At 38.3% G+C, this 69,561-nt stretch overlaps 5 protein-coding genes across 5 annotated transcripts; 3 read left to right on the top strand and 2 right to left on the bottom strand.

The window, feature by feature from the left end:
• Positions 1–20,444: 20,444 nt before the first annotated feature.
• Positions 20,445–21,149, top strand: LOC134290438 (histone-arginine methyltransferase METTL23-like; the record flags this gene model as incomplete). The annotated part of the gene is made up of 1 exon (XM_062857584.1): positions 20,445–21,149. A coding segment is annotated over one exon (705 nt), but the record flags the coding sequence as incomplete, so codon positions are not given.
• Positions 21,150–21,199: 50 nt separating this feature from the next.
• On the top strand, positions 21,200–21,533 carry LOC134290013 (SRA stem-loop-interacting RNA-binding protein, mitochondrial-like). Its single transcript, XM_062856931.1, has one exon. The coding sequence runs from the start codon at positions 21,200–21,202 to the stop codon at positions 21,476–21,478; it is 279 nt and encodes a 92-aa protein (XP_062712915.1). The 3' UTR covers positions 21,479–21,533.
• Positions 21,534–23,959: 2,426 nt separating this feature from the next.
• On the top strand, positions 23,960–25,108 carry LOC115257070 (A-kinase anchor protein 14). Its single transcript, XM_029856364.2, has 3 exons — positions 23,960–24,102; positions 24,292–24,401; positions 24,473–25,108. The coding sequence occupies exons 1-3, from the start codon at positions 24,091–24,093 to the stop codon at positions 24,792–24,794; spliced, it is 444 nt and encodes a 147-aa protein (XP_029712224.1). The 5' UTR covers positions 23,960–24,090; the 3' UTR covers positions 24,795–25,108.
• A 34,802-nt stretch (positions 25,109–59,910) lies between these two features.
• LOC134290009 (uncharacterized) lies at positions 59,911–61,553 on the bottom strand. Its single transcript, XM_062856927.1, has 2 exons — positions 60,125–61,553; positions 59,911–60,039 (listed from the first exon to the last, which is right to left on the bottom strand). Exon 1 carries the CDS (start codon positions 61,511–61,513, stop codon positions 60,170–60,172), a length of 1,344 nt encoding a protein of 447 aa, XP_062712911.1. The 5' UTR covers positions 61,514–61,553; the 3' UTR covers positions 59,911–60,039; positions 60,125–60,169.
• On the bottom strand, positions 61,536–68,647 carry LOC134290437 (uncharacterized). The gene is made up of 3 exons (XM_062857582.1): positions 68,475–68,647; positions 61,595–62,714; positions 61,536–61,541 (listed from the first exon to the last, which is right to left on the bottom strand). Exons 1-3 carry the CDS (start codon positions 68,645–68,647, stop codon positions 61,536–61,538), a joined length of 1,299 nt encoding a protein of 432 aa, XP_062713566.1.
• Between the last annotated feature and the right edge of the window lie 914 nt (positions 68,648–69,561).

Genomic DNA, 69,561 nt, shown 5'->3' with positions numbered 1-69,561 from the left:
ATAATTTTTTTGTGTGTAGTTGCAAAATGAATCGAATTGGTTGAAAGACAACAGAAAAATTGCGGTGGGCGTATATGTAGTGGGTGGCACCGTGTATAACGAGTCTTGACTGTATTTCATTGCTTACTGTTCATCAGGTTACCTAAAAAGCCGCAATTTAATGTATCGCATGTATGCGTTTGGTACTATTTAACATTCGACCATTTTCGGTGTGACACCCGGATAAGGTTCCGCACCACTACCGGTGGTTTCTAGTGTGGTCTAAGCCTCTTTTCTTATCAACCGTTCATAAGATTATCGAAATAGCCACAATTTGATATGCGACTGTTGTGGTGATTTTGCGTGAAACTGGCAACACTGCCTTGATAGAATAAATAAATTAGAAGTGAATAGAGCATTGTTAAAGGGCGAACACGATGAAATTGCCACACAGAAAATATTGTATAACTTTTGATTGCGTTCGCCAAAATAGTTAATTTTTTTTACCATGAATAATATATTATGTGTAGCTAATACCATAAAATTTTCATTAAAATCGGTTGGGTATTGGCGGAGATTTCGTTGAAACAAGGAAATTGCCACTTGAGAATCTTGTGCAAACAAACATTTTGGAAAATATCATTTTTTGCCGTTTCAACGCTGGCACCAAAAATACTGAACCGATTTCAATGAAAATTTTTATTTACGTAAAGTATGTATGTAGAACTAGTTTGTCAAAATTTCATTCAATTTGATCATGCCGTTAAAAAGTTATAGCCGTATATGTCGCACTATGTCACAATAAGCAGATGTGATTTTTGGTATAGTGAAATTCAAACTGCTCTTACTTTGAAAGTACTCAACAAAAATGGCTGAAATTTTCACTGTAAACAGTTCAACACAACAATTTTACACTGTCAAAGTTTTATAAAAATCGGGACAGTGTTACCAGTTCTACAGTCAAAATAGTGCACGCGGAAATAAAAATGGTCAAAAAGTACCTAAAATTTACCTTGAAGCGATTTGAGCTTTGGATATTTACAAAGTACTGAACCGATTTCGATCAAATTTTTACCACTTAATTGATACTATGTTAAGAATATCGAGCGAAATTTTCAAACGTTTTGACGAGGTAACAAAAAAGTTATAGCCTAAGTAATTTTTAGAAATGGGTGCACAAATTTTCTAAAATCTCATTTTATGATATCGACAGTATATGCGCCAACACTCAACCGATTCTAATGAAAATTTTATGGTATTAGCTACACATAATATACCATTCATGGTAAAAAAATTAGCTATTTTGACGAACGCAATCAAAAGTTATACAATATTTTCTGTGTGGCAATTTCATCGTGTTTGCCCTTTATTGCAGTTTAATCGAAAATCGTTCAGTCAAAGTGTACCAAGTACAATCAATTACTTAGCAATCGCTCGGTTTTAAGCTTAATTTAACGGTTTTTCGCATTTAGTTCAGAGTGAAGCTCTGATGAATAGTTATAAAGGCTTATGGGATAATTTCACGAAAATTTGTTGAAAAACTCAAACTTTACAAAGTTGTAAACTAAGAAGTCGTTTTTATCGAAATTAAAAAAAAGACACATGGTCATCTCTGACTTAACGCTGACTAACTGTTCATCAGGTTACCTAAAAAGCCATACATGATATATCGCATGTATGAGTTTGGTACTATTTTACATTCGACCTTTTTCGGCGGGACACCCGGATAAGGTTCCGCAACACTACCGATGGTTTCTAGTGTGGTCAAAGCCTATTTTCTTGTCAACCGTTCATAAGGTTATCGAAAAGGCCACGATTTGATTTGCGACACATCATGAGTTTTGTTCACTTTTATATTTAATTACTTCCGGCGGGACACGCGGAACCGGATCTGGAACACTACTGGTTCATATATAGTCTGAGTTTATTTTCCTGCTTACCGTTCATCAGATTATCGAAAATGCAGTGGTTTGATGGGTCGCATGCATTGATTTTTTGCATTTTCAAATCTGGGCCCTTCCTGGGGTATCGGTACGGAACACCTACATAAATGGCCATAACTCCGAAACGGCTGGACCGATCTGAACCATTTTCAATAGAAAACAATGGGACAAAACTCCCTGTCGAATGAACCATCGGTCGTTGAAATCGGTTGAAACTATCTAAAAATTAGGATTAAGATTTCACCCCTCCCGGGACTCGATCAAATTTTCTTTTTTTAAGTGAACATAATGCGTTCCGGTGTACCTTGGTGTACGAGAAAGGCGAAAATATCGTCCCGTTAATGCAAGAACTAGGTAACTCGAAATTTGACGTTTTTGAGTTGAATATACCATTATATCGAGCTTTTTGTGCTCCATAATATATCCGAAGACCATTGAATTACGAACATACAGTATCGGACAATAAAAATGCACCAAAGCCGTTTTCCTATACAAAATAGTCAACTTTAGATTGCCAAATCTCAGTTATTTCTCAACCGATTGTTTTCATTTTTCTGTGACGAACTACAAAACATTTTAATTTTCAAACACTATTGAAAATGTTTGGTGATAACTATTGATACAAAAGTTACAGCTAGGTTGAATTTTGACAATAAAAATGCTCTAAGACAAAAAGTTTCATAGCAAAAAATGGTTTCGTCATATTATTTTGGATTCTTCGGCTATTATGTTTCTTGTGTGATGGCGAATACATTTGCTGAAGAGATGAATTTGATATGACTTCAGTAGTTTTTGCTATACAAGTTTTTGTCTTGATGCATTTTTATTGTCAAAATTAAACCTATCTGTAACTTTTGTATCAATAATTATCACCGAACTTTTTCAATAGTTTTTGAGAATTGAAATGTTTTGCAGTTCTTCACAGAACAATGAAAACAATCGGTTGAGAAATAACTGAGATATGGCAATCTAAAGTTGACTATTTTGTATGGGAAAACGGCTTTGGTGCATTTTTATTGTCCGATACTGTATATGTATCAAACAGTACAGGTTAAAAGCTATCGAACGATTGGCGGTGGAAACGTCATTTGACATTCTTTTTCTAGTAGACTGAGAATCCGTGGGTTGTATTTCATTTTTAGGTTAAAATTTTAAATATTCTACTTTTATTAATTTGGTTTAAAATTATAATTATTCGGAGACAATTATTTCATTGCCATTATAAGATCTCGATATAGAAGATAGCATAAGGAATTCAGTACGATAATTTCGAAACGAGGAACTTTATTTATTTGCATACCGTAACAAGATAACTGAAAAAAAATATGTGAATAGTGGTAAAAACTCGCTATCTCAGTACTTCTCCATTATTTATGTGCAATTGTGAGTGCTATAACTAGGTAACTCGACAAGCTTTGATCACTTTATTGTTTTTATCAAAGGTTTAAATCAAACTCAATTCAAAATTTTCTTTTGTAGCAGAAAGAGTAGTATCTGAATTTGCAAATAATGATGAAAAAGTATTATGTTTAAGGCTCTACACCTTTGGAACGACTGCCTGAAAAACTGTAAAATTTTTAAACTCGTTTTTCTCGAAGCCATGCTTTCGAACCCCCTAAAACCCATGGACTCTTTGAAATGACTCTGAAGCTCATTGAAAAAAACCCTCGTAAACACCTTGGAACAACCTGGAATGTGTTAGAAACCCCTTGAAGCGCTCTGGAATACCCCTGGCACGTCTTTAAAACTCCAGTGGAACACTCATGAAACCCCATGAAACAACGACCCTGAAATCCCCTAAAACCTTGATTGATTGATTGATTTATCTTTATTATAGAGACTTTCAGCCCCTGGCTGGTTCGTCCCTCCCTAAAACGCCTCTGAAGTCCTTTGAAAAACCATGCAATACCCCTGAAGCCCTCTGTAACCCCCAGATATACTCAAGAACGGCCCATGGAAACCCTAAAATCCCCTGGATCCTTTAACCCTTAAAAGGATACCTTAAATAAAGGTCCGTTTCGGGACCCTGGGGTCCATTGAAACCCAACATATATTCTTGCGTATCTCGGCATCCTTATTTTTAAAAGGGTGATGTTTTCAGCAAATATGTCAGGTAAGCCAAGACCTATCTAGTGATGAACAATTTAGTTCGGGAAATTTCCGATAAGTGGCGCTAGAGAGCATTCCAAAATGCCACTAATCAATAGCATGAAACGTGCCTAAAAAGCGTACAAGTTGTACATAACTAGAGGGTAAATAGCACTTCTGTAGATGAATAGTCATTGCATGTCCGGAAGCTTAAAAGAGTTCGTTCAAATATTACGTAACGCTAGGGGAAGCAAGGAAGTCTAGCGGTGTGTTACATTTTAAACAAAAAATCTAAATTTCCCATACAAAAGTGGTTACGTGAAGGAGGAGGAGTTCTAAAATTGTCAAATTTTGCGTCACGTATTATTTGAATAAACCCAAACAGAAAATACAGACAAACATACATAAGATTGATGAAATTAACATCTCATTTACCGCAATATCCTGATTACTTATGGAGTTCGTGTCTTCGGCAAAGATGATTGGTTGATAGAGGACTTACGTTTGTTTTGATATACTACCACCAGGTGGCGCTAGTGAGCATACAAATTTTATATCTTTTATATAGCAGGATATAGTTCTTGATGTATGAAACAGTTTTGCCGAAGGCACAAACATCCTATACATTCAGATAATCAAGATATTCATGTTTAATATAACTTCTAATCCGTAATTCAAAAACACACTAGCGCCATCTACTGGGCTAATTTTGATTAAATTTATTTATCATAAGATTAACCTGCGAGGAAAAAATATAAAAGTAGGGTAATTCGCCAATTGTTGAACGGTTAGTACTGGCATTTTGGTTTTCGTTCGTTTTTCCGTGCATAATTCCACTTTAGTTGAAAAATATCCAGTGAACGTCTAGATCTACTCATCCCTTATACTGCCCATTAAATTTGTATTCCCTTAAATTCCATTTTCTAAGAGAAAATAAAACATTTGTATGGGAAGTCTGTAACCCAAATGTTGAACGCTTCCTTAAGCTAGCTCATCCTAATGTTGGACGGTTCTCGCCAATTGTTGAACGATTGAAGCTTTGTTCGTAATTGATGACGTATAACCCGACATCAACCTATCATTCACCTGTTTTTATTTCGGCCACCAAACCCAATATTGACCCAACAGTTATCCGATGTGAGTCCAACAGTGGTCCAACATTTGATAAAATTTGACTCGACTTTGACCCGACATCCGATATTTTTTCACTCTGGCGGATTTTTTCCGAGTTTTTCGTGTTTTGTGCCCAGCTAGTCCGAGCTAGTGATAATTTATTCAAAATTTGACAAAGAATCACTCATTTGAAGAGAGCTCTAGTGGACTGAAATCGATTTAAACAGGACTAGATGCAAAAATGGCTGAAAAGATTTGATTAGAAGCGAAAACGACATAGGAAAAGTATGCCTTTAAAAACCCCTGAAACACTTCTGGAATCCCATGGGACCCACTCAACCCCCAAGAACACTCGTGGAAGTACCCTGAAATCCCTTGAAAACACGTGGGTTGCTCCTGAACCTCCTGGAACGCCTTGAAATGCTCCTGGAACCCCCTTAACACTCTGAATTCCTCTTGAATAACTCTGGAATGCCCTTGAAACCCACTGGAATCTTTCTGAAGCCCACTGGAACACCCCTAGAACATCCCTGGAACGCCCTTGGAACCCCATGAAATGCACGGTTAGGTAAAGTGAAAAAAAAAAGTTTTAGCAGTTATGCTAACATCGTAGGTTATGCCAGTGTTCAACAATTGGATCATGGATGCATAATGATAGTGTGATAAGAAAAATATTTTTCAAACTAAATTACAATGAAAATGTGATTTTTAACAATGTTAAACTGTTAAGGACATCTTTCCAGTTCTTGTAACTATGGTGTGCCTTTGATATTTGTGGTTGATTTGCCCGCAAAGCTTATTTCGTAACAGCAATTTCTTAACATTAATCTTAAGAATCGTGTAGTTTTCGTGTCATCAGCGGTACTAAATTTTCAATCAATTTTTTTGACATAAAATATGTATAATTTTGTAAATTAATTAGAGCAATATCGTGACCCACATGTATATGCATCTACATCATACGTTTACGTTGGATGAAAATTACTAAAGTAAGATTTATAATAAAATATTCAGAAACTGTTCAACATTTGGGTAGTGTTCAACAATTAGCGAATTACCCTATATGTATATTCAAAAATTAAAGTTAGAGAAATTAAAAACCAAAATTCTTGAACTTGCGAATAGAAAAGCATCAGCGTCCAAAGCGTGTTTAACCCTCCTAGGATGTTAGGATTTTCGTACCACGAAAACGAAGTGCATGTGCAGTAGGCTGCGGCTTATTTTTCAAAAGTTGTTGAAACTAAAATTCGTAAGCTCTTTTGGATTCAAATGACATAAAAAGAGAAACCTCTGAGTTTGAGCCAAAAATATTGAGATTTGGAGGTGGCGCAGTCGCCTGAAAGTTGAATTTTTCAGTAATAAAAAGGTGTTTTCATTTCAAGTGTCATAACTTTTTCAATTTTCAATCTTTTTTATGAATCTCTCACTAATGAAATTTCGAATAAACTTGTAGAACATTATTTTTTTCCAAAGTCACTTAAAATATGAGTTTTTAAAGATTTAATTTATTTTTTTCTTCTTTTTACAAAAAAACTTGACTTTGGGACCCGATAACTTTTTAACCGCTTTTAATCTACAAAAGCACGCCAAAAGATTTGAAATCGGTCAAGCGTTTAAAAAGTTATCGGGTCCCAAAGTCAATTTTTTTGTAAAAAAAAAGAAAAAAATAAATTAAATCTTCAAAAATTCATATTTTGCATGACTTTGGAAAAAAATAATGTTCCACAAGTTTATTCGAAATTTGTGAGAGATTCATAAAAAAAGATTGAAAATCGGTTGAAAATTGAAAAAGTTATGACACTTGAAGTAAAAACACCTTTTCATTACTAGAAAATTCAGCTTTGAGACGATTGCGCCACCTTTAAATCTCAATATTATTGGCTCAAATCCAGAGGTTTCTCTTATTATGTCATTTGAATCCAGAACAGCTTACGAATACCAAGTTTCAATAACTTTTGAAAAATAAGCCGCAGCCTAATGTGCAGCGTGCCTGTCTGGGTCATATTGAACCCAACATCTTACTAGGGTTAAATCGATTTTAAAAGACAAAAAATGATATGGAGATCAAAATAATAAATTTGGTTTATTAGAGGTTTCAACCCTGAACCCTTGAGAAATAGCTGCAATAATGCCTGAAAGGACAAGCAAAAACTCCCGAAGAAATCCCTGGAAAAATGTTGATGGAAAAAATTCCTTAGAGGAATTTTTGAAGCAACACTTCTGGAGGAAATTTTGCATAAGCGTAAAATCACATCGTGGTCTTCGTGGTCTGGAGGACGTAGCTTTGTTAGAAAGTGATTCATTTCCATAAGCTAAGGAAAAATCTACAAAAATATCATTGAAACTTCACATGCGAACAACAGTATAATGGATCAAAGCATCGTGCAGAATGAAATGAAAAGTATGTAGTCCCATCGAAATGTTTGCCAAGTGTGATTTTCCATACAAGCTTAAGCCACTCTAATCTTGAGCCCTAATATTAACAAATCGAAATGTCTGGTTATACGTCCCAAAGAATTGTTACCGCATGTTTTGTTGTTTTGTTTTTGAGACAACCCTTTTCAGGCTTATTGTGTAATCTAAATTTACCCGATTCATGACTAAGCAAATTAAACAACAAAATACACTAATGTAACCCATTCCGAAAACCAGTTCCATTACAAAAAAAAACTTGTAATCATACACATACTTCCGACTGTTGGTGTTGACGACAAATTGAGCGAAATGATTTTTTTTTTTGCTTAGTCATCAAACGGGAAATCCCATTTTTTTTTTTTGTTTTTTTTTTTCATTTCAACTGAACCACATGCTAAACACATCATTTGATCTCAATTTGTTGGAACACTGGCCATAATCTATCGACAATGATAAGTCAAAAGTTTCAAATGCTTCGACAAAGCGCAAGCAGCGAGTGAACAACACTGAGTCATCGTCGATGGTGCCAAGAAGGTAGGTATAGGAAACATGAGGGGAAACGAGAATTATGTTGTTCATACCTTCTTAATTAGAATCCACGGTACCGTCTCCAATCGCCAATCGGCAAAAGCATTAATGGAGGATGCAATCACGTTATGCTCTCAGAGTCGCACGTGTGAGTCTGCTGAACTCGCACCAATAGAGTTCAGCGGAGTCAAGTTTACCAATTACCTGTGCATAATCGGTTGCGGACGGGCGATGAAATGTTGTAGACCTATAGAAGAAGTCGGGACTTGATGCCTGATTACCCCTTTGTGAGATACATACATAGGTGAGACGTTCTTGCTTATATTGTGTTGCCATTGTGCAATCGTGAACATTGCAGAATATTCTCATATGAAAAAAGCGAAGAATCGTGAAAATCGAATACAATGAATGAGTTTGTGTATTATTTTAAAGCAGTCTGGACGCCGCAGGCACTTTTCGTTCATGAAATTTGCTTGATTTACTTAGTTCATTGACAGCGAAACCTCTCAGTTTATAACTGTCAAAGTTCTCATGATTCATGACCTCTGAATATGACAATGACGAGAGCGGTGATAATGCAAAGAAAGTAGATTTGGTAAAATGTTGTGAGACAGGAGCGATCCAGTGCGTTTTAACTGACGTATAGTGCTGTACACAGTTAGAAAAAATCATCGACTTCGGTAATGTTTTACCGAAATCTCAACCGTTAAGTTTGTTTTACAGGAAAAAATCGGTAAAGGTAGCAACTTTTACCGAAATTCGTTAGAGTTTGACAGATAAACGATAAAATTTTACCGAAATTTGGTATTTTTTACAGAATTTCGTTAAAAACCCATTACCGAACGCTCAGCGGTTGAGATTTCGGTAAAAATTACCGAACGCGATTAGCTATGTAGTGCTAAAATCAGAGCTGGTTACTCAAGGTTTACGAATTTCAGGCGTCCCCTATACATTTCCCCTTAGCATTTTCTCCGGAATTACCTCCAGCGACTTTCAGGGATTCTTTCAGGAATTTTTTTTATTAAAAAAATATTTTTACATGAAGATCATTCTCGCAGGAACCCCTAAAATGATTTTAGCAAAAAATACTCCAAAGATTCATCCAGGTTTACCCTAGAATTCTTTTCTGTTCATGTATTTCTTTGAAAATTTCTCCAGAAGATTCTTCAGAAATTCCGTCGGGTACTCTCCTTGGGTCTTTTTTTTGGGATTTCCCATAAAATTTCTCACGTTGAAACTAGTCCACGGGTTTCTCAAGAAATTCCTTCTGAGGTTTCTTCAGGGATTCATTAGAAAAAAATCTTCAATGATTAGGGTGCCTGTACCAGTTATCGCACTACCTAAGGAAAACAATTTCTACAAAAACAAGAAGAAGACCGACGAATGTCATCGATATGTCAAATGATTGATTAGTTCTCATACTTAACGGGAGAAATATAGAAACGAAGCCAAAACTACTTTTAGTATTTATTACGGCGTGTACCAATGATAGGAATCCTGTACCAGTTTTGGACACATTTGTTAATTTGGGATCCACTTCGCACTATTTACATGCATTCCTTATGGGATTAGCCATAACTGGTACACTATGGCAAAAAAGGGTGCAAGGAAGCTGAAAAGTTAAGGAAAATGATTTATTTCTCTCATATTTTGAACAAATTGTGAAGTTTGAATGATTGCAACCATGTTTAGTGAACGTGATCTGTTGTTCTCGAAATGTTTCTTGCTGATTTGCATCATTAAAGGTTGAAAATCAACTATGGCGAATTTGAGGTACTATAGCCTGGTACACTGAGCCTACTACTGGAGTTCAAATATTTTTGAAGCAATGCTTCCAAGAATATTATCAGAATTTTCTCCAGTGGGGTAAAAACACTAGGCTTCGCCACTGCTCTGGTCTTCGCCCTCTTCATACAAATCTCATTTTTTATGTATGAAGTGACGAAAATTAGAGCAGAATTTTAGGGGGGCGAAGTCAAGTATTTACCATAGTTTTTCTTCGTAATTTCATTCAAACCCAGGTAACAATTTGATGCTGTACAAAAGTTTCTGCAACTATTGTAAATCAGCCTTCATTTAAACAAAAGCTGATCACAAGAATTACAATCCTTTATTCAGCTCCTTAACATTTAATTTTGGCGATTATATTCAACCTTTAGCTGATTTGAGGTTCTTTGAAAGGCTGTTTAAGGCTTAATATTCGCTTAAATTTATCAATTGTGTAAAAATAAAAATAAAAACACTTTCGTGATCCTATTTTTACCATTAGCTGCTCTATTTCCAGAGGAGATGTTTCGGAATGTATAAATTAATCTGTGAGAAAAAAGGAAATTAAACTCGGGCCTCCTAATTTATAGTAACTCACCTTAGCACATACACCACACACAATTGTATACGTATCCTCGCAAACAAGAGCATTACTTGTTGTATCTGAATCGTCAAGAACATAAGTTGAACTAAGCCTATATTAAGGCTGAGCAAGCGATGTGGACTTCACGAAACAATATTTGGGCCAGCTGTCAAAAGTTATTTGATTAAACGCTGAATAACAGATGAATACTTCTGCATGTCGGTGTATGCTTTAAAGCTGGTTACAGAGATGATGAATATTCTATTCAACCTGATATTCAGCCATCTATGTATTGCTGATTAGAGAGGTTGACCAAGCCATATGTTAGGACGACTTGTCACGGAACAAAAACCACACATCGGTAGCAGCTTCTACTTCAGGCAGCTCCAATACTGCAAATTTATTTTATTATAATTCTATTCATACATATGGGGCTGTCCATAAACCACGTGGTCATGAGGGGGGGGGGGGGGAGTTCGGCCAATTATCATTCTGTATGGACGAATAAAAAAAATTGTATGGACCTATGACCACGCGGGGAGGGGGGGGGGGGGGTTGAGAAGTCCCAAAAAAATGACCACGTGGTTTATGGACAGCCCCTATCACCTATTTTAACTTACAATGTAGTGAATGTTCACGGGACAGACGAATCTCCTAACCGGAGTGTAGTTCCTTCCTTCCTGACGAACTAAACGACACTGCCGAGTCGTAAAACCATAGGAACCGTCGGCTCTGTCGCCGCCACTTTCACGCTTCACACTTGCTTCATTGTTACCAGTTCAACCCAAGTAACAATTTTAATTTTATCGAAGTTTTTTAGCGTTTCAAAAATCCTAAACATAAAACCATTGATGCCGACTTGAAAATGCTCTCGAGTTCTTGTATGCCTCAATAAGCCCACGTTCTGGCTAGTTGGCCCAGTCTTATTAGGGTCTACAGGACTTTGTATGCAAACCGGCTTAGGATTTCGGGTTGTATCATAATTTTATCAATCTTCTAAATAAAACCATCTTCTGACTTGTCAAATAATTGTTTTGATTATTTTTCACTCTCAATGTTCGATCGTCAGCATAAATTATGCTTGGTTGTTTATCCAGCCATCAATTGGAAAGATGCAGATATGGAACTCAGATTTGTTTTCCTATTTATTACGTGTCAGGAGACATGCCACGGAAAATTTGTGATGAATGTGACTGTGATAATGACAAAAACTAAGTGCGCCACACAAACTATGCATAATTTGGTAGTTAAATGCATTTAATTTACTCGGTGGAATTGGGTGCAAAAAAGGTTTTTTCAACACAGCGGAGTTTGAAAGACATTATGTAATTTTTCTGGCAAAAGTAAATGACGGGAACGTGTTATATGTTAAATTTGATCTTAAGCTGTACGTGAAATCATAAAATTGAGTAATAATTTTTCTGTATTTACATGAATTATCCCGGCTAGGCGACATATTTTTCTGATAAAACTCTGTGTTCCTGATGATCCCTCCAATAGAGCTAACCCTCCTGAGGTAGTCATAACTGAGCTCATGATAGAACTAGCGGTTTTATCACAGCATTTTTTTGGCTTATGTTACGGCCACGAAATTTTTTGTTGGTTTTATGCATTGCCTCACAGTTTTGTGTATTTGTTTACAAAAAAAAATCTCTCCGACAACAACCGCAAATGCAAGTTTTATTGGAATGATATATAATAAGTGATAAAACCAATTCATGTCTACTTGCAAGTCTTAAACTGAAGAAGTTTATAGCAGAAGTTATATGATAGTTTTATGGAACGCCAAAGGTTTAAAGTAAAAAACTACCACATAAAACTAATTTAGAACAACGAGCTTTTTGACATGCTCGTATAAAACCAGGATAAAACATGAATAAACCTTCAAGGCATGCTGATTGTTACTTGGGAACTCATCATCAAGCGTACTAAAACTGTACGCAATTAGCTAGGCCACTGACGCCATTAACCAGCCACTGTTCAGCTAATATTCTCACTGTTCATCATTCATTATTACTTGAAAAGATATCTTCAAAAAATGTAATTCCTCAAGGATTTGCCAAGTTTCTTCAGAGAGGAAATGTATGTTCTAACATCTTCAGAACTTGTTTCAGGTGAATATACAATGAAACCACACCTCGAGTTTTCAAAAGCACAAACCTGAAGAACCGAGAGTTGGTTTGAGCTGAGAAGTTTATCGATTGGTCACTACCAGCGGGTCACCAATCGATCAATTTTTCAGCGCAATCCGTCCTTCGGTTCCTCAGATTTGTGCTCTTGAAAATTCGAGGTGTGGCTTCGTTATATATTCACCTTCAGAAACTCTTCCAAGAACTCCTCCTGAGGTTCTACATGAGATCTTCCAGGTATTCCTTCAGAAAGCCCTCCAGGGATCCTTCACAAATTTAATGAGGGATTTCTTCCAGAATTCAATCAGTCCTTTGTCTGTAACTTCTGCAGACATTTTCAAGAGCAGCCATTCCGTGAAAAAATAATGGACTCAGAAATAAAAGTGCTCCGGCATTGCTCAAATTCGGTAGGAATGATCATTACTAAAAATAATTAGACTCGTATTTTTTTATTTCGCCAATAGAGTGGCCATTAGAAATATAGGGTAGTTAAAAAAACGACACTTCTCTTTTTTTTATTTTCGGACCGTCATAACTTTTGAACCAATAGACCGTTTTCCAATCTTCTTTTACGAATAAAAAGATTATTAGTTCTAGATTTAAGATAAAAAATCGCAGAACAAAATTAGTTAACTTTAACATGCCAAAATGATTAAAATATCAGTTTTTTATGATTTTCACAATGTTGCACCACAATGACTATAGTTTTCTCTCCTTGAGTAAGCTCAGAAAGAACTCCTTGGAGAATCATAAGAAACTTTTGAACCATTCCCAGAATGAAGCCCAAGTAACAATTTCAATGCTGATTGGTCTTGTTTGATTTTTATTAGGGTTTCATTACAGCAATAATTAAAACTCGCAGTTTGATGGCTGCTTTTATGAAAACCATTGATAAAATGTTTTATAGTATACTTGAAGATATCCATAAAGATAGATTTTAAGAGTAAACAAAACTTTCCGATTTGTAAACCTTCTGGCAATCATTATTACCACAATAAAACTGTTAAAACTCTCAACAGATGGCGATCCGTTCGATTAGTAACGACATCTGTTGGTGGAAAAGCAGAACTACGACATTTCTAGGTTTATTGCGGTCATCATAAAAGTAAACTTGCTTTCGTTTTATTTTCGCTGATTATGGTTGTCGCCATATTGAAGAATTAGCTAACTTGAATGGAAAATAGTTAATTTTGCTCAAATTAGCAATGAATTGATAGTTTGTCACCATTTCCATAACATGCTCACATAAATAAACTCTCTCTGCTGAGTTTCTTGTGATTCGAGATAGTTTTATTCATTTCATTCCAAGATGATAATATTCGCTATTTTTGAAGCGCATTAATTTTATGATTCTGCAACCCCAATATTCACGGTAAAATTGAATGCGCATAAGCCAATCAACACAATAACAACTAAAATATTACTTTGAAATGACCGATTCTACTTACGAATGATGTATCGTCCTGAACTTTGCGTGCCATCGAAAAAGCTTCTCTGTATCTTGAGCTGTCATAGTTTTTGTTGAAAAAAAAACAACAACAATCGCGAATGGGAAATTTCTCAACTAGGTTTTAAAACGGTTTTATTGCTACTCTTAATAAACCGCAAACCTCTCCGAGAGTGGTCCACTTAGCCGGAAGATGCTCTGAAAGAAGTTATCAAGAGGTTTTGATGTATAAATCAGTTTTATTGCAAGTTTTACAAAATTGGTCATGAAGATCTCTTGTAGAGCCGAACAAAACTTAAAATGTTACTTGGGAGTGCTGGAGGAATTCTCGAAAAAGAAAATCTTACGGAACGTCTTGACGAATCCAAGAAGAGACTTCTTGTGGATTCCCAGATTTAATTCCTAGAGGAACACCAGAATAAACTGCTGGAGTAATTTCAGTAGGAACTTCTGGTGGTCCCTCGAAGGAACTTCTGGAGATATATTAGAAGGAACCCATAGATCAATCTCTGAAGGCACACCTGGAGGAATTCCAGGAAGAGCTTCTCAATAAATCTAAGAAAGAACTTTTGGAGGTATCTGAGTAGAAACTTCCGTAGGAAAATCAGAAGGAATTCATGGAGGAATTCAGAAAAAAAAACTTCTGAAGTAATTCTTGGAGGATTATCACTTTGCAGCAGACAAATTCGCTGGTATTTTTTACTTACTAAAGTTCACCCAGGAGCCCATGGTGGGTATACATATATAAAAATGAAAAATAATAATAAAATAAACGGCATTTTGAAGTGATGGAGACGCATGGTCATTCCATATGTATATGAACACAAAATTTGAAATTTTCAAAAAAATCAGCTCAACAACGGTTTGAAGAACATTTCTATATTCTATTGATATGTTATGTAAAAACAGTTGAACTTTCGTTAAGAAATATAAAAAGTATAGTTGTGAAAATTGTAAAAAAGTGTTGTTTTCATAATTTAAAGTTAAATGATTTAGTTTTGCGATATTTTTGCTTAAATCTGGAACTAATAATCTTCTTTTTTGTAAAAACAGAATAAAAATCGGTCCATTGGTTCAAAGACTATGACGGTTCGAGACATAAAAAAATGAGTAATGTCGTTTTTTTGGACCACCCTATTTTCTAAATGGCCACCCTAATGACGAAACAAAAAATATTTTCGGTAAAGATGATTCCAACCGGATTTGAGCAATGTCGAGACATTTTAATTTTGAGTCTATTCTTTAATCAGAATCATGGAATGGCTGAGTGATTACTTCAGATTTTTTCAAAGATTTCTACAGAAATCTCTCCAGAAACTTTCCAAACCATTTTCTAACGCCAGGATTCTAAAATATAGGTGTTTGCACGGTGTGCAACATTTACAAGGTAATACATTCCAGAAATCTGGCAGATTTTGGATGACGCAATTCAAATCGTTCAAAGGCGTGAACAAATGGTCTAGTACCCCACATAAATTTGATTAACGTGAAAAGATGACGTCACATATTTTCGTCCAAAATTGATGTTTACATACAGGGGATACTCAAAAAAAACTGGGACAGGTAAAATTTTCACTTTTTAAAAAATGTTCATCTAGCTGTAACTTTTCGAAAAGAGCATCAAATATTCTCAAAATGTTACTGTAAGTTCATCAATTAGTTGTGTATCAGTGGTCCAATTTTGGAAAAGATCAGGCTATTCTACACGAAGTTAGAAAGATTCTAGAAAAAGGTATAATTATCCGATAGTCAACTTTGAGCTGTTATATCTCCGGATTCAATGAGCTGAATGCAATGAAATTTTGATCATTTTTGACTTATATAATGAGCTTTGAAAAACATTTGACTTAATTTGAAATTATTAATAGGTAAAAAAGTAATAGCGATTTCATTTATTCTATGTTCTTTTAGTAAATTTATCTATTTTTCATATGCATCTCATTGCTTTTTCAATTTAATGCCGGCCATTTGGTTGGTTTCCTTCGAAACATAAAGATATTCAAGTCAATTAGAGGGAATTTAAATGAACTATAATTACTATCTCGAATTTTGAAACAATGATGAAGTTTTGGATAAAATGATGTTGTATTAGAAAAATAATCTAATCGTTATAATTTTCTTTCGTGTGAAGAATTTTAAATTTAGTCAAAAGTTTTTAATAGCTCTTTATTTGAGCCATAACTGATCAAAATTTCATTGCATTCGGTTTGTTGAATCCGGAGATATAGCAGCTCAAAGTTGATTATCGGATATAATACCTTTTTCTAGAATCGTTCTATCTTCGTATAGAATAGCCCGATTTTTTTTTTTATTTTTTTTTCCAAAATTGATTCGGTCGTCGTCGTCGTCTATTTGACTGCTCATCTTCGTACGGGGCGATTTAGTGAGTTTTTGGTGGCAAAGTGTACAGGCCGCGTTTTCATTCGGTCGTCGTCGTCGTCTATTTGACTGTGCTCACCTTCGTGATTTTGGAGGCAAAGTGAAGAGGCCATTTTTTTTTCATTTGGGCCTGCCGCGTCGTCGTCGTCGCAGATTTGGCTGTGCTCATCTTCGTACGGGGCGGTTTAGAGTGTTTTTTGCGGCAAAGTGAAAAAGCCCCTTTTTTATTCGGACCGGCTGCGTCGTCGTCGTCGTCAATTTGAATGTCCACATCGTCGTACCCGTGTGTAGTTGTAGCGGTTCAGTGTGATTTCGGAGAAGAGGCCAGTTAGTGGAAGATGCTGTAGCACATACGCACTGGACACTTCGAAGGATGTTTATTGGTGAGCTCTTTCCATTTTATCATAATAATAATAATAATAATTAATGCTAAAGGATTTATACAATTCTGCTCTGGTTTTTGTGTATTTATCTAACAAATATTGAAAAGTTCGTCACGTCATGTGTCGGCGCTAGTTCCAAATGCACATTTAGTTGATAATAAATAATTTCCTTTAATTTTTTGCATGAACACAAAAATTTGAATGGTTCGTCATCTTCGGTGTCGACATTTGTAATATTTTAGTCCAAATGAATAAATGTTTGGACTCAAATAAAGGTTGCATGAATTTCTGGAAAAAGAGAGGGTCGGTAAAAGATAGACGGCAAACCATTCGGTAAGATCTTTCTGATTTATATATCACGTGTTATTTGGTTAATACTTGTGAATTGATCGCGTTCAGCATTGTCTCGCGCGGAAACGCAAACTACAGATGCGTCGGTGTTTAGCATTGTGTTCTCCTTAGTTGCGAATGAATAACTTATGTAGGGTGAGTTTTGAGGCACAAAAGATCGCGTTCGTCGTCCAAGGTTTAGAAGGGTATTTCTTCGCGAGCGTATTATTAATCGCGATTCAAAACATTACACTCGTTTACCACGACAAAATCCTTAACACATCTCCATTTCCCCTGTCCAAACTCCTAGTGATTTCTCGTAGTAACGCAGAGAATTCCTCGGTTATTGGCCTAAGCGAGAATCACGTCATCACTTCCTTCCCTATCCTCAATTGACCTGCATTCGGACGCGGCCGGCGCTGGTATTGCTTATTGAAAAGTATTGGGATTCCAGCATTTACACAATGAAGAGAAAGCTAATCCCAAGCATCATCTGTTGGTTCTTTGTGTAAATGCAGTTGTCCTTGCAATAACAGAGGAGCAACCGCGGGCGGTCAATCATGCTCTCATGCTCAATAGCCCGATTTTTTTTCCAAAATTGGACCACTGATACACAACTAGTTGATGAACTTACAGTAAATATTTGATGCCCCTTTCGAAAAGTTACAGCTAGTTGAACATTTTTTGTAATGAGAAAATTTTACCTGTCCCAGTTATTTTGAGTATCCCCTGTATGTAACTATAGCCTGCCTTGTGAAATTGTATGCCGTGGGTGTTTGAATATTTTTAAATGGCCGAATCTCTAACCAAAACCATCGTTGCTTTATATGCTGAGCTACTTTGCTGAAAACGGCACATTTCTAGCTCATTAAGATTTAGAGATATACACGTTTGCACCTTTTTGACACTAGGTGCCACCTAGCTGATAAATGACGAGCCGTAGACTGCATACTTAACTTGCTAAACAACTTTGCCGAAGATGGCATCATTTAATCTCATCAGGATTCTGAGAAGGAGGAATGGGGTTATTTTTCACACTAGCGGATAGTTTTTTTGTGAAATTCGGAAAGTTTTATCAAAATTTGTCAGAAATAAAAAAAAAGATTTAGACATTTTTTACTTTTTGAAGGTAGAGGTGTAACTATTTTCTTTCAGTTCAATGCCAGTTGCTCAATTGATAGATAACCAAGAGCAGTTATCAGTTATTTAAGTTATGTATTATTATTGTTACATTAAACGTATTTTTCGTGTAATAATCATAACACCGCACAGTGGGCGAATGGCCCAAAACGTGAACTTTTTTCAGCAGAACTTTTTTCAGCAGCTTTAAACGTGATTTTATCGGCATGGTGTCTTCGGATGAAAATTTTATAAAAATAGGGCGCGTCAAATGGCGTTTAGTTTTAGTTCGCAACTTTGCCACAGGCGACGCTGTAAAATCCAACTTTTTTGTTTGACTTTTTTTTCAATATGGTGTCTTCGGCAAACTTGTAGATATGCTCAATACAAATATCTTTGCCGAAGACACCAACCCTCTATCTCTACATTGCTTCAAGATACAGACGTATTTTATGAATGACCCCCCAAAAATCGTTTTATTCATATATCTCGAAGACGCGCAGTTTTAGAAAGTTGCAAAGTTCTACAAAGTTATGTAAAATGTCAAAAGAAACAACTTTGTAGAAGTGAATAGGGTTCTAAAATGGCAATAGGGTTAGTTATGGCTATTTTTTAGTTAAAAATAGCCGTTTTTCAAGGCTCAATAACTATATTGAATGCAAATGGATGCAAATCAAACCCCACTAGGTTCAATATGTATTACTATTAGTTGAATATCCTGATGTTTTCGGTTGTATCCTCGAGTATCCTTAGCAGGGGTTCTTAATCTTACCAGAGCATATTTTTGACGCTAAAACAATAATATCAGCTTTTGTATGTCATTTAGAACCCCATTATCTTCTGTGAAGTGGTAAATATTAACTATTCGCATAATTGTATGCTTTACTGCACCTACAAAAATCAATTATTATCGAATTATTATCATATTATTAAAAAAAAAAACACTGCATAGAAATGAGCTAAACCAGACGGTCATATGTATCCTAGTGATCTCACCTGCAAGCAAACTTTATTCGTGTGTTCAAAACATAAATGTAAATCTGGCTTTCGATTTGAATAGGTCGAATCAGGGTAGAAATCACAGTCAACATACGACCTATTCAAAACGAACGCCAGAAATATACATATTCTTTTTCAGCACGTATAGTAACCGAACAAACAGCAAGTCTAGAAAACCTGAAATCATTTGCGTTAGCATTGGTATCCATTTTCCCAACTTTCAAACATAGCTACTAATTGATTTGTGGAAATAAAAAGGAGCATTTTCAGCTATCGGAAACAACATGAATTTGAAAGGTGCCGAGCAAGCGGAAGAGTGTGTGTGTATTTATACGGGAAGCTCAATGAACACATGGTACAAGTAACTCTCGATTAAGCCAGTAGAAGGGTGAAATAGCTTCTCTAAATTAGTTCTAATATTTCAACACATACCCAAAACAACTTTCATGATTTTTGATTAGAGAAACCTTTACTTTTCATCAAAGATGTTGGGCATGAACATTTTGTACACAAAAGCTTATTTGCATTCATGCAGGATTTATTTAGATCATTCTCACAGCGATCGAAAAATCTCATGCCTGTTGGTGTTGACACTTTTAAGTGAATTAGAAAATTAGTAATTGGGTATTCGATATTAGAAACGTAGTGATTTAATATGATTTGACTTTCTGCTTGTTCGGTTACTTTACGTGCTGAAAATAATATGTGTATTTGCTTGCTGGTGAGATCACTTGGATACATATGACCGACTGGTTTAGCTCACTTCTATGCAGTGTTTTAAAATAATATGATAATAATTCGATAATAATTGATTTTTGTAGGCGCAATAAAGCATACAATTATGCGAATATTTTATTTTTATCACTTCACAGAAGATAATGGGGTTCTAAATGACATACAAAATCTGAAATTATTGTTTTAGCGTCAAAAATAGGCTCTAGTAAGATTAAGAACCCCTGCTAAGGATACTCGAGGATACAACCGAAAACATCAGGATATTCAACTAATAGTAATACATATTGAACCTAGTGGGGTTTGATTTACATCCACTTGCATTCAAGATAGTTATTGAGCCTTGAAAAACGGCTATTTTTAACTAAAAAATAGCCATAACTAACCCTATTCACTTCTACAAAGTTGTTTCTTTTGACATTTTACACAGCTTTGTAGAACATTGTAACTTTCTAAAACTGCGCGTTTTCGAAATATATGAATAAAACGATTTTTGGGAGGTCATTCATAAAATACGTCTGTATCTTGAAGCAATGTAGAGATAAAGTATTGAGCATTTTCGGCAACAAAACCAAGCAGAACCCGCAGGACGGAAGCGAAACGTTGAAGATTTTGATCCCGGAGCTGCTTTTACCCGGATATTCCTTCTACACCTGGCCGTCTGCTCAAGTTTTGGCGTGGTTTCTGTGGGAACGACGACTGTCCTTGCCGAACAAGCGGGTGCTGGAGCTGGGAGCTGGAACATCCCTGCCCGGAATAGTCGCAGCCAAGTGTGGTGCTCACGTAACACTGAGCGACTGCAGCACTCTACCGAAGACACTCCAGCACATACAGCGGTGCTGCCGGTTGAACAGTCTTACTCCCGGGAAGGACATCGAGGTGGTTGGATTGACGTGGGGACTGTTTTTGGATCAGATCTTTCAGCTGGGGCCGATTGACTTCATCATCGGATCGGACATTTTCTACGATCCGTCGGTTTTCGAGGACATCCTGGTTACGGTGTCGTTCCTGTTGGAAGCCAACCCTCAAGCGAGGTTTCTTGTTGCCTATCAGGAACGGAGCTCGGACTGGTGCATTGAAACGCTGCTGAAGAAGTGGGGCCTCCAGTGTAACATCGTAGATACGGAGCATCTGGGATCAGAGCTTGGCATCGATTCGCAAGAGTTGATGGGCAATCATACCATCCATCTGCTGGAAGTTACGAGGCGATCTTGAAATCCTTCGCTCAACTAAACTAAGAAAACTAGGATAGTTTCGTAAGAATCATGTCTTCCTCAGCAGGATTCAATGCTCTGGCACGCGGTGTTCAGAAGCTGTTCGTCGGTAATCTACCGTGGACGGTCAGCACCAAGGAGTTGCAGGTCTACTTTTCCAAGTATGGACATGTTCAATCATCGAACGTTATCTACGATAAGACGACCGGGTTGAGCCGTGGTTATGGGTTTATTGTGTTCAGTACCCGTGATGGGTACAGTAATGCTACCAATAAGGCTTACCATTCGCTGGAGGGCCGGGTGCTTGATGTTCAGCCGGCGTCGTCTTAAGATGTGCCTATGTTCAAAATATTGTTAGCATATCTACAACTTTGTCGAAGACACCATATTGAAAAAACGTTAAACAAAAAAGTTGGATTTTACTGCGCCGCCTGTGGCAAAGTTGCGAACTAAAACTAAACGCCATTCGACGCGCCCTATTTTTATAAAATTTTCATCCGAAGACACCATGCCGATAAAATCACGTTTAAAGACGCTACTGAAAAAAGTTCACGTTTTTGGCCATTCGTCCCACCGTGCACCGTTCCGGATTTCCAATTTCCTCTTCAACAGAATGATTTATAAAAAAAAAAACAAAATGTGTAAAATAAATTTATAAAATATAACCATCAATATTTTGCATTTTTTTTTTTAATTTGGAGAAGTAACTGTGAATTCTCTGCATTTATCACTCAAGCAGTTTAAACTACGATGTATGCAAATTATTTTTGAATTACAAAAAAAAAATAAAGTTATACGACACAATCAGTGAAGTACTAGATTTGTAGTAATGATCTGAATTTTTGTATGGTGAGAAGGTGAAAAGTTTCTGCAAGATTGTAATCTATTTCAACTTCATAGTTTTCAACTTGCTTATCATGTAGAATCTGCAAAATCGTACGTTTGAACACGAGTTCAAGTGTTAATTTCCAAAAAAAAAGTGTGATTTTAATGAAGTAATTTGCCAATTCTTATGAAGAAAATGTTTGAAAATTTATTAAATGCATCAATAATTAATTATCATTTTCATAAATGGCGTGACTTGGTTGATGTACATCAAAATAAGTGAAAGGACAAATGCAAAACTGCAAATGAAAAAATGGGGCTGGCAACAATTCAAGACTTGTACTGTAAAAAAAACAAAAACAAATCGATGAGTGCATAAATTAATTTGAAAATTAATGTATTTTTTTTTTGCACTGCATTGCGCTGGTCGTCGTTTGCAATAGGACACAATCGGTGAAGTTCTAGATTCGTAGTAATGGGCTGATTTTTGTATGGTGAGAAAGTGAATTCTCAGTTTCTGCAAGGAAATGATTGACTATATGAAATAAATAAATATATAAATAAATCGTGCAAAAAAAAACGTGGGTATTATGATTTCTTGCCTAATTCGATGCTGTTTGATCAAAACTTTGAGTAAACTGTGCAATTTAAGAAATGAAGAAAACAGCAAAACAGTTTTTCAAAGTTTTGCTCAAACAGCATCAAATTAGACAAGGAATCATAATACCCACGTTTTTTGCACTATTTATTTATTTATTTATTTCGTGTAGTCAATTATTTCCTTGCAGAAATTGAGAATTTACTTTCTCACCATACAAAAATCAGCTCATTACAACGAATCTAGTACTTCGCCGATTGTATCATATTGCAAATGATGACCAGTGCATTGCAATGCAAAGAAATACATTTTTTTATAAATTTATGCACTCTTCGATTTGTTTTTGTTTTTTTTTTTCTTTTTTTTACAGTACATGTCTTGAATTGTTACCAGCCCCATTTCTTCATTTTCAGTTTTGCATTTGTCCTATAACTTATTTTGATGTACATCAACCAAGTCACGCCATTTATGAAAATGATAATTTATTATTGATGCATTTAATAAATGTTCAAAAATTGTCTTCATAAGAATTGGCAAATTACTTCATCAATTCCACAATTTTTGAAAATTAACACTTAAAAAAGATGTACCAACATTGCGCACGAAAAATAATTTTGAATGGAGCCCAAATACCTCAAATTGAACTCGTGTTCAAACGTACAATTTTTCAGATGATTAGCGAGATGAATATTATGAAGTTGAAATAGATTAAGATACAAATTTTATTCCAATTCTCGAAACAAACACACCAAGCGGAAACACGATACTTCAAGGAAGGCTGCCTTGCGACTAGAATCACTTGTCATATACACCAAACACCAAAACGCGCGCATCCGTCCTCCACCGAGAGCCATTTGTGACTGAAATAATTGAAACCGCAATCATAACAGAGCAACGCGCGCGCGCCTCATCGCAAGGGTTAAGCACCGTGCCTTCCAGCATCCTAGTAGTACGTACTTATCGGTGCGCGGTGCGGCGCGGCGTAAGCTCGCTCACAGAAGAAACCTGATCCGGCCGTCGTCGTCGGTCAAAATTTACGGTTTCGTTCACTCTCGTTCTCGAGGCTCGAATTGTCGCGCGCGCGTTCGGTTACCTACATTGTACCTCGGTCGGGTATCTGTTTCTCTTCGCTGCGGCTAATACTTGTCACTTGCGTGCGTTGGAACATGTGGACGAGGCGGGGTGGCGCGGGGCAGGGTTCAAGTCAAGATTTTTTTTCCGACCACCTCTCGAGGACCTCCAGCGTCTAGTTTAGCAGATTGGCGTGGATGATGGATACGTGCGGCGGATAGGTACCCTTGCCTAGGAGAGGCTCGACCCCGAGAGGAGCCTTAACGAGAGAACGAGAGAGATTTAATTCCTTATAGTCGTGTGATCACGGGCGCTTGTGAATGCCCATTTTTCACTATAAAAGCTACCCGGCCTAGCCACAAATCGTCAGTCAACTCGCATTTAGCAAAGCAATCTCAACTAAGTCAACTTTTGTTATCTAGTTAACAAAACAACTCAAACTACCAAAATGTACAAGCTGGTGCGTATCAACTCTAATGTTTCAAAGGGATTGGGCTTTGTATTCGGAGTGTTCTGAACCTGAAGTGTCCTGGCGAAGATATTGAAAGTGCTAGTGATATTCGATGGACTGTTGAAAATTCTGAATGATCTCAGGGATAGTGTGATCTAGGAAACAGGAAACTGATTACCATTTGCATCCTCGTTACAGTTCGTTTTCTCGTGCTTGATCGCCGCTGCCGTCGCCGCCCCAGCCCCAGGAGTCGTCGTTGCCTCCCCAGTTGTGCACGCTGCTCCAGTTGCCGTTAGCCATTCGTCCTCGTAAGTACCCTGAAAGAAGTTGCGGAAGTTCAAGTCACTTCTAACGTCCAATTTCCCGCCTTCTCCACTAGGCACGTCGTGCACCACGCCCCAGTCGTCAAGCATGTTGCCGTTGCCCACCACACCCCAGTAGTTGCCGTGCACCACGCTCCAGTCGTCAAGGCCGTCCCAGTTGTCCATCACACTCCAGTCCTGGCCAAGACCGTCGTCGCTTCCCCGGTCGTGCACTCCGTCCACACCCCAGTTGTGCACTCTGTCCACCACGCCCCAGTCGTCCACCACACCCCAGTCCTGGCCAAGACCGTTGTTGCCGCCCCAGTTGTGCACTCCGTCCACCCAGTCCACGCTGTCCACTCCGTCCCAGTCGTCAAGAGCGTCGTCGTCCACCACTAAATCCCAATCCCCTCCCCCAAATATCCCACAAACAACCAACAATCCCACTGTAACCTGAGAAAAGCAAAGACTAGCAACGAATACTCCTCCTGAGAATACGGAATCCGAACGCACTACAAGGAACTGCAAGATAGATTTGTACATAGAAGATCACCCTCAGTCTCTGTAACTACAGTTTACCTTTTTCAAGATAGATAAACCATGTAAAGAACAGTTTGAGTCTAGTAGAACAATGCGAATCAAAGACATGCCAAGAATGAAAAAAAAAATGAATGACAACTCAAAATACACGCAACTTTGTTGAAAAAGTTTAACTTTCTATGTTTTATTTATTTACTTACCCTTGACAAGCTCGTTTATCCTCCTTGTTTCCTATTTGTGCCTTTTTTATTTTATAAAGAAGTTTTCAAAACTGTCAGCTTTAACCTTGGTCCTTGAGATGTATACGATCTACACTCTCATGAATACCTCGGTAGCCTTCATAGTATAGCTTGATATCTCCAAACAAGTTCATCATGTAGGAATCAAAACAGGTACATTTTTCGAGGTCAATGGATATACCTCCTTTTATGGTTATGTCGGAACTAAATTCTAACAGCGGATCTCAAACAACTAAATCTCTCGTATCCCCAAGAAGAGGAAAAACTCAAAACCTACCCGAGCATAAACGACTGATACATAACTGCAGCATATCAAAATCTGTCATCCTATCTAAACAAGGTATTGATTGTTTACCTCAAAAGAAGAAAATAGCTGTAGAATACCAAACTCAGGAATGTAATACCCATTACTTAGACCGTTCGCAATGCTGTTTTATTTTGTATGGCGAGTTTTAAAATTTTTAAAACTCGCCATACAAAGTAAAACAGCATTGCGAACGGCCTTACAACAATGGGGTATTAAGAAGCCCTGCATAACGGGTAAAACACCTAAAATAATGACTAAGTGTGTATTCTAGTTGTCCTTCTAACTTCAGCTAGATTGAGAAAATACTTCCCGAGTGTATGTTCTCCAAAAAGGTGCGACGCAAACTGCGCCTATTCTGGCATTCAGCGGCTGAGTAATGCCGTTTTTCTTTTTGAACCTGGGTTGGAACTGGATTGGCGGAAAATGTGTAAACAAACAAACGTCAAACAAACTCAAACAAACTTTAGTACAAGCGAAACCGAAGTCGGGTTGGGGTTGAAACTGTGATCTCATCCAGTTCCAACCCAGGTTGGAACTGGATCAAAAAGAAAAACGGCATAAGAAATGATGCATCACGCCCTGCTAAATCCAAGCTGGTAGCCCTATCAGCGTGGTCATCCCAGTGTTAGTTGGGACGCTAAACAGAACTGGCACGATGGCCCTCCGGTGAGACAGGTGGTGTTGACGTAAGTCCAATACGACTCGATACAATCGGCATTGATCCACGCGACAAAAAAGGACTACTATTGGAAACTTGGAACATGTACTAGCAAGTTACTTGGTTTCAAGATGTGACAGGATAATCTTCGATGAATTATCCGCAAATTCGACATTTGCCTACCTGCTACCAAAGCTGTGGCACCACCAATGAACTGGGTACAGGATTTGTTGTTGTTGTTGTTGTTGTTGTTGTTGTTGTTAGGCAAGATGCGACAACGTGTGATCGGGTGGCAGCCGTTTAACTACCATTTCTTCAAATACAGCGTCATCAACGTACTCGTGTGGGCTGGGAGACCTGATGACGAGAAAGAAGCGTTCTACGCGAAATAAGAGCAAACATACGATGGTTGCCCGCCGCGTGGCGTGAAAATCGTTGTCGCCGACATGAACGCACAGGTAGGAAGGGAGGAAATATACAAACCGGTAATCGGGCGAAACAGCCTGCACGCCGTATCGAATGATAACGGCCAGCGATGCGTAAACTTTATCGTCCGAAACACCTTCTTTCCCCGCAAAGATATCCACAAAGCCACCGGACTACCCAAACAGAAAAACAAATCGACCACGTTCTCATCGACGGTCAATTCTTCTCGGAAATAACCAGTGTCTGCAGATACCACAGATACAGATTCGGATCACTACTTAATCACTGTATGCATGCGCTCAAAACTATCGACAGTTATTACCACGCGTCAAAGTCGAACGCCGCGGATCAACATCGAGCGATTGCGGAACGTAGAAGTGGCTCAAGGCAACGCGCAGCAGTAAGCAGTGGCCCTACCAACGGAAGAGCAGTTTGACGCAGCTACACATCAAGAATAAAGGCCCCGACAGGCGCAAACTGTGCAGGCGCTGAAGGTCATAAGGCCCAAAGCTGCACGAGTCCGCCCATCTGCATGATCTGTACCGGGAAATCCTCGAACAACAGACATCCGATGGGTGGTCCAAGGTGCCCGGCCTTCAAGACAGCCGCAGTGAACAAAAAATCACAGTGCAGGTAACGCAGCCGAATCTGATCCACTGTGACGCGGCTCAGCAACTGCTTTGTCAGGCGGTTTCTGAGTGGGAGACGGATATCGCCATCATATCGGACCCATACCGAGTACCCGCCGGCAACGGCAACTGGGTTGCGGATGGGACCAGAAAAATGGCGGCGATATGGACGACGGGTAAATACCCCGTCCAGGAGTTGGTGTCAACTACCTATGAGGGCCGGTGGTAATAGCGGGTGACTTTAATACCTGGGCCGTGGAATGGGGAAGCCGTTTCACGAACCAGCGGGGTCAGATCCTGATAGAAACACTGGCCATCTTAGATGTCGACTTGGCTAATGTCGGTACCAAGAATACCTTTAGTCGAAACGGAGCGGAGTCAATTATTGACGTGACCTTTTGTAGTCCTGGCCTAACAAGTAGTTCGAACTGGAGAGTAGATGATGGCTACACTCACAGCGACCACCTGGCGGTTCGCTACAGTATCGACTACAACAACAGCAGACAGCGGATAAAAGAAGAGGCGGCTAGGCCAAGGCCAAGCCCTCGCAGGTGGAAGACATCATACTTCGACGAAGGGGTATTTAGGGAGGCACTCCGCCGTGAGCGAAACTTAATCGGTTTAGACGGCGACGAGCTGGTAGCGGTGCTCTCACGTGCGTGTGATGCGACCATGCCTAGGCGAGTCCACCCTAGAAATGGGAGGCCACCGAACTGGTGGACCGACGCGATTGCGGACCTGCGCCGCGCCTGCCTACGGGCTAGACGGCGGATGCAGCGAGCACTATCAGAGGAAGAGCGAAACGAACGGCGGGTGGTGCCGCTGCAAAAGCCGCGCTTAAGACCGAGATAAGAGCAAGCAAAAAGGCCTGCTTTGAGGGTCTCTGTCAGAGTGCCAATACGAACCCGTGGGGTGACGCCTACAGGGTCGTTATGGCCAAGACGAGAGGTGTGATGGCTCCTACAGAGCAATCTCCAGAGATGTTGGAAGGGATCATTGGAGGACTTTTTCCGCGTCATGATCCTAGTCCTTGGCCTCCTTTCGTAGGATAGCCGGGGACTGGGGCTGGCGATGAGGGGAGGATCACCGATGTGGAACTTGCGGGGATAGCTAAGTCCCTTAGCGTAGGTAAGGCCCCAGGTCGGGACGGAGTTCCGAACCTGGCCTTAAAAGTAGCTATTGCAGAGGCTCCCGAGATGTTCAGGTCTGCTATGCAGAAATGCCTGGACGAGGGAGTTTTCCCAGAAGCTTGGAAGAGGCAGAGCCTGGTACTATTGCCAAAGGCGGGGAAACCACCCGGAGACCCGTCGGCATATAGACCAATATGCTTGATTGACACGGCGGGAAAGGTGCTCGAAAAGATCATCCTCAATAGAATGTTGAGGTTCACCGAGGGCGAAAATGGTCTTTCGGGCAACCAGTATGGATTCCGGAAGGGGAGGTCCACCGTAGACGCTATCTTGTCGGTTACAAAAACTGCCGAGAAAGCACTCGAGCCTAAGAGGAGGGGAATTCGCTTTTGCGCGGTAGTGACTCTGGATGTAAGGAATGCGTTTAATAGCGCCAGCTGGTCTGCTAATGCCGATGCGCTCTTGCGTCTGGGGATACCGGAGTACCTGTACATGATTCTCGGAAGTTACTTTCTATGCTATGCTATGTTTTTACCGCAACAATTTCATTTTTCGATAACATTACATTGAGTCCTGATATCGTCAATATTTATTACATAATGTCAAACATTTGATACGCGTGTACAATAGCTTAGCTACAGATGAGTGTTCTGCTATACCTTGCTATAACAATCGCGAAAACAATATTTAGTTATTTACAGTTGCTCTATATTCAAGTAACCACAAGCATTATATCATTACATTAATTCAGTCGTATTATAGATTAGCTAATGCAAGATAACTTTTATTCTACATCTGTCAAGTAATGAAGCGTTTAATCTACATTATGAATGCATTGAAACATTATGGATTTTTGACAGATCGATAAAGTTCTATAGGGCCGTTGTTTAATGCATCATTGCATTACCATGTTAAAAGCTACAGGGGATAGACAAAATGATCGGGACAGGCAAAATTTTCACTTTTCAAAAAATGTCCAATTAGTTGTAACTTTTCGAAATGTGCATCAAATATTCTCAAATTTTCACTGTAAGTTGATCTACTAGTTGTGTATCAGTGTACAAAATTTGGAAAAGATGGGGCTATTCTGCACGAAGTTATAAGCATTTCAGAAAAAGGTAGAATTATCCGATAGCTAACTTTCAGCTGTTATATCTCCGGATTCAATGAACCGAATGCAATGAAATTTTGTCCATTTATGACTTATATAATGAGCTCTGAAAAACGTTTGACTCAACTTGAAATTATTAACGAGAGAAAAAATTACAGCGATTTCATTTTTTTATGAATTTTCAGTAAATTGGTCTATTTTTAATATACATCCCATTACTTTTTCAATGAATTGCCGCCTATGTTGTTACTTTCTTTCAAAACATATCTGTATCCAAGACAATCAGATGGAACTTAAATGAACTATAATTAGCATCTTAAATTTTGAAACGATGTTGAAATTTAAGAAAATTTGGTGTTTTATTAGAAAAATAATCTAATCGTTATAATTTTCTTCCGTGTTAAGAATTTTAAGTTATGTCAGAAGTTTTGCAAAGCTCATTATATAAGTCATAAACGGTCAAAATTTCATTGCATTCGGTTTATTGAATCCGGAGATATAACAGCTGAAATTTGGCTATCGGATAATTATACCTTTTCTTAGAATCTTTATAACTTCGTGCAGATTAGTTCGATCTTTTTCAAGTGTTTTCCACTGATACACAAATAGTTGATCAACTCACAGTGAAAATTTGAGAATATTTGATGCACTTTTCAAAAAGTTACAGCTATTTGAATTTTTTTTGAGAAGGGAAGATTTTGCCTGTCCCGATCATTTTGTCTATCCCCTGTATCTGGGATCCAGTAATGCAAGCATTTATAACTTCATATATGCATTTACTAAAGCTTGCATCGTTGTAAATAAAAAACCCTAAGCACGAAAAAAATCGGAAAATACTTCAAGAAACAAAACCGATCAAAACAAAAGAAAACCCAAGAGAAAACCAAAGCCAAGTTTTCATGGATTGCTGCGTCGCACTCAGATGATTATGCTCAGAAATTGCTGTATGAAAATTTATGTTATGTATGGTTTTTCGGTTTCTTACTGGGACATGAAGCAAACCAGGTATTGAGAGAACAAAAATGTTATGGGGTATTGGTTTCTTTATTAAACATAGTGCTCCCGATTTCATTATACCCAAAATAAAGGAATGAAGCGCGGTTTAAATTGTTCCTTATTATTGAATCTTTTTTTGTTAGAAGTGAGCACGTATGAAAACATCAAGAACAGAATCAATCGGTTCCGTAATTACTTGTTTTCGAATGGGATGGATTTGGGTGGGTAAGATAACTAATGGCATTCTAGCACAACTTTTTAGAGCTGCTGGAAACACAACTCAACAAGGCACGAGCTTAGTATACCTTACTTTATATTGCACATTTTTTCATGTGCAAATACATGGTAATCGTAGTACACAGCCCCAGCGTTAGCGCGTCCGGGTTTCATCGTGGTCCAGTCTCAGCAGTCTAGGTTCAATTCCCGAAATAGAAAAAAAACTCAACAGAACAAGAGAGCTGGAGGGAAATGGTATAAGAAGATTGTTTTTCTTTGTTTTTTCTTTAGTTACCTTAACCCTAAAAGGGATACCTGGGGTCCATTGGACCCCAGGTGCCTTTCAGAGCTCATCTTTGATGGAACACACTCAACGAGGTGACGAAACTGAGGCCATGAAGGTATCCCTTTTAGGGTTAAATACACTTTCTGTATGGTTTCATCACATTAGCTATAGTTGATTAACAGCTTATATATGGCACAAGCCTTTTATATACTTTAGCAATGTCTACAGTAAAGCATGCTCTATATCAACAATAGTAGCGCCACTTTCGACTTGAAACCTACTTTAATGGTGCCTATACGACAAAACAACTTTATATTGCATATCATATAATGCACTATAAAGTGAATTTAATGTTCCATATACAGCTCCATGGTTACTTGGGTAGGGTTCAACAGGACGTTCTGGGCGCGCAAAAGGTGTATGGGCCACAGCCGCCTCTCAGTGGATAAAAAATCTTCAAGTGAATTAAAATCATGAACATAAATGAACGGGGTAAATTTGAGTACAAAACATAAAAGATAAATTACATATTTCTCACAAACTCAAAGGCAAAGAAATACTAAAGAGTCCATAGTCTAAGCAAAATTAACCATCAAAGCAATAATGTTCCAAATTACTGTACACCGGTACAAAATCTTCAAATATGGAACTAAGTTCCAACACCGGTTCCCAGACAACTAAATCACACGTATCCCCGAGAAGAGGAAAAGCTCAATATCCGAGCATAACAGGTTAACTGGATACATAACTGGTATCATACCAAAACAATGTTATTAATTGCTTATCCTGATATTGAAAACAGCTGATTTCAGTATAGTGCAATTATTGAGTTACCGACAAAAAACACCTCAACGAATTACTCGTGTAGTATTAAGATATTATTCAATTATTTAAAAAAGCACTACACTCCGATCTTATTTTCCGTCCGCAAACCAAATTGGACGTGAAAATATCCTAGCACTTAAATATTTTCGTCAAAATACAAATACACTTAAACCTTTTTTAGAGTAGTGAAGGAGATGTCAGAGGCCTATCAAAGAGATCTTAAGGGGTTCCAGGGATGTTCAAGTGGGTCAGGGTATGCAGAGGCATTTCACGGAGTACCAGGAGGTTTCATGGGCGTTTAAGGGAGTCTAAATGTCTCAAGGGGTGTCAGGGAGCTCCACGGAGTCTCTAGGGCGCTTCAGGGGGTCTCAGGGATGATCCAAAAAGTCTCAGGCATTACGCAGGCGTTTCCGGGGGTTTATGAGGATCTCTGATGCGAAATATGGGATCCAAGGAGGTATGAGCGGGATTTTTTGAAAAGTTTCAGAGTGTTTGCGATGGTTTCTATGGGTCTCAGGATGAATGGGGCCCGATGGGGTATTAGGAGGATTTTGAATGAATTTCAGGAAGCTTCAGAGAACTTTTGGAAGGTTTCAGGGGCCTACGGAGACGTTCAGAGGATTTTCAGATACTCCTTCACAAAACTTTTGAAACCCTTTTAAACACTCCTCCTTAATCCCATGGAAATTCCCTAGAAATTTCCGTAATCCATTTGAAGCGCCTCTTTGATTTAAACGAATTCCTGGAACCCTCCTAAAAAGAGCTTGACCTAAAATGCCTTGAAATGTCCCTAAAACCACTGTAAAGCCATTCAAACACCCTTGAAATCATCACCCGCAGAATTTTGCATTGTTATCAAGTGACTAGCTGTCCCGGCAAACTTTGTATTGCCATTTGTGGTTGTGGTGGTTTGACAACTGTTGGGTGCATTGTAGCACGGCACTCTAGATTGGTTTAATTTCGATCCTATTGATATCCTTCCCAGCTCATGAAAAATCAGTACTTTATTATTATTTTTATGTTTCTAGCTGATTTTCGAAACTTTTTGTACATATAAACACAGCCACCACGAATGCGAACCGAACCGTTCAAGGGTCATGCTGATCGGTCCATCGGTTCTTGAGTTTTGTTGCCTCAAAGGAACATCAATCTCATTTTTATATATATAGATATCACTAGTTTACAGCATTTTTGAACTCGGTAAGCTGATGGTCTTTTTTGGTGTAAAATCATGCCCTGAGTTCGAAAACGCGAAGGAAAAAAATTACAGTAGAGGGAACGTTCAAAAATTACGTCCAACATTTGGGGGGGGGGGTCCAGAAAAGTGTGACAGCACGTGTATTGAGTATAGGAAAATTGCGTGACAGAGGGGGGAGGGGGGTCTAGAAATCCCGAAAAACGATGGACGTAATATTTGAATCTTTCCAGAGCGGAATTTTTTTCGACTTTCCATACAAGGTTGATGATTTGAAATCGATTTTTGTTCTATTTTTAAGTAAAGTCGCTCACTTCAAACATCTCATTCTCCGTAATCAATGCTCCGATTGATCTGAATTTTTTACTGTAATTCGCATACATATGATATGTCAAATTAACGTTGAGAAAGAATTTTTAAGTTGGTTTTGTCTTATTGAAAAAAATACATTTCTTCAAAAATTTTTGGGAATTTTGCTAAAATTTAAGAAGATCGTCCCTAAAACACGCCAATATCTTGAATTTCATCAATCTGACGCAAAACCTGTGTTCAGATGATCGAATGGTATTGTATTCAGCTTTTAATTTATGGAAAAAGATTTAAAATTGGTTGAACAAAACGCAAGATATTTGAATATTAGTAAATTACATAGTTTGAAAAGTTGCAAAACTCGATATTGAGCTAAAACTCAAAAACTGTTCTACTTAAAATTTTTTGTAGGTTGGTTACGAAATCAGCACTAAATTGTGCTTCAAAAATTTTGGTCGTTGACAGAAGTTCACGACTTTCGTTTTATTTTGTAAACTTGTGTGTCCTGCACGCCACTATTCAGTAAAACCATAATATTTAAGTGAAGAAATAGCCGATTTTGATTGAAATATTTAGAATTCATTGCAAGGTAGCAGATATGATAGGCCAGTAAAGTTGGAATACTTGTCATGGCCAATGCGGTGTTTTGAGAAAGATATGGTAGTGAAGGTATTTTGGCCCACCTAAGGAGTTTTATGATATTTGTCATATAATTTTAACTAAACCTTAGTAAATTTTTATTGGAATACGAAAAATATTCAACTATGTATTGACCTTATTCAAATATGCTGTTCAGTATAAAAAAATTAAGAAAATGTTTTCATTTACAATGAAACTCACTGCAAACAAAAACAAAACAACAACAAAAAGGATGGCAAATTTGTAGTCAGCTTTGAAGAGATATTATATTTTACAAATGAACCTATCCTATATTTCATGTGGATGTAGTTAGGGCCTTGCTAGAATTCAAAATAAACTGTTGTTAAGCTCGGTGGAGCGATAATATTTACTAAAATGGTGTCCAAGGAAGGTAAAAAAAAAATATGTGCAACATAATCAGTTGCAGACATATTTTGGCTCACCTGTCAGATTCAACTCTCCAGTTCCTTCTAAGGGAGAAAACATTCATGCTAACATAATGTACTCTCAAAACAGATAAATAGAATACGTTGGGGCCTCCCGCGGCACGGTTTGTTATACATTTATTTTATAATGAGATTGTTATGGGTTCGATTTGTGTCCTACCTAACAACTTTTCGCCAAGTTGAAAATTACAGGTGTTCAGTCATCCAGCTTAGAACAGTTTTCCTTTTCGGCAATTGGTTAATAACTGAGACAATGTGTTATCAAATGCAAGTTTGACATATTACGTACCGTTGAAATTAATTCATTTTTGATGCCCTTTCACTGATTAAAATATGTATGGAATGCCCTTATATTTAGCAAAATCACTAGACCTTCACACTTCCTTTGAAGTGTTACGTAATTTATGCATGGTGTCTGACGTCATGCAACAGTTAACCTTCACGTACCGTCGTTGGGGGTGAGAATGGGTCAAAAAAGGATACCCAAGGATTAATTGTTAAATAACAAATGCAATAGAAGTCGGAATAACTTTTTATTCTGTATGTATACTCTTCTATGTGGTAATGATAGTTTAGCAAAAAAGTATCTTATTATATGAATTACTTACTAAACTACAAATGATTGAAAATTGACTCGATCTCACCCCTTAGAGGGGGTGAGAGAATGGGTCAAAGTATTCGAAGTCGCCTATCTAAGAATATAAGTTAATTTTATTGATCATATCTAGTAAATATATTTAAAATACAATGTAACCATGACGAATAAAAACTCAGGTAATTTTAAAAGATAATAAATCCACCTAAAAGGGCTAATACAACCGAAAAAATTGTTGAAATTTGATAAAATAACGTTTGTATGTTGTATCGCCATTTTAGCCACCATAGTCATCCTCATTTAAAGTTTCAACTTCCAGGAGAGGAGGGAGAAGATTACAATGAGGGAGGGACGCATTGAAAGATTGATTGAAAAAAACATGATATTTTTAGTATGCTGCATAAGAACCGTTTAACCAAACCCTCCGTTATAAATTCTTATTACATGATCATTGGCCTCTCAAGAGATTTTAGAGCATCGTTCAAATATTATGTTACACAACATTTCACACTATTAAACCCTCTCTCGCAATAACATTGAAACGAATATGCAGTACACTAAAGGCTAGATGATGATTAGAGGAGCTATCCAAACGCATGGGTGTATTTTTATAAATGATTTTAGGCACTAAACGTATGAACACACTCGCTTGACACTTCTTCGACATATTTTCGAAAAAAGCGTGTTTTTATGAAGATACGGTAAACATGGCACGACTTTAAAGTCAAATGGGGACTGGATAACAAGTTGAATTTTTAGTTTAAGGTTATGTGCACTCGATAACTTGCTTGACCCAATCTCACCCCCATTCTTAATATTTAGACATAGGGTCGAAAATATTGATTTTTTAAATAAAAAGTGCATTGACAGCCCACTTTTTTCATTGCATCAACCAGGTAATACCTACAGCTAACTACTTATAAGAAAATTTACGGTTATGTGCTTATGTGGAGCATTGCGAAGGAGAATTTTTTTCAGGGTGATTTACTAGTAGTTTCATCACATAAGTTTAGCCACAAATTTAACAAAAAAATATTATTGCTAAACATCTTATTCTGCATCATGACGTTTAAAAACATCTCCTCTTTGGAATAATATAAAGTTTTCAATATAAATTAGCGATAGTTGATGAGTTATTTCAAATTTTATGTTTCTCCGTTTTGACCCAATCTCACCCCCCATATCCATTGTCACCCCCATCGACGGTACCCGAGCCCCGAAAACTCATTTTCAAAATGCTGGCATTTCGTCAATTTTTATCCGATTTTTTTAAGTCGCCCTCAATCGATTATAAATTGGTGCTCGTTTATTATACTCAAGTGGCCATGCAATATCCGGAACCATTCCGGGGATATTCCGGATTGTGCTGGGGTCAGGGCGTTGCCAATTTTTTTTTATCTGTATTATCGAAATTTTTAGCCCTAGGCTAGTTCATCTCGGAACCCACGCTTTACTTCCCTTCCGAAGGAAGAACTCACATTTTGCGAGTTTGTCGGGAGTCGGATTCGATCCCAGGTCCTCGGGGTTTCCAAAATGGCTTAAAGTGATTATTTCGTGTGTTATTGTATTTGAACCATTGATTTTCAGCGTAATTTTTGTTGCAAACAGCGAAACACAGCTGCGATAACCAGATTAAAATAAGTTGACCTATCCGGATTCCCGTGACAGGTTCCATGGGGCCTCTTAGGGGACACACAACCTAAACATGCCGTGAGGCATATCAATCTTCATGATTTCGAATGACTGAGTCAGAAACGACTGAAGTCTGTATCAACTAATATGGCCACCCCGGAACAACTAGCACAGGTTCCACGGGGGTGTCACCGGGAACATTTCTGGTTTGCAACCAAAACATGCCATGCGACGTATCAATCTTCATGATTTCGAGAGAATGGGGCAGAAAAAATGACTGAAGTATGTATCAATTGATGCAGCGCTCCAGAACACCTGGAACAGGTTCCGTGGGGGCACAATAACACACAAAATAATTACTTTAAGCCATTTGGCAAAAAAATACCCTTCCCCCACCCCCTGACCCCAGTACATTTCGGAATATCTCCGGAATTGTTCCGGATATTACATGGCCACGCCAGTATAATAAACTTACACCAATTTATGATCGATTGAGGGTGACTTCAAAAAAATCGGATGAAAATTGACGAAATGCCAGCATTTTGAAAATATGTTGTCGGAATACGTGATCTAGGTTTCTACAAAAAATCCATATATAGCATAGCATAGTGTAGCTGACCATACACATCTTGGAATGGCTGTCAATAGAAACGTTTAATGCACCAGAAGAATAGCCTGGGAGTTGGCTACCCTTCATCGAACGACCTGGTCAGGTCCTTACGATCAACGGGGATGGGAAGGAATTGTTGATTATAGGGGTAGGCGGGGCAGAATGGACACCCTCAATATTTTGAAATACAGTCAGGTTTTTTTACGCGGGGGATACGTACCGCGTAAAAAAAACTCAGTTCAAAATTCGAAAAACCGCGTAAAAAAAGTCTCACCATTTCTCGACGAATCATGCAAAAATAAGATGATGATTTTTTTTTGTATGGAGTTTTCATTTACGCGGCCGCGTAAATGAAAACCGCGTAAAAAAAGACCTGACTGTATGCGAACTTTTTTGAACTTTTAATGAATGGAGAATCTAGTCCATTTGTCTAAAACGTATTTTCAGGAAAGAAACATTCGAAATTAAAATTATACTTGATTTTACACGAAAAAGTTGCGTCCTCCGTTTTTTGTGCATGGAAATTATAATTTTCACACCATCTGACATAAGATTTAGTGATAAATTTATTGCAGGTCGATCAAAACCTGATATTTCTAGAACACATGCAAGTAGTTTTGCTGTATCTACATGCTTAACATGTTTATATTTTCTTCTTTAATATATCAAAAATCAAGTTTGGAAATATCTTCTGCTGCCGGGGCAAAATGGACACTCACCTTTTTGAAAGAAGCGACAAGGGAAATATATAACCTAACTCACAAACCAACAAAATTCTTCGATTTCAGTATATTTTCGGTTAAATGTTCACTATAGTAGACATAGGGTGAATCAAATTGGTCAAAAAACGACAGTGGAAAATAGTTGTTCTAGGCACAGCTGTACATGCCGACAAAAACGAAGCTTTATCCAAAACATCCTGAATTTAAATCAACTGAACAAAAATGAACTAGTTCGGCGTATTATTCATCCATAATAGTTGTTTTGTAATGAAATGACTTTATAGGTGTAAATAATGTACGAAATTCGAAAAAGTCTCATGGTGTCCATTCTGCCCCGTATGCTTGAAGACGATCATGAAAAACTAACATTTTTTGAAGTGGATAAATCATTTTTCTTCGTGAGCATTCTTAAGCAATAGATGCTAAATAGACTTTAAAAGGATACATGTATCAAAAAACTAAACTTTTTTGACATCTTGCCAGGTAAAGTTGGCGAAAACCTTAGGGTGTCCATATTGCCCCGCCTACCCCTATATCTACTTTAGTTGATGTGCAAGAACTTGGTCCACCTTCATACATAGATATATGGAGTTGAAATTTGGATAGGAATTTATGGGATGCCTTCCTTGGCGAAACATCAGTCATTTGTAACATTTGGAAATATTCCAGGGTATTAAAATTTTTTAATTACCTGAATCAATCTGGTGAGCCTGGAAAAAATCCACAAAAATTCCATAAATGATGATTTTTTTAGAAGCTGAAATCACTTCTGGAATACGAATATAAAAACATTCTTAACATTCGGGATACATTGTAAATGTCATTTTTACTTGCAATTATTCTGCAAACATGGAATCAAAATCTTGGGATATGTTCCTTAACTGGCTGCAGCCATAGCCTTGGCCAGACCACAGACAAACAGACGTATCACTCTTCAAAACAGTTTGGCACATGCATTTAACGATCAATTCAAATTTCATTTGATTTCCGCGATCCTTCCACCAGAGGCGCTAGTGTTCGATCGCTTTGACATTTGCCAGTGTACACGTTGCTGAATGATACAAATGAAAATTACAGGCGTGTTAGACAAACGTCAAATCGAAATCCATCATGGCCGACAGTGTCTCGCGCGGTTATACCAACAGGTGGCAGTGTGCTCATGAAAAAAACACCGAGCGAAGGTTTTTGATGAATTTCCTCTAAGAGTTACATCTGTTTGTCTGTGGCCAGACTAAGCAATTTTAACAGTCCGTGTAGCTGCCGGCTTAGAATAGCACTACGGACCACCTGTTCCGGGGGTAAAAGTCCACCAAACAGGTAACCCCAATCCAAGGTGTCAGGCGACCCGTGCTGAGGGATGAATGGTTGAGGGGGTTTAAAACATGCTCGATCTTTAACGGAGCCCGTAGCGTGGGTAGATCGCCTTTTTGGGTTGCGTTGCGGTGTTAGATCTACCAAACCGAAATCTAGTGTCGTCCTATTTTTCAATTTTGGAATATGTGTTCTGATAATTATAGGCATTATAGTATTTAGTCCTTGCTACTGGTGTTGTGATGACTTCCAGTCTTTGAATAAAACTAAGTTTACCAACTTTACTTTGCATATAGTTAAAAACCTCACCATCTGAGGCTAAACTCAATGCAAAGGAAATCAAATTGGGTTAGGGATCCATGTATGTACTAACTCTTCGAAGACTGGAAAGTGCTAGTACGCAAGGAACATACTAGAATCCTTATTACTGAACACATGTCCCATTATTGGAATGATATTGCTGCTAATGTTAAAACCCGGGTCCTAAACCTGGGGAGAATTTAGCAGTAAAACAAGGGTGATGCTAGGTTTCCGATGCATGGCCAATATCAGTACTCTTGTTTTGTTTTCTAAGAAAACAAAACAAAAACTGTATCAAAATCGATACTTTATTGCCCCTCAATGGCAATTGAGTAATGCGACATGCACTACACTAAGGATACGGGTAATGTCACAATAGATCTAAAAACTGGTCGCAGTGACAAACCCGAACAGGAATAAAAAAAAAAAAAAAAAGCAATTTTAACACTTAATCACAGACAAACAGACGTAACACCTTGAACGATTTTCATGGAAATCCATCGCCCAGTTCACACTACCATCACCTGGTGGAAAAGTTGCACGAATCACTGTGTTGTGCAATATCGTCAACAGAAGGCGCTAGTGTGAAACGTCAAACGCATAGAAAAACGATGCGCGCGCCTCTGGTTGTGAAAGCCATAACTGTGAAAATTTAAAATGATCGTTAAAAGCGTGGTCGATGGAAATTTCACAAGTGTTACGTCTGTTTGTCTGTGACTTAATGTTACTTACAACTGCAGGAGAGGATGTTCTGATAACAAGAATAATTAATAGAGGTCATCACATACACTCTATCAATCATGGCTTCCAATGTTTTTGTTTCTATTTCTTTATTCATGGCATAAATGCGCTTAAAACATCAACACAGCTTCTCTGGCTACATATAATATCGTGCAAAGTGATAAACAAAAAGAAACAATCTTGAAAAGTAACAATTTTGTTTGAAATGTTTAATTTCCGAAATAAGCACTAGCAATACACGAGCCACACACTCGAAAATCAGTTGCAAGTTAGGGTAAACCGACCAGAAAGTGGGTACCAAAACGCGAAGTACCAAAAACGATGATGGTTAGGGTGGCGATGTACCGAGTTTGATAGCTATGTAACCCCACTGGGTAAAACTGATAAAATACGATAAAAATATTCTCAATATTCAATATTAGTTTGTTTTTTTTTTATGATAGTTTTATTGGAACATTACACATTCTTGATGATTTTATCGGAGTTTCAGCTAAGCACAACTATTCTTCACCAATATGTGGTTTTAAAAACACCTCCAAGAATATTTGAGATTCAGTCCATAAAACCATAACCACAACAAGAACTGTTGAACTTGTTTTCATTCTATTTTGATTCTCATCGTTCCATTATCGCTGCCAATTAAGGACACCTATCCGGAAAACCAACCTCGACGCAGTGCAGTACCAAATTCCTCCAGTTGCAGCATCCGAAATGAGGTTAGTTTGTGTAGTATATTGTACTAATTGAAGTTAGAGTAGGCTGTGCCTGAGACTGACAGGCCTGATGATGAGAATAAACATTACTGTTGTTTGGCACTCCAAAGAGTAAAGTTGCATTACTACATTGGCGACAAGGATTATCTGGATCGCGGGCATAGGATCGTGGAGAAGAAGAAATTGGTTAGTAATGAACGAGCACCGTTAACCGGACACCCCTCCCAGAAACCCAGACGAGGAAAGGTCGTTGAATCATCGACAAGAGAGGAGTCATTGTGAAGTTGAGGTGAAGCAGATATTAAGCTGGCGTGGATTAAACGACCGTTTTCGGAGGTTTTAATTGGATTGGATATTAAGAGGTATGATGCACAACTTCGCTGTTTCCAGGTAAGATGGAATTAATGTATCAGTGCATATTAACCCTCGAGTGATCGCGCTGCTGTATTTTGTACAACACATTGGAAAATTCTCACTCTTTGTACTCAGAACTAGCGTGGTGCTGGCGGTGATGGCCAAACGCGCGAGCTACGAAAGTAAAGTCTTGGTGATTTTCCATGTTGATGATATTGTAGATTTGTGATAAATTGGACTATTATGTGAATCTCGTTCTTTGTTTGTTTCATAATCTTAAATTCTGTTTAAAAATGTGGACACATGAAAAAATATGGTATAAACAGGATTTCCCTCGATAAAACTGAATTTGAAAGACTATCACAGGAGTAGATGTGACAGTGTATTTAAAACTACGGTACTTGAATAATTACTAAAAATTAAGTGGCCTTCAGAACAGAGAAAAGGCGGAACCTGGTATTGCTCACAATGCATTTCAGCAATATAAGGCTGTATTCAGTGATTTTCATTTTAACAATATGAAGGGAAAGTTACCTAATAACATGCAACCCATTAAAAAAAATAGATTGATTCGATCCGCACAAGGTAAGCGATGTTGACAACAGGTGAAAAATTGCAAATTTACTTTAAAGTATGTGATTGATCTGAAACAATCGTAATGAAAATAAATTTTCATGACTTTTTAAAAAATGATTAACTATTATCGAGTGTTTTTGAAAATGTACAACTGATTATTCATCACTGAAAATGTTCAAACGAGTGCATTGTCGTTACATCCAGGAAGGCGGACAGAAGCTGATTCTAGTCCGTGCACCTGAAGAGCGCAGGGAAAGTTGATTTCCAGTCCGCAAACCAAAAACCAGGATAACGAAGGGAGCCAAAAATTCCAGCCCGTACACCTGGTATTCTTGCGTAGGGAATGTAGAATTCCAGTCCGCAGTTGAAACCCAGGATAACGAAGGGAATGGAAAATTCTAGTCCGTATACCTGGTACTCAGGCGAAGGGAATGTAGAATTCCAGTCCGCAAATAAAACCCAGAATAACGAAGGGAACCAAAAATTCCAGTCCGTACATCTGGTACACAAGCGAAGAGAATGCCGAATTCTAGTCCGCATTGAAAGAAAAGTCAAGAGGCCAGATGCTAATAACATATATGGTTGGTCCATTTCTACTTTGCATTTTTTAATAACTTCATTATTTAATAGCTTTATAATGTCTTAACCAAATTCGTTGGGCGAAGCATTGGTTTGTACATTCAACAGCTCCAGTTTCTGTCGGAATATAAATGTGGTAAGTTATTTCCAAATTATTAAACGTTAATATGAATTTGATCGAATATATAGTGATTCTCATATTGCGTTGTATAACTAAATGTTTAAATGATATCATAACGAGATAAAAGCAACGCCTATTGTACATAACAAAAATGTTAACAATATGCTATTGGTATCGATAACTGATCGGTACTTTATATCACCAGCGAAATAAACGCATATTTTAGACATTCGAAATTTATTGTGTATTTATTTGCTCTGCAATTAAAAAACAATTATGTCAGTCTTACATCAGACATTTGATTTTAAAAATGTTGCGGAGAACATACGGTCGGCGGTCGCTTTGGGTTTAAACCTTAATTTTTACAACCAATTTGATGTTTATTTCAAATACTAAAACTGTAATTCTAGAAAAATGCATGAAAAAAAAAAGTTTTGACAAATATACCGGAACATGTTTTGAGATGTCAAGATTGTATATCTATCTATATATATAAAAATGAGTTTGAAGTTCCTTTGAAAAAAAACTCAAGAACGGGTGGACCGATCAGCATGATCACCGATTCGTATTCGTGATGGCTGTGTTTATATGTACAAAAAGTTACGAAAATCCAATAGAAAAGTAAAAAAAATGATAAGTTACTGATTTTTTATGAGCCGGGAACAAATTCAGCGTGATCAAAATTAAATCAATCTAGAGTGCGTTGCTGCAATGACCTCAACAGTTGTCAAACAACCACAGCTTGGCAAGACAAAGTTTGCCGGGACAGCTAGTGGTGGATAAATTTGTACATCCGAACCTGAATGGATGTAAACATTGAATGAAGGGGATTATAAATTCTTGTCCATTCATGATAAGCGTGCGGTATATTGAAAAATGCCAGTCTACATGAAGAAATTAAAGGAGGTTTATGAAACTTCAGTCTAATTACTTGGAAGAAACCTAGGGAACCTTAAGAAAGTTCTAGTCCGTTTCTGTATCCAAATATGGGAATACTATTCCAGCCTATTTGGAGATAAATACTCAAGACCAAATGTAGAATAATAATCTTAGTCCATTTGGCTCATATCCAGTCTACCATGAGATGCAGGAAATTGAATTCAGTCCATCTATGGTAAAGGGATAAGCAAAGGAAACTAAATGTTTCAGTCTGCACAACAAAAGACCAGATGTAGGAGATCTGCCTCAGTCCATTTAGCAGTCCAGTCTACCATGAGATGTAGGAAGTAGAACTTCAGTCCATCTATGGTAAAGGGATACGCAAAGGAAACATAATGTTTCTGCAGTCGGCATAAAAAAGCCAAGTGTAGAGGATTCGTCCTAGTCCATTTGGCAATCCGGTCTACTACGAGATAAAAGCAGTTTGAATTCAATTTTGTTTAATGGTGAAGGGAAGTGGAAGAGTTAATAAATTTTCAAATACTTAATATTTATATAAATCCAATTTAGGTACAACAACCATCCTTACAAGTTTTGGAGTATTGTGTTGTTCTTTGCTGTGCATGCATCACTCCTGTAGGGGTGATAAGCATAATCGATCGCGTTCGCTATTGTCTCTAGTGAAAATCAAACAATTGGTGAAATCTTTCCAGTATTATTTATTTATAAATAATTCTACTTCAGTATATTTACTTTATAACTGCATATAAGTTGAAAATTCGCTATTTTCAACATCCTTTCATCTATTGGAAGATGCTTCAGTTCTGGGCTCTTTCTAAGTTGATGAAGGGATTTATAAATTCTTGCAAGGACTTGGCCAGGTGTGTGGAGCTGAGTGAATCTATGACATTGTAGATAGTAGCGACATCAGCAATGTCAATGGAAATATTCAACTTTGCAACTCCATCCAAGATTTGTGCAAGTATTCATGCTATGCTATGCTATGCTATGCTAACAACCATCCTTACAAGTTTTGATCGCAGCAGCCAATGAAAAAAAAAAATACATTTGTCAAATAACGAATTTCATTCAATGAATAAAGGTAAAAAAAATCTTTCGCGAAAAGGAAGAGAGTCACTATTACGAATATCTAAGTATATATAAATAGCTCTATATTTGATTATAATAATTTGAAATATATTTCCAACCATATATAGATAAACATGGAGACTATTGGATAATATTGGATGACGTTACTTGAGGACGGTATGCTGGATTACACTACTCATGGATGGCAAATTGAAACAAACAATTTCCATTGAAGATGTAATCATCAGACCATTCAAAGTTTATATTTTATTTATATTCAAAGAAGAAGAAAACTCAAGTCACTATGAGTAGATTTTAAGCATTTCCATAAGTTAAATATTTGCTAAAATATTGGAAAAAAGGAGAGATGTAGTATATTGTACTAATTGAAGTTAGAGTAGGATGTGCCTGAGACTGACAGGCCTGATGATGAGAATAAACATTACTGTTGTTTGGCACTCCAAAGAGTAAAGTTGCATTACTACAGTTTGGTCATCCAGGACGTCGATTCCCGTGCAATCGAGGGTCAAATCATCGACCTGCAAAATCAACAACTATTTACCTGTTAGAAACGCTGACCGAAGGAATGAGGCGCTGCACCACACAAGGCTGGTTTTCGGAAAAGATCTGCCTTGTTGGCAACCGTACCAGGCTGATGATTAAATTTATCGGACAAAGTTTACAAAATCCACCGCGGTGCGATAACTTATTGTTTGTTTAGAATTTGGCATACAAGATTTATGACGTTCTCGGCGAAGTTTGGATAAACCCACATCAAGAGCGTTATAAACCTGAGTACTCTAGAGTAAGAAGTATTTACCCTTGCTTACGATGAAATAAATTTAAGACGTTCTTATGGTGATGCTGATAAAAACCACCGAGAGTGGACCGACCATCGACTTGGATTTCAATGAAAGCCATGTTGAGAAAACTCATGAACAATGTTCTCATGACCAGGACATGTATCCTTCAGAAATGCCTTGAATACCAGGTCCCAACGCATTACCTGTTCATTGACTTCAAAGTGGAATACGACAGTATCGGCCGCACAGAACTATGGAGAATCATGGACGAAAACGACTTTCCTGGGAAGCTGACTAGGCTTATTGAAACAACGATGGACGGAGTGCAAAACTGCGTAAGGTTTTCAGGTGAACTATCCAGTTCATTCGAATCTCGCCGGGGACTGCGACAAGGTGATGGACTCTCATGCCTACTCTTCAACATCGCTCTGGAAGGTGTGATGCGACGAGCCGGGCTCAATAGCCAGGGAACGATTTTCACAGTTTGGGTCCTGTGCGGACGACATGGACATTATCGGCAGAACATTTGGAACGGTGGCAGAGCTGTACACTCGCCTGAAACGCGAAGCAGCAAAGGTCGAACTGGTGGTGAATGCCTCAAAAACAAAGTACATGCTGGTAGGCGGAATCGAACACGACCGGATCCGTCTGGGTAGTAATGTTACGATAGACGGGGATACCTTCGAGGTGGAGGAGGAATTCGTCTACCTCGGATCCTTACTGCCGGATGACAACAACGTGAGTCTTGAAATTCGAAGCTCATCATCAGCGGAAGTCGGGTCTGCTACGGGCTCCAGAAGAAGCTGCGATCTAAAAGATTCATCCCTGCACCAAATGCACCATGTAAAAGTCGGCATTAAGACCGGTGGTCCTCTACGGACATGAGACATGGACCATGCTCAAGGAGAACCTGCAAGCACTCGGAGTTTTCGAGCGACGCGTTCCAAGGATGATCTTCGGCGGTGTGCAGCAGAACGGTATGTGGCGGAGTAGGATGAAGCACGAGCTCGTTGCACTTTACGACGAACCCAGCATCCAGAAGGTGGCCAAAGCCGGAAGGATACGGTGGGCAGGGCATGTTGCAAAAATGCCAGATAACAACCCTGAAAAGCTGATGTTTGCTACTGATCCGGTTGGCATAAGAAGGCGTGAAGCGCAGAGAGCACAATGGACGGACCAGGTGAGCATTGGGCACAACCGAGGATGGAGAGTGACAGCCACAAACAGAGTATGTGGTGTACTATTATTGATTATGTCTTGTTTTAAATATGATGTTGAGCAAATAAATTTATGTATGCAATGTATGTATGACTATTTTGGCCAGGCTGCTTCTCACTTGGCCACTCCTATAAGAAATACACGTGATAGGCCAACATATTTGTAGTTTTTATAGGATTATTGATTATTTCAAAAAATGATTTCCCTTAGACTGGCCAAAACCGGTGTACGTACCCTATATCATAAAAACAACGATATAAAATTAAAAAAAAAACCCAGATTAATCCACCTAGTGGTGATAGTGCCTTTCTCGAAGAATATGTATTCATGATCTTTACGTCGATATTGGCCGATGCTTGGAACACCTTTAACGCTTAATACGATTCATGTACGATTCATGAGTTCCTTATGAACCCAAAATGTGCACATTAATTTTAGATGCATCAAATTACAATTTTCCCATAACACATTGATCCATCCTACTTTATATTAACACCAGGAATTTAAAATGGTGTGATTTAATTAGATTACTTTGGTCACGATTTTGTTCTCTTGCATATATGAAAACTGCTCATTATTTCATTTTTAAACTTACCCAACGTTTACCAGGCTATAAAAAAGCCACGATTTGATTTATCGCAAACATTGGTATTGATCACGCAGAGGACCTGGGATCGAATCCCACTCCCGACAAACTCGCAAAAAGTGAGTTCTTCCTTCGGAAGGGAAGTAAAGCGTGGGTCCCGAGATGAACTCCTAGGCTAGTTCCTAAAAATCCGGAAAAATCCGGACACCCGAAAACGGTTCCGGACACTACCGATAGTTTCTAATAAGGTTCGTGAGTGCAAACCTTTATTTTCTTGCACCGCGTATCGGCGGCGTTGTCCTTTTATTTCATACGCACAATTGATCAAGACTGTGTGCGTGGTGCAAAACGTGATACCAACGGGCGCTAGCTCCAGTGGCACCAGTGTGCAAAAATGCTAAGAGAAAATTCAAATTTATTACGCATTTTTCAAAGATAATTTAAAGAAATCGAATAAAAAAACACTCCTTTCGAACTTATTTGCACTAGAAAACAAAGTTATTTAACTAAACCAATAAATTTAGAGATCTTTTTTGGTACAAAATTAAATTATCTTTCGAATGAGGGTTAAAAAGCTGCGACAAGTTTGACCATTTTCAAATTATAGCCAGTTTGAGGCAAGCAAGGTCAAAAACATGTCAAGTTCAATTACTAAAAAAAAGTCACGCTTTGCTGTATCGCATGCATAGATTTGGATCAATTTTATATTTGGCCGTTTTTGGAGGGATACTCGGAACGGGTTCCGGTACTACCGGCAGTTCATAATGTGGTCTTAGCCTACTTCCTGGATAACCAGTCATCAGGTTCTCGGAAAAGCCGTTATTTGTTGTATCGCATGCATGGGATTGGTTCTCTTTTATATAAGGCCATTTCCGGAACCGTGTTTCCGGAACAAGGCTGGTTCAGGTATTGTTTGAGACTATTTTCTTGCTAACCGTTCATCAGGTTATCAAAAAAGCCGCTGTTTGATGTGTCGCTTGCATGGGTTTGGTTCACTACAATATCTGGACACTTCCGGTGAGACATCCGGAACCGGTTCTGGAACCCTACCGGTTCAGATATGGTCGGAGACTATTTTCTTGCTAACCGTTCATCAGGTTATCAAAAAAACCGCTGTTTGATGTGTCGCTTGCATGGGTTTGGTTCACTATAATATTACTTCCGGTGATACATCCGGAACCGATTCTGGAACCCTACCGGTTCAGATAAGGTCGGAGACTAGCTGACTTGCCATCCTAGAATGCTAGACTGCTTGCCATCCTTTCATTAGGTTATCAAAAATGCGGCGCTCTGATGTGTCATATGCATGGGATTGGTTAACTTTTATATTTGGCCACTTCCGTCGGGACCCCCGGTACCGGTTCCGGGACACTACCGGTTCAGATATGGTCTGAAACTGTTTTCCTGCTAACCGTGCATCAGGTTATCGAAAATGCCGCTGCTTGATGTGTCACATGCATGGGTTTGGTTCTCTTTTATATTTGGCCACTTCCGGTGGGACATCCGGAACCGGTTCCGGAACACTACCGGTGGTCTGATACTATTTTCCTGCTAATCGTTCATCAGGTTACCGAAAATGCCGCTGTTTGACGTGTCGCATGAAGAGGTTATGGTCAATTTTATATTTGGCCTCTTCCGGCGGGACACCCAGAACCGGTTCCGGAACACTACCGGTTCAGATATGGTCTGAGATTATTTTCCTGCTTACCGTTCATCAGATAATCATAAATGCCGTGGTTTGATGGGTCGCATGCATGGGTTTGTTGCATTTTCATGTCTGACCCCTTCCAGGGGTACCGGTTCGGAACACCTTAATGGCCATAACTCCGGAACGGCTGGACCGATCCGAACCATTTTCAATAGGAAACAATGGGACCAGATACCGCGTCGAATGAACCGTCGGTCATTAAAATCGGTTGAGGTTTACTGCCAAAAAGTGACGTGAGTTTATTTTTGTACACACACATACACACACACATACACACACACACACATACACACACACAGACATCACCTCAATTCGTCGAGCTGAGTCGATTGGTATATGTGACTCGACCTTCCGGGCCTTCTATCAAAAAGTCATTTTTGGAGTGAACATATAGCCTTTCCAGTACACTTGGTGTACGAGAAAGGCAAAACTATATCAATTTAGAGCAATCATTTTTCCACGAAATCTCATTCCCCAGTCATCACCAAAGCGCCCATTTCACCTTGAACCATTTCGATGACCTGTTTGCATATGTGACCATTCGATTCCATCTAACCTAATCCGGTTGATTGGATGCGCCTCCGGGCCAGACGGACGGTGGCTAACGGCTGATGAGAGGACATTGACGAGCTAACGAACGAATCGAATCGGTCTCGATCAGTCAGAGTCAATGTGTGGATGAATCCTTTCGAGCTTCATCAATTGCGGAATAAATTAAATTTATTACGTTTGCATCGGCTCGGCAGCTGCGGTCCTTTGGTGTGGCAGCAGCAGCGGAAGCGGGCGATGGATAACAAATAGGAATTAAAACTTGATTTTACTTTTTTTGGAAAGTCTCCTACAGTATTTGCTGAATCGACGGTCGACGTAACTCTAATAGGGTTGATTGTTAGAGAACAGTTTGTAACTCGATGGTCAGAACAGTTACAAGAATTAACAGTGATTTTCCTTCAATATAGATATGCCTCTTTGCATACCGAGTTTGATCTTGAGTTCGAAAGAGTGCACAAGTTTCTAATTAGTTTAAAATCGCAACAATCATCAGCAGTACTTTGGATTTAGATCGGGTTTTCTTCTGCACTAGCTGAAACATACCTATAAATATGATGAAACTGTAGCCATGTGATAGCCCAGGATACATGCCCTCATATATTGCTGTCTGCTTACTAGCCAGACTCACTTCTAACGGCAAAAACTCCGAACAACTTTTCCACAACTTCCAAACTGCAAATTTATACGGCCATTTACCTGTTAAAAGACTGATCCCGCAGGACCTTCGACCTTGGACCCGGTGAGCCGTAACATGTGAAACGATTCGGAATGACACGGCAGTACGTATATCGCATCCAAATTACCATTCCCGGCAGAGCAAGCTACGTCAGAAACCTACCTATATAGCGTCGATCCACCTTCTTCTGCCGAACCGGTGCGGAACTGGTGCGATGATGGTGGTGCGTGAAGGAATTTGCATGAGAATCCTTCAATGATTAAAAGTGACACTAAATTGCACACCCTCCCCCTTCGCCCATCACCAGACTCACCGGTTTGGCACGAGCTCTGAAGAGTCTATGCACTATCTTCTTGTTGTGTATGCATTTCTCCGATGCTGTTGACAACGAACGGACGACCAATCTGGAATGGAAACCGCAGCTCGGCAGTGGTGCCCATAAAATGCACTTTGTGTAGTCTCAGCCCCACCTGCTAAATCTTAATCGAATTGCAAACCACTTGGCATTCACAGAAAGGTCGTTCTCTTCCATCATTTTTCAAAGCTCTGTGCGGTCGATACTGTCGTATATGATCTGGATGTTGATGAACAGACGACGCATTGTAGTCTGGTACATATTCACGCCATTTCTAGAGGATTTGCCGTACGGTGAGAATGTGGCCCGTTATCGACCGGCCGTCGATGAAGTCAGCTTGATAACACTAGTTTACAGCATTTTTGAACTCGGTAAGCTGATGATCATTTTTGGTGTATAATCATGCCCTGAGTCCTAAAACGCGAAAGAAAAAAATTACAGTAGAGCGGAAATTTTTTCGACTTTGCATAAAAGGTTGATGATTTGAATTCGATTTTTGTTCCATTTTTAAGCAAAGTCGCTCACTTCAAACATCTCATTCTCCGTAATCAATACTCCGATTGAGCTGAAATTTTTACTGTAACTCGCCTACATATGATATGCCAAATAAACGTCGAGAAAGAATTTTTAAGTTGTTTTTTTCTCATTGAAAAAAATACATTTCTTCAAAAAAATTTGGGAATTTTGCTAAAATTTAAAAAGATTGTCCCTAAAGCTCGCCAATATCTTGAATTTCATCAATCTGACGCAAAACCTTTATTCAGATGATCGAATGGTATTGTATTCAGCTTTTAATTTATGGAAAAAGATTTAAAATTGGTTGAACAAAACGCAATATATTTGAATTTTAGTAAATTACATATTTTGAAAAGTTGCAAAACTCGATATTGAGCTAAAACTCAAAAACTGTTCTACTTAAAATTTTTTGGAGGTCGGTTTCGAAATCAGCACTAAATTGTGCTTCAAAAATTTTGGTCGTTGACAGAATTTCACGACTTTCGTTTTATTTTGTAAACTTGTATAACTTTTCACGAACTCATTCGGTTTAGGTAACAGCTGACGGAAGATGATCTGGGACAGTATTTTATAGGTAGCATTCAAAACGAAGATTTCTCGGAAGTTCTCACATTCCAAAAGTAGCCTTTCTTGAGAATAGAGCAGATGACCTCTTCCTTCCACTCAGCGTAGGAGTTGGATCACTTCCGTCCTCTGCTGCTCTGAAGTAGTCGTTTCCATCGTTGCTTTGGTCTACCGTGCCCACATTCTCCAGGCCATTCAGGTGCTCAGCAAAGTGCTGCATCTACCATTCAATTATTTCACGCCCGTCCGTCAAGAGGCAGTTTTCTCCCTGCCATTTTCGGCTCGCGGCACGAAACCGTTAACGAAATGCGTTGAGCCTCTGTTAGAGCTTCCGTGTGTCTTGAAACCAGCAGCTCAATTTTCTCACACTCCACAGCTGCTGTTTCCACTTCTGTTTATGATCTTTCCCCGTTCTGCCGGGGAGAAGATCCTTGCTGCAGCATTACCGCTGTTCGTCGTTGATGGCTACTGTACTCCGGCAGTTCTCTAGAGTGGACACATTGAGCTTGCCCTCGTCTGGTAACGCTACCTCGAGATTCTGCGCGCATGCTGAGGCATCATCCGGTAGTTTGTATCGTGGTTGTTGTCGGTGTCGTACATTTTTGATGATGGTAATTTTTGGGCGCATTATGACCATCACCAGGTAGTGGCCAGAGTCGATGGTAACGCCACGATAGGTCCTGATGTCAATAAAGTCGGAGAAGTGCACGGTGATCCATCAATCATATTAGCAATCTCGTCTGATGTGGTGATCTCCAAGCGTAACGATAGAGGAGGTTGTGTTGAAAGAAGGTGCCATACATGGCCATGCCCTTGAAGGTGGTGAAATCGATAATTCGCTATACACCTTGATTCAACCTGAATATGCTGTTAACATATTTTTATGATTTATTACTGAAAACCAATTTGAGGATAAGCATAGATGACAGTAGAATTTGTAGTTGCTACTCCGTACAGTATCGCACAATGAACCAACAAACGGAGCTTGGGAGTAGCTACCGCCCTCAATGTGAATTTTCGAGAATTCCATACTTTGTTAAGTCAATGACGACGGCGCGGACAACGTCCTTACAGTCATCGAGAAAGGGAGGGAATGTTAGTATAATGTACGTTGCTACTAGAGACCGAGATCACCTCATCTTCTCCACGACTGTCACGGGAAGGTGGTTTTGTTAGTGGGGAGAGAGAAAATTCACTTCATCTGGATTCACTTTGGTAAGTGATATGATTCTTGCAGCTTATATTTGGATCGAAACACTTATTTTTATTTTGACTAAGATATTACGCATGTCGACACCAAAGATGACGAACCTTTAAAATTATTTTGTAAATGCAAAAATGAAAGGAAATTATTGGCTTCTTTAGCAGTGTTGAGATAATCCTATATTCTGAAACTACATGCCAAACTGAGCCAAAATCCAAATTTTCATTAATTTTGGTGCCCGGGAACCTATTTAAAATTCAATTTAAAGTTTGTATGGGAGCGATTTGTCGAATCACCCCTCGTCGCATTGTGTACTGTGCGGAGCTGTCAAGCGGTTGCCCAGCTGTCAAAAGGTGATTTCAAAAAATATCTTTGAAATTGAATTTAGGTACCGAAATGAAGTTCTAAAAATCTGGAAAAAATCATAGTGGTTCAGAAAAAGGTGCTCTTTCGTATAAAAATGAAAAATCAATATTTTTTCTAAATTTAAAAACCTAGTTATCAGCAGAAAAAAAACTAAGCAATTAGAGGCAGCTTGACGTGACAAATCTTTTAATATCTGTTGGGTAAATAAACAAAAAATATAGCTTAGTTCTATATCCCTTTATAAGGCAGTGACAACTATATTGCCACCTCATAACAATATTTTTTTCGGCTTACTTAGAACTTACTTCTGTTTTAACTATTGGACACATTTGACCTTTGTCATCACTCATTATTGTTTGAGCCATAACAAATATGAATTGGTTACTTAGAACAAAACTGCCAATTTTGAGCCAGTGAAGCTTATAAGCTCGAACTCTGGTTGTGGCAAACAAATCACAAATCTATTGATGGCGAATGGAAGGTCTATGCTCCTTCTACTCGTGAACAAAATTTCAGCTGGTTTGCTTAACTGTTTTAAAAATCTCAGCTCTTTGAAAAATTGTACTAAAATAAATGGTCATGTACTAAAATGACAATATCTTTCAAAATAATCATCCAATCGTGTCTCAATCCAAACATGTAAATTATGAATATAAGAGCAATTATCTGTCAAAAAACTAGTATGATTGAGAAACGCATTCCAAAGCTACAGAATTTTGAACTTTCTTGCGGAAAAACTGAAATTTAGACCAATTTTTTTCATACAAAATCGATCGGTGAATCGGCAAAATTTTCACTTTTCACAAAATGTTCAACTAGCTGTAACTTCTCGAAAAGTGCATCAAATATTCTCAAATTTTTCTTGTAAGTTCATCAACTAGTTGTGTATCAGTGGCAGTGTTGAAAAATTCATTTCGTCATATCTAAATTCAATCGTCTATAGCTCATTTTAGAAGCTGAACCTGAGGATATGGTATATGAAAAATTTGTGCGGCTAGACCAGTTCTGCAAGAAAGTCACGGAAAAACCGCCATTTTTTGAATTTTTAAGGTAAATGTCACGGACTACATTTGAAAAATGTCAAATGATATTCACCGTGAATATCATTGGCATTTTTCGAAGGTAATCCGTGACATTTACCTTAAATATTCGAAAAATATCGTTTTTTTTCGTGACTTTCTTGCATAACTGGTCTAGCCGCACAAGTTTTTCATATACCATATCCTCATGTTCAGCTTCTAAAATGAGCTGTAGGTGATTAAAATTAGATATGACGAAATGAATTTTTCAGCACTGATCAGTGGTTCAAATTTGGGAAAGATCGGGCCATTTTCCTCGAAGTTATAAATATTCTTGGAAAAGGTAAAATTACACAGCGTAACAAAAATTAGCTTTTGGTCTGTCTCAAGAGCAAACTTATGTGTCTCTGATAGATTTTGGGCCGCTGAATCCAAATCCGGGCTCAGATTTGCTCCAACACGTCACAATTTTGAGCTATACCTCAATTTATAGGGCAAAATATGCGATTTTGGGCTTTTTTTGACTGCAAGCCTGCAAGACTGCAAGCCAAAATCCTTTGGAGACACATGAGTTTGCTCTTGAGACAAAAAACTGTTGCGCTGTGTTATCCGATAGCCAACTTTGAGCTGTTATATCTCCGGATTCAATGAACCGAATGCAATGAAATTTTGACCATTTATGACTTATATAATGATCTATTAAAAACCATTGACTAAACTTAAAATTCTTAACACGGAAAAAAATTATAACGACTAGATTATTTTTCTAATAAAACACCAAATTATCCAAAAATCCAACATCGTTCCAAAATTCAAGATGCAAATTAAAGTTTATTTAATTTCCCTCTAATTGACTTATATATAAATGTGTTTTGAAGGAAAGTAACAACATAGCCGCCAACAAATTGTAAAAGTAATGAAATACATATTGAAAATAGACCAATTTGCTAAGAAATCGTGAGAAAAGTAAAATCGCTCTAACTTTTGCTCTTGTTAAAAAGTAAAGTCAAATGTTTTTAAAAGTTCATTATATAAGTCATGAATGGTCAAAATTTCATTGCAATCGGTTCATTAAATCCGGAGATACAATACCTCAAAGTTGACTATCGGAAAATTTTACCGTTTTCAAGAAGCTTTATAACTTCGTGGACAATAGCCCGATCTTTCCCAAATTTGAACCACTGATACACAACTAGTTGATGAACTTACAGTAAAAATTTGAGCATATTCGATACACTTTTCGAAAAGTTACAGCTAGTTGAACATTTTTTTAAAAGTGAAAATTTTACCTGTCCCGATCATTTTCTCTATCCCCTGTAGTTCGAGTTGATTCCGTGCCTGGTTTTCTCGGCCTTATAAAGGGATATTGAGATATTGATATATTGGGTGTGGGGTAGTTCGACAGCAGCAAAGTTTCGCGCGCTGGATTCGTAAAGCCACCCGGTCGGCGCGCATGTGTTCGTTCTTTTTTTTTCCTCGTATTTTATCATTATGTGACGGTGGTGCCTTCGCGGAGCACCAAATCGAAGTCGCGATTTTAAAGCATTCGCGCAGATGTAAATGTAAGGATACATTACATATACAGCTAGTTTATGGCACGCATGTGTTAGAGCCGAAATTAGTTACGTTAGGGGTGGTTCGGTCGTGCGGTAGCTAAAGATCGGAGTTGTGCGGTAGCTTTGCAGCTATTAACCCGTAGGCTACGGGGCTTACAACAAAATTTCAAACCGCTGCCAAAAACGCAAACATCAATATTTTTCTATGAAAATTTGAGGTTCACTTCACTATTAGTTGTAGTTTCAGTTATGCTGGGAGCCACAAAACTTGAAGCAACGAGGACAGTTTTATTCCGGTGGACGTCTGGGTCAGGAGGGGTAAAAATTGCATAACCTTCCTTTTAGCAAGGCCCCATCAGTTGGAATTCAAATGAATTCATCTGAAAAGTTTTTAGTTATATGTATTATTGTATATTACGTCAGGCCTGGGGGTTAAGAAGTATATTAGTGGTGTTGAACTTTTTCAAGGCCTCCAAAATATTTTCAATTTTTGATCTAATTTCTATGCGCTTGTAAAAGATTTTGAGGCACGCAAGAAGTAGATTTTTCTGTCCTAAGGCAGGTCTTAAGCATATTGAATTTAACTATACGTAAAACTTGATGGTAACACACTGTTTTTGTTAGAAAAATCATGTTTTCCACGAAAGTAAGACGATTTTACAATAAATTGCCTACTTTTAGGCGTTTAATGTTTCACAAAAAGTACCGCATTTACCGCCTAAAAGTAGGCAATTTCTTGTAAAATCGTCTTACTTTCGTGGAAAACATGATTTTTCTAACAAAAACAGTGTGTTACCATCAAGTTTTACGTATAGTTAAATTCAATATGCTTGAGACCTGCCTAAGGACAGAAAAATCTACTTCTTGCGTGCCTCAAAATCTTTCACAAGCGCATAGAAATCAGCCTAAAAATTGAAAATATTTTGGAGGCCTGGATAAAGTTCAACACCACCAATATACTTCTTAACCCCCAGGCCTGACGTAATATACAATAATACCTACATAGAACTAACAACTTTTCAGATGAATTCATTTGAATTGCAACTAATGGGGCCTTGCTAAAAGGAAGGTTATGCAATTTTTACCCCTCCTGACCCAGACGTCCACCAGAATGAAACTGTCCTCGTGGCTTCAATTTTTGTGGCTCCCAGCATAACTGAAACTACAACTAATAGTGAAGTGAACCTCAACATTTCATAGAAAAATATTGATGTTTGCGTCTTTGGCAGCGGTTTGAAATTTTGTTGTAAGCCCCGTAGCCTACGGGTTAATTAATAGCACTAGAAATAATATGATGTCCCTTTTGCACACTCAAGGCAATGCATGTTTCACCAATTGGAAGTAAAGTAACGTAATTATTCAAGAATTTACTTAATTTAGTTGAAAAGATTCGATGCGATGGTATGCAACGTTGGTCTATGGTACAAAAATTGGCCTATTAGTGGATACAACGTTGGCCTATTGTTTTCCATGCACTAGAACCACTTATTATCTCATTTTTTCAATATTTCTGCTGAAGTATTATCTCTGTTTGTTCACCAATCTTACTTGTAAATTACATTTTCGGAGCAAAATTTTCAAAAAACTGTAAATAAATTACTTAAACTAAAGTTCTTTCTTAATTTATTATCGAAAACAATGCAACCCTATTATTGTGTTATATTTTTACAGTCACCGTACACAAAATCTTTCTACCTGTTCATTCTTTCTGGTTCTAACGCAAGCAATGTTGCTGACGTCATTTTACTGATGGGCCAAGATTTGGGTACATATTGAAAAAAATGTCCTCAATATTCGGCCCACATTCAATTTGTAAAATATTTATTATTCGTTGAAAACAAATATACAAGTTCAGAATAGCGTCTTTGACCGTCGCATCAAATGTTCAGTTATTGAAAAGTCAGTTCGAAATTTTCCAGAATCATGCCATTTATGATCATGTGTATAGACTACCCACTAAGCCGAAGAATCATGGCGTCTACAAAAGCTAAACAAAGTGACATTTTCATTCAATTTTAATGCTCCAAAGTGTCAAAATTGAAACGAAATGTTACAGTTGTTTGCCGCATAGCTTTTCCGATATCCAGTTATGCGTGTTTGTTTGAGTTTTTGGTTAACGCTGAGATAGGCCGAACGAGGGGACTGTGCCAACGAAGCATCCCGATACCCTACTTCAAGCGAACTTTCAAAACAATTAAGAGTCTATTCGTATTTGTTGTAAAAGCTTTACCGTTCTATCCAAAACTATTTTATTCCAACGAAGGAAATTCATTTGTACATTCTTCTAACAATTAATTTGAGTGTTTTTTTTTTTGTTTTTAGAAACTTGTCCGAGCATTCTCCTATTAGTTTTGCGAAAATCTTTTCAAAAAATATGGAAAATCCTTCTGAAACTTTCAACTACGTTTTATTATAGGAAAACCCTATCAGGGCTTCTTCAAGATTTTCTCCAACGGACCAGCTAAGAATTCTCCTCAAATTTCAAACGAGGTATTTCCGGAATTTCAAACAACATTTTCAGGAATTCCTTTAAAGGCCGCTCGGACGCTCTTCTCCAATTTCTTCTAAAATTTTCCCAAGAACTCCTCCACACATTTGAAAGAAAATTTCTGTAAGGATAAATCCAGAATTTAATTTTAGGATTGCTCTTGGAACTGCCAACCTTTCGAGTCTGAGTCGCTCAGACGACCATCACCACCAGCACCAAGCACGGACCGCATACAGTCGCAATTAGTAATGTATTGTGTAATACTTTAAGCCCACCAAAAGTTTAATGTTATCTTTAAACCAATTTAGTACATTTTTGGGAGATGATTAGTTTGTGATATGCTAAAAAAAACTCACAAAAATAGCTCAATAGAATGTAGGTGAGCTGACAAATTGATGTGGGCGTACAATGAGTGGTTCCGTATATGTACAGTATCATACTATAAAAATGCACCAAAACCGTTTTCCCATACAAACAGGTCAAATTGAGATTGCCATATCTTAGTTATTTCCGATTGTTTTCATTTTTCTGTGACGAACTACAAAACATTTCAATTTTATTTTTTATTATTTTATTGTCCGATACTGTATAACGAACTCTAACTGTATATCATTTTTCAACGTATTTTACATACCGTACTGGACAGAATAAAGCAGTCTGTGCATGCTTTTTCATACAAAATGCTCATATTTGAGGGAGTTAAATCTCAGCTTATAATGCACCGATTGATCTCAAATTTTGTTTAGACTATCACAGTAACTTGAAATATGATTAAAAAAAGACAAAAATAATGAGCAAAACTTTTTAAGGGCGATCGAGGAAATATCCGCCTTTGCTCTGTTGCTACCAAGATGGTATTCTCAGATTCTACTTCATATTATGGAACAAAAACTTATTATTGTGTATGCTCACTTGCAGTGTATATGCTGATTGTTTTTCAGCCTCTTCTGTGCGATTGAATTCTAGATTACCATCTTTAAAATCGCGAGGCAAATGGTTAGAAAGAGAAGGAAGATGAGAAAATTAACATGGCGTCCCGTATCACCTTAATATATCGCAAAACACCAATTTCAATTGCGATTTTTTAATCATTTTGTAAACGGTTTGTTAAAAAAGTTGCGTGTTTTGGTAGACTGATCAACTTTGCAGAAACACGGATTTGTCTGAATATAAAAATTTCAGAATTATTCCAAAATTATTTTTTTTCGTTTTTTTTTCGAAATGAGATAACGTTTAAAATCTTAAATGGAGTAGTCTAATTTCTCAAGTTGCATTTCAAGCTACTAAGAGTATCCAGATAAAATTTAGCATTCTATCGAATTGTACTTTTATTCTGTCTTGTACTACAGGAACTTTTTAGGAAGATTTTTGAGCAAAGAACCTTAGAGCCGAGAAGAACGCTCTGACGACTCGTGATTTGTACTATGAGTTGCTCTGAGTAGCTATCAGTGTACTTCCACAAAAATTGCATTCAGTCGTTTCAAGGATTCATTAATTCATTAATTCTTTTCAGTGTTCCATTATGGGTTTCTTCAAACATTCCACCTTCTGAAAACTCACCGAATATTTATCCTAGAATTCTTCAAAAAGTCTGCAAGATTATTCCAGGGATTCTTTCAAGGATTCTCCCAGAAATTCCTCATCTCAAGACATTCCTTTGTGAGTTTTCTCAAGAAAATCCATCCGAAGATTTCGCTGAAAGTCCCTCAAAAATATACGTCTGAAATTTCTCTTGATGGGTTTAATCACCGTTAACGAGTATATCTCTTTATTGTTGATATTTCTCGGTGAACGAATAAAACAAACTTGTTTTTTGCGTGACGTTTCGGCCTAATCACATTTCGGCCATCTTCAGACGCCTAAAATTTTATTACAAAAAACACGAAATTAAAACATTAACATAACACAATTTTTCATTTAACATTTTTTCACCCCACAACTCACAATTTGATCGCCGCAGCTGATGCTACCTCCTATCCAGCTGGGAGATCACGTACCACTGTCTAGTAGGGTACTTTGCGGTTGTGGTGCGCGTCCTCTCTCGTTTCCTCTTCGTCGTCTATCGTTGTTCGTCACTTGTCGCAGCTTAAACACTAACGCATTGTAGTTCGTGTTGAACAATCCACACTCACGCTGGAGGTTCACTGTATTAGCTTCCCCTGCCAGCTTGATGTGGAATGTCTCCGCGACTACTCTGCTCTCCTGGTCGGCGATTCGTTCAATTATTTTCGTCTCGTCAAAATTAAACACATGGCCGTCACATAGCGTGTGGTGCGTTAATCCAGTCCTGTTGTCTTTCCGTTTTACGTCATTTTTGTGCTCGTTGATCCGCGTGTCCAGTTTTCTCCCCGTCTGTCCGATGTACACCTTTCCATCCCCTGTTCCACAAGGTACCGAATACACCACATTTTTATGTTGTCCTGGTGGGATCGGGTCCTTGAGTTTAGCGAAAATCTCATTTTTCAATTTCGATTTTGCTTTCACCGCCAATGTTATGCCCTGTTCCTTGAGGATTTTTTGCAACTTTTCACTCAGGCATGGGACATATGGCGTGGGAATGTACTTCGTTTCGTCCACCTCCTTGTCGTTCTGCAGTTCGTTGTAGTGCTTGTGTACCCTCTGTTTCAAGACATTCTGAATGAACCAGTTAGGGTAATTGTTACACTTCAGCATTTCCTTCACCGTACTGATGGCCGAAGGGCGGTGCTGTGCATCAGTCAACTTGATAGCCCTATCCACTAGGGCAATCGCAGTGTTGCGTTTGTGGGAGTACGGACTTTCCGAAATGAAATCCAGATACCGTCCCTTCGTCTGTTTTGGTAGCCACGTTTTCTCAAGGATTCCTTCTTTTCTCGTTACCATGATATCTAGAAACTTGATTTGCTCTTGTTCCTCTTTCTCCACAGTAAACTGCAGCCTATCATGGAAGTCATTGAAAATCTCCAAGATTCGATCAACGTGTTCCCTCCGTGCAACGCAAAAACAGTCATCCACATACCGCCTGTATATCACCATATCGAGTTGTTCTGCACTCACCCGCTGTATGCTCTCCTGTTCCAAACGCTCCATAACGATGTTCGCTATAACCGGAGACAGCGGTGATCCCATCGGTACTCCGAAGGTTTGTGTGTAGGTAACTCCTCGATAGTTGAAAAACGTAGAGTCTAAGACTAATCTTGTTGCATCCAAGAAACTTCGCTTGTCAATCTTCGTATACCTTGCTACCTCGCTCCACCTTGCCTCGATACACTCCATCGCGTACTGCACCGGGACATTGGTATACAGCGATTTCACATCCAATGAAAACAGCATGTGCTCCTCGGGGATCTGCATTCCTGTTATCTGTTGTGCAAACTCAAAACTGTTTTTTACGTGGTGTTCTGTTTTTCCAACAACATTTTTCAGGACTCCTGCCAGATATTGGGCCATCTGGTAGGTGGCGGATCCGATCGTCGAAACTACTGGCCTCAACGGTCTGCCCTCCTTGTGCAACTTCGGAAGGCCATAGATTCTGGGAGGGTTACAGCTCGAAATTTTCATTTTCCGGTGTTCGCTCTTCTCTATGCATTTCTGATCCAACCATCCGTCAACCGTCGCATTTATCTTCCTCATAATCCTATTGGAAGGATCAGCTCGTAGTTTCCGGTATGTGTCTTCATCGTTGAGCAGTTCCATCATTTTAGCGTGATATTCTTCTGCTTCAATTATGACGGTCTTGTTGCCCTTATCTGCTTTTGTTATGAGCAGATTCGGGTTTTCCTCCAAGAAACGCCTGCTTGCTGCTATATCCTTCTCAATCCACTCCAACTTCCCGTGTCTAGGTTGTCGGACATAGTTGATATGATTCGTAATTGCCGACGCAACCTCCCCGCGAATCTCGTCAGCATTCTCTTTGAATCGAATCCCCTTTTCAATACCGGCTACTATTTCAACATACGGCATTTTTTTCTTATTCTGTACGTTGAAATTCGGACCCAGCGAAAGGGTTCGTTGTAAGAAGTCCGGGATTCGGGTGTCGGTCGTGTTTTCAACCCATTCTTCTTCGATGTTCATTTCGGCTATCCGCTGATTTTTCATCCTCTCTATCTTTCTCTCTCCTCTCCTTTTCGACTCTTCGTGTACGGAACGGCTCTTCTTCTCCACCATTTTCTTCACTGCAACTACATCTTCCCTCTCGAACGCTGTTTCGATCTTTCCGAAGAGGTGCGCTTTGTTCTTCTGCAACTCCGCGATTGATCTTTTCACATCGGCAACCATGACACTGAGGATTCGGATCTTCTGTTTGAACATCAGTTTATCCAATTCCTCCCTGGACCGGCCGCTACCGAGCTGGATGTGGATTTTGTAGTTGAGGCACTTCGGGATCACTTTACACCGTCTACAGTTGAGTAGGAATTTCATCCTGTTGTTGTCCTTGGCCAGGTTCGTTGCCGTTCTTTGGAATCTCCTCAGCAGCAATTCACCGTTAGGGCCATATTTATTCCGAATTGCTTGTACAGCACCCATTTTCCCTTCCTTGATCAAAACGACTTTACTTGATGGGTTTAATCACCGTTAACGAGTATATCTCTTTATTGTTGATATTTCTCGGTGAACGAATAAAACAGTCGCGGAGACATTCCACATCAAGCTGGCAGGGGAAGCTAATACAGTGAACCTCCAGCGTGAGTGTGGATTGTTCAACACGAACTACAATGCGTTAGTGTTTAAGCTGCGACAAGTGACGAACAACGATAGACGACGAAGAGGAAACGAGAGAGGACGCGCACCACAACCGCAAAGTACCCTACTAGACAGTGGTACGTGATCTCCCAGCTGGATAGGAGGTAGCATCAGCTGCGGCGATCAAATTGTGAGTTGTGGGGTGAAAAAATGTTAAATGAAAAATTGTGTTATGTTAATGTTTTAATTTCGTGTTTTTTGTAATAAAATTTTAGGCGTCTGAAGATGGCCGAAATGTGATTAGGCCGAAACGTCACGCAAAAAACAAGTTTGTTTTATTCGTTCACCGAGAAATATCAACAATAAAGAGATATAGTCTGAAATTTCTGTTCCTTCAGGTTCCTCAATGATCCTTTTACAAATTCTTCCGGAAAATTTTCCAAACTTTCCCCTTTTCCAAAGATTCCTCTCAACATTTTGCGATGACTTCTTCAAAATTGTCTGAGAATTCCCCTAAAAATTTATGCAAAAAAACCTCCATTAATTGCTCCGAGGAATTGAGCTTGAGCTTAAGCTTGATTGATCGCACTTAGATGCTACTTCAGTATCACCAGACCAGCTACACTCACACAATGAACTAATAAGACATGTGCCGGGGACCAGGCTTGTCCGCACTCAGCGCATGAAAATTCTGCTCTTTTCATTTACATCCCCTAAACCATCGTATTTATTCAATCTTTCTATCTTACCTGATAGAAGGATGTTGGAATATCCTAAATGTCATTTAGAACTGTCAAAAAATTGCACCGCAGTGCCACACTGTGCGCGCAAAGAGAATTTCACCCGGGTGAATTCACCCCAGTGAATTTCTCTTTGCACGCTCAGTGCGGCACTGCGGTGCGATTTTTTGACAGTTCGAAATGACATTTAGGATATTCAAACATCCTTCTATCAGGTCAAATAGGAAGATTGGATTGATACGATGGTTTTGGTGGTGTAAATCAAAAGAGCAGAATTTTCATGCGCTGAGTGCGGACAAGCCTGCCGGGGACTACTACCAGTCATTTTCAGTTTGTGAGTTGTGGTGATCTGCATGGAACTCTCCCAAAAATTCCACCTGGTATTTTAGACGATTACATTAAGAATTCTTATGATGTTCTGTCAAACATACTTCCAGAATAAAGTTCCAAGATTCTAATTAAAATTCCCAATAAAGCTTGCTTATTTGCAGTGTTTTTGTGGGAGTTTTTTTATCTCTCTCTAGAAATTCCTCAATCAAGTTTTGATTCTCTGAAGGACCCTTTTAAAATTTATTTGGGAAGGATTTTATGAAAAATGAAAAATGCCACTAAACCATTACATTCATTTTTCATGCTTCATTTCTGCACGTCGCTCTTCTTGTAGTCCTTTAGAGCTGCTTTTGTGAGATTAAACATGAATAGAAAAAGCCAATCACATTACTTGATACACTAGCTTCTGAATTTTCAACTCAAACGTGAGCACTTCATCATTTCATATAAGTGTAGAATTAGCTCCTAAGTTAAAATACACATTAATACAAACAAAAAAAAAAACATTTCATCTGAGAACTGTTTATTCTAACGAAGAGCATTTATTTTTTAAAGATTTTGTTTTTCAATTTTTCTTTAGGAACTTTTTTTATCTGTATTAACGAGAGTTTTAGCCCTAGGCTAGTTCATCTCGGGACCCACGCTCTACTTCCCTTCCGAAGGAAGAACTCACATTTTGTGAGTTTGTCGGGAGTGGGATTCGATCCCAGGTCCTCGGCGTGATAGTCAAGTGTTCTAACCATCACACCAGGTCCGCTCATCTGACTTGTCATTTTATTCTTTCCTTATTTTCCCAAAGATCTTTTTGAGAAAGCTTATTGTGCAGCCTTCTAAAAAATTTCGAAGAGGTTTGTTTAGAAAATTGCTACCAGTACTTCTTTAGAATTTTTTCCAAAGGCTTCAGAAGTTTCACTCATTTTTTTTTATGTCTTTTGAAATTTCTATGAGATTTTTCCATGAATTTCTTAAGGAATATTCCATATGGAGTTCCCCCAAGGGGATACTAATTCTTCTTCTGCTTCTGTATGGCTCTACGATCCCACTGGAACTTGGCCTGCCTCTTTTCAACTTAGTGTTCTTTGAGCACTTCCACAGTTGTTAATTGAAGGGCTTTCTTTGCCTGCCATTGCATGAATTTTTGTATATTGTAAGGCAAGCACAATGATACACTATGCTCAGGGAGTCGAGAAAATTTTCCCGACCAAAGGGATACTTACATACTTCTTAAACAATTCCTTCAGGTGTTAATTTCTTAATTTTCTTTGGCTAACCAAGCCATGTCAAAGCATTTTCAACAGTGTTCCTTCAGGTGTTCCTCCAACGATTTCTCGAGTAATTCTTCCAAGGATGTATAATTTCAGGGACCCCACTGAGGAATCTTCCAAAGAATGCGAAATTTCAAAGAATTCTTCCGAGTTTTACCTATGGATTCCTCCAAATTTCTCCAAAAACTCCTCTAGAAATGTCATCGTTTTTTTGTTATTTTATTTTTTTCACAATTTCCTCATCAGAGGTATGTATATCCGAGAACTACTCCTGAAATTCCCACCAGGATTTCTAAACCAATTTTTTTTCGATGATTCCTCCACTGCAAAGATGTTTCCATCCCTCCGAATTGTTTTATGGATAGTCACAGAAGTTCCTGCAGGTCCATAGGTTGATTAATTTCTCCGAAAATTCGTCCGAAGATTCCTCTGAAAGCTCCCCAAAAGATTCTGTTGGAAATCTCTGCGAAGGGTTACTCAATGATTCCTCCCGAAATTCTTCCAGGAAATATCCCAAACATTCCTCTAAAAAGTTGTAAGAGTATTCCTCTTTGTGGCCTCCTTCAGAATTCTATGAAATAACCACGATAAATGCATGCAAAAAATCCTCCACAAATTTCACTGAGAAATCCTCAAGAAATTCCTTCCATTTCTTCAGAAATTTTTACGAGAATTCTTTTTGAAATTGCTCCTTCTGAAGATTCCTTCAGAAATCATTCCAGAAACCCCTCCGAGAATCCTGAAACAAATGTAATTTTCTCCAGAACCTTCCTCTTGGCGTAACGTCACAACTGCGAAAAGGCTTGCTTCTCAGCTCTCTCCATAGCTATTTACAAAGAACTTTCTCTGCGAATGAGCATTTTACATTCATATATCTTTTGACGGGCACAAAGGAGCTCAGGAAATCACTAGTCAAGGAAATTTCCGTTACAAAAAGTTTTAGAAATTTCTTAAAGTCCAAAAGTCTAGCTTTTGGAAATACGGCGAAATTGGAAGCATTTCCTCATTTAAGTTTTTGATTTTTCATTAAATAACGAAGCAATTTTTTTAAAATCCATGCAGAGTATGCATCAATCTATCTTCTGATTTTTTTTTGTGGTGGAAAATGTTTTCCATTTTTGCAAAACCCATTTTTTGTGAAATTTTGTTCAAAAATGGTTTTTGCAAAAACGAAAAACATTTTCCATCAGGAAAAATTTCAGGAGAAAACTTGATCCATACGCTACATGTGTACGAAACCCGATTTTGAAAATATTGCTTCGCTATTTAATAAAAAATCAAAAACCAAAAAGCGAAGAAATGCTTCTAGTTTCACCTTGAGTAAAACTTCCACTCGGCTGGTTAAGCCGCAAAAATCGATAATTAATAAATTAATTATCTATGGAAAAATAACGAATTTATTTTTTGTTTTGATTTCCTGAAAGACTTAATATAAAAAAAATATTTGCGAAGGATGTTATGAAAAAATGCCACAAGAACTTACATCTAGAAAGTAAGTATTCATTTGTTAGAATTCAGTCTCAGTGACTTCTACACAACAAAAACCTGCGCCGCCGTCACACTTATGTGACAAGCGTGTCACTTGGGTAACTATTTCCAACAAGAAAAGGTCGGACTTTAGATTAAAAACCAACTGAATTTTCATGAATCGGAGCTTTTTGACATTTAGTGACCATTTGACCACAACTGTTGCCATATTCAGGGTAATCCGGTTTGGCTAAAATATAAACGACTCATAAAAAAAAGTTATCAAAATCAGAAATTGTCAATTCCAGAAAGAAGTAGGGGTGTGAGCAATAATAAACTACAAAATTTCCATAAACAAATTAAAAAGAACATAAATAAATTAAAATTTCCCATAAATAACTGATTTTCGAGCAATAGAAAATGTCGGAATTCCCACAAATAAATCATTAATTGCAATAAAAAACTGTGTTTGTATGCATGGTTTTTGCTATGATGACTAGTTTCTCAGGAAGTAAGCCACGGTTGAGAGAAACAAATACAAAAAAAGAAAAACATTTCAATATTCTGTACGCAATTGCCATTTCAAAAGGTTTTCCAGAAACTAGCCCCGTGCGCAAAACAAGCATAATTTGGAAAGATTTTTTCCAGGAGCTCTTGTAAAGATTCCTCAAGGAACTCTTCCAAGTATTCCTTTGAAAATTCTTCCTAAAATTCCTTCAGGAATTATACCAAGATTTCCTCCAGAAAATCTTCCAATGAATTCCAGGAATTCTTGAGGGATTTTCAGAGATATACGAGCCGGAAAAGTCTCTTTGATAAAGATAAATAAATAATAATAATAGGGCTTTTTCTTGGACTATTCGGAAGGATTCCTGCAGGAGTTTTCCCAACGATTGCTCCAGAAATTCTTTCAATGAATTCTCGAAGATTTTTCGGAACATTCTTCCATTAGTTGTTTTAAAGATACATCCAGGAATTCTTTCAAGGATTCATCCCGGAATTCTTTTAAAAATTCCAGGAGTTTTCGTAGGATTTCCAAGGATTTTTTTCCAAAAAAATCTCCAGGACTTTTCCAAGGATTCCTTTAGGAATTCTTCCAAGGATTTCTCCGAGAATTCTTCCAAGGTTTCCTAAAGTAGTTCTTCCAAAGATTCTTTCTAGTCTAGTCTAGTCTAGTCTACACATACACAGCCATTCATTGAAAGAATCCTGGAAAATGATAGAATCGACTACTTCTACCATTTTTCTTGTCATTATCAATACTTGCAAGACATCGGAGATGTATTACAAGTATTGAAGCGGCCAGGCCTACTGTGCAGCGTTATTGAATACAATTGAACAGAACTATGGAACGGCGACATCTCGTCAGCCGCTTCGTATCGTATGTGTAATAAATGTGAAGCAAAAACGTTGGGAGTGATGTTGCTAAGAAAGTTAATGCCACTCCGTTGGGGCCCCTCTTCTTCCTGGGATGGGGCAAAGGTATTTTTGCTGTGAATCCCTTATGTCCTGGCTCGAAAGCCTAGGTTTAAGCACCATTGCTCGCTCTCTGAAACGTGAAGAAAATATAACGATCCCTTCCCCGACTGGATTTAATACCCTGTATTATTAACCAGCAAAAAGAATACATTACACACCACACCTTGCGCTGTCCATTTTTTTTTTCGTGGACTAGCGTGATGCGCATAAGGTCCAATTGATCGTGCGCAGGCGGCACCGCATTATATATACAGAAAATAAAATGCAACATCTACGCCATCTACTGTTATTATACTGCCGATTAATTTACGATTGTGATAAATTTAACGGATCAAATCAGAACGAACTCACCAAATTAACTTGATTGATGTGATGTCTCCCTTGGCATACGAAGCAACCGAGAAGTCCAGCACATTCCGCTCGTTCAATTCCTCCAGCACGATACGTTTAAGTTTGGTGGCGGCATGCTGCGGTGTATTACGCAATGCTTCCGATCGGGCCACACTGGTGCTACTCGAAGACATCTGGAAGATGGGTGTCGGGCTTCCGGGAGTGATGTTCTAACGGACTTCCTCGGACGACAGCCGCTTGTGCAGCAAAATCTTGATGACAAGCAGATCCTGCTTTTCCTGGAGCTCTGGTTGCGGAGGCGCTCGATTTCGTCCAGGCTTGGCGCTGCCTTTCAGCATTCAAGGTTTTGGCACTGCCCATTTCCAATTTTCTAGACAAACAACGGAAAAGCAGCTCACCCCAATACATTTTCTAAATAGCCGCTCCTTTTCCAATCGGTCATTTTCACTTCTCCTCATCAACACTCAAGAGGCAGCCTAATCTGCCTTGATGATGATGACATCCAGATCAATTACACTTGATTCAAATAATTGTTCGGCACATTCAATTTTCGATTTTCGATTTTTCCATTTCTTCAGCGAAAAAAATTGACAGGAAACACACGCAACAAAATTTTCCACATCAGTAGTTCTTCCAAAGATTCTTTCAAAATAAAACCCAAGGATGCCTCAGGAATTCTTCCAAGGATTCCTTTAGGATTTTTTCTAAGAATTCCTCCACGAATTATTCTAAATAATTTTCCAGGAGTTCTTCCAAGGTTTCCTCCAGAAATTCTTCCAAGGATTCTTTCAAAAAAATCCAATAGTTTCTTCAAGAATTCTTCCAAGAACTCCCCCAGAAATTCTTGCAATGATTCCTCCAGGAATTCTTCTAAGGATTTCAAGGATTTCTCCAGAAATTCATTAAAGGATTTCTCCCGGATTTCTATCATGGACACTCCAGGAATTCTTCCGAAGATACCTCCAAAAATTCATTCAAGGATAAAAGGATAAAATCTCACCAAAAACACTTCAACACTCAAAAAGGATTTCTCTTCAGAAAGCACTTTGTTTTCAAGAGTTGTTCCTGAGATTGTTCTTGAGATTCC

The sequence above is a fragment of the Aedes albopictus genome, chromosome 3 (genome assembly GCF_035046485.1).
Source record: "Aedes albopictus strain Foshan chromosome 3, AalbF5, whole genome shotgun sequence".
Lineage (NCBI taxonomy): Eukaryota > Metazoa > Arthropoda > Insecta > Diptera > Culicidae > Aedes > Aedes albopictus.
Note: the sequence above shows the minus strand (reverse complement) of the source record. Positions and strands in the feature narration are given on the sequence as shown.

Bases quoted from the DNA above. Each gene is read 5' to 3' on its own strand.
- LOC134290013 (XM_062856931.1), top strand. From the start codon at position 21,200: ATGTCTTCCTCAGCAGGATTCAATGCTCTGGCACGCGGTGTTCAGAAG.
- LOC115257070 (XM_029856364.2), top strand. The intron at 24,402-24,472 runs GTAAGTACCCTG...CTTCTCCACTAG, and splicing joins GCCGTTAGCCATTCGTCCTC to GCACGTCGTGCACCACGCCC.
- LOC134290437 (XM_062857582.1), bottom strand. From the start codon at position 68,647: ATGTCTTCGAGTAGCACCAGTGTGGCCCGATCGGAAGCATTGCGTAAT. The intron at 62,715-68,474 runs GTGAGTTCGTTC...AAACCCATCAAG, and splicing joins ACATCAATCAAGTTAATTTG to TAAAGTCGTTTTGATCAAGG.
- LOC134290009 (XM_062856927.1), bottom strand. From the start codon at position 61,513: ATGCAGATCCCCGAGGAGCACATGCTGTTTTCATTGGATGTGAAATCG.